This window comes from Coffea eugenioides, chromosome 8 (assembly GCF_003713205.1).
Source record: "Coffea eugenioides isolate CCC68of chromosome 8, Ceug_1.0, whole genome shotgun sequence".
NCBI classification, from domain to species: Eukaryota; Viridiplantae; Streptophyta; class Magnoliopsida; order Gentianales; family Rubiaceae; genus Coffea; species Coffea eugenioides.
In genome coordinates this window covers 24627427-24699515 of record NC_040042.1, presented here as the reverse complement: position 1 = coordinate 24699515, position 72089 = coordinate 24627427, and positions in this window count along the sequence as shown.

Below are 72089 nucleotides of genomic sequence, written 5' to 3'. Positions count from 1 at the left end.
CATTTCTCGGATGCACATTTCTATGGCAGAGAGTTCAGACAGTCTGCCATTGCAGTGGAGACTCAGACTTCTCCACTTATCGATGTAGTTAATTACAGGTTCATCCTTCTATTGACGAGTGTTAGTCAACTCCAACATACTAATGGTTCTTCTAGTGCTGTAGAAGCGATTCAAGAACTCTTGTTCCAACTGTTCCCAACTGTCGATGGACCCCGGAGTGAGATTAGTGTACCAATCAAACGCATTGCCCTTCAAGGATCGGATGAACTGTTTGACTAGCAGGTCACCATAGGTTCCAGCATTATTGCAGGTTTCGACAAAATGGGCCACATGTTGTTTTGGACTACCTTTTCCATCGAACTGTTGAAATTTGGGCGGTTGATATCCAGCTGGCATTGCTAGGTTGTCAATTCTAGCAGTGTAAGGCTTGCAGTAGGTAAAGCTTGACGTTGAACCACCCTCCTTCTTATCTTTGATCACGCTTTCAACAAATTCCTTCAGTTGTTCCACGGGGATAGTTCCATCGGCGGTGACATATACTTCCTTTACCTTGTCTTTGCCTTTAGATGAGGGAATTTCAAACTCTTGGTGCTCCTTAGGGTTAGCATGGCTTCCTTCAGGAGCGTGATCTTTTCTAGGTGAGTAGTTGAGCGATAAGAGTATCTTGGTCCTTGATGTATTTTATCATGGTTTCCATCATCTTGGATATGTTCAAAACTTATTTTTCGAGATTTAAAGTATTTGTCATCATAGCAGACATTGCAACAGAAGAAACAGTAAAATCTTCAATAGAAAATCTTGATTGAAGGGTTTCATATGAAGAGACTGATCCAGTGCTTGATGAATCATCATCATGCTTAGAAAATTTGGATTCGGATCCAAATTCGAGCATGGCAAGAGCCTTCTCAATCGAGGTAAGAACGTCTTGGATTCCCATTGCGAAAGAATAATTCATTGGTGATGTTGAACCGAAGACGGGAGTTGGCGCCGATGGAGCTTCCATGCTACTTTTGGTGGAGGCTCTCGTCATACTCCTTGTCACAGGACTAATAGCGTGGATATTGGTGGCAATATGTGCAGCTTCCTGAACAAGCTTAGCATCAGTAGCCTTGGAACGAACAATCATGATTTTGTTGCTCTTTGGTACCGTTGATGAAATATGTAGTTGAATATTCGAAGAGAAGAGATAGAAAACAGAGATGGTCCCACCGAGCGTGCCAAAAATTTGTACGCAATTAAAATTTCAAGTCTGTAAAACGACAAGAAAAAGAAATACACGACAAATATGTAATATATAAATTTGAAAATATGTGGGTACAATCTCTGGAATTTTCTCGAGCTTATAGAGAGTTTCCTTCGATTCTTCTCTTCGAACGCTAATCCAAGGGTTTCGCAGCTTGTTCTTGGATCAATCACCGATTCCTTCAAATCTTGATATGAAAATTTTGAAGAACTTGAAAATATTTGAAGACTCAAGTCTTGATATATGAAAGACTTGGGGAGCTTGAAGACCCAGACCTTCGTAGCTTGGAGTTTCAATGTTTGAGCGTATGAGATGCCTCTGGATGTCTCTATGTCTATGTCTTTGATTTGGTTAAGAGACCCTCTATTTATAACTGTAACAAGAGGTACAGGTTGAAGACCTGTGTACCACTTTACTTGTCTGGCAAGACGTGCAGTCCTATTAGGACTGTGCTAGTCAAATATTATCTCTTCATTTTATATTTATTAATGAAGAGATAAGTAATTCATCGATTGGCCAAACTCGTGGGAACACGTGACGTGGCGCCGTTTGACTGGCCAAACTATTGCAATATATAAGAAATACACTTGGATTAAACAACTCTAAATATTATCCCTTTAATAAGAAATAAATATTTAGGTATTTATCCAATAGACATGTGACAAGATATGATTTGGTTGATGGAGATATCCCCGTAATTTGAATTGATTCGGAACACCTCAACTTGACACGTGGCAAAATATAATTGGCCATTTAATAACCAATTTTTCCAAGTGTACATGCCATATGGCAATATCCAATTGAATAAAAATAAGCCATGAAAATAATTTATAAACCAATGATAATTTTTGAAATTTAATTAAAATTTCATTGTCTACACCATGCAATATTCAATAAGAAAAAAAAACTCGTCAAAAAGTTTGACGACAGAATAGCACTAATATAAAGCAGACTAGGATCAATTCCATTGTGGCATCATTGTAAATCAAGATCAATCAAATTCTCCCTATTTGAATGGCATTATTCGATTGATTTTATAATATTATTACAATTATTGATATTATTACTAGGATCAATTCTGCTGTGTCATGAGAGCTACTTCATGAGCATTTTCTAGCATTGCCATGTTCGTTTGCTTTATGGGAGGAGTTTCATTGTTTTTTGGCTGGTCGATCGAAGGTCATCTTGGTGAGGCCGGTCAAGTGGACTGCTCCCTCAAGGGAGTACCAGTTGAATTCCGATGGTTGCTCTAGAGGAAACCCAGGGAGAAACGGAGGCAGATGAGTGGTGCGTGATTGCAATGGGGATTTCATGTTTGGATATTCTTGCTTCTTTGGCCCACTGACAAGCTTACACGCAGAGCTCAAAGCAATGGTGTTGGGAATTCAGCAGTGCCTCTCTCGAGGCTTTTTGGATTTGCATATTGAGTCGAACTCTCTTGTTTTAGTTTAGATGATTCAGGGTGTATGCTCATGCACGTGGTGGCTGCAGAGAGAGTTGCAGGAGCTTCTTCAGTCTCGAAATCATTTCCAAGGCATCTCACACTGTTTTAGGGAAGCGAATAGACCGGCTGATAGGTTGGCAAATCATGGTGTTGATACGGAGAGGGATTGTTTGTTTCACAGCTTTGTGGAGTTGCCAAGCTTGGTTCAAGGTTAAATTGTGAGGACCCAAAAATTTTCTTATTTTTATAGAATATTATTGGGTTATTTAAATAATTATTCACTCATTTTCTCCGAATTATTTATTTCGACCATTTTAAATCCATTTATACGGAACGATGCCTCTTTTATACTTTTAAAGCGTTTTGTTGGAAAAATTTACCTTTCAAAATTTTGTTTAGTTCGAAACAACGAATACACATTTTTCGAGACTATACTTGAGTCAAGAGTGTATTAATATTGGAGAGATAAGAATGATCAATAGTAGATTAAGAAAGATTAATTGAGGAATTAATACTCGATTCATGTGAGGACTCACAAATTTTCTTATTTTAAACTCCTATTACTAGCTCATTTAATTATTTATTTGGCCAATTTTCCCGAATATTATTTTCTAACCTCTCTAGACCTAATTACATGGATCTATAACTTAATTATATTTTTAAAGTGATTTGTTTCAAAATTTATTTTCTTGGAAGCTCGGTAAGTGAGAATAGTGAATGCGCGTTTGGAAGCAATAACCGTTTTGAGAGTACTATAAGCTTGGAAAATTGGAGCATGTACATTAGTTTTAAAATAAGTATTTTTATGTTTAAGTGTTCAAATGTTAGCTAGTTATATTATCGTTATAAGAATTTCTCGGAAGGTTCACTTTATCGCGCTTAAATCGGAAGTACGCGTTTTTACGCGCGCGATTTAATTGAGGGACTTTAGACCCTTATTTTGGGACAATTAAGATTGAATAATATTGATATGAATATAAGTGCATTAGAGGTTTAGTGCACTAGTGAAATAAACTCGAAAGAAATCGAGCACAAAACACACGCGTGAGCGCGCGAAGGAGAGTTGACTTTGGAAGCAAATGTTGGCCACAAATTTTAAAGTTTCTCACGGAAGCTTACCATCAGCATTAGCTCTTGTTTTGCTGCTCCAAACAGCTGACCAAGAGGAAGGAAAAACAGCTCCAATTTCCTCTTTATTTCCTTCACCAAATCTTCTCCATCTCACCTCAAATTTCACCTACACTTAGCAAATCACTTGGAGATTACATCAAGTTAAGAAAGAGGGCTGCTTTCCACAGTTTTTTTTTGGCTTTGTTGGACCGAAAATTCTGTCTTAGTTCATCTAAGAAGGTAAATCATGATCAACCCTTCAAATCTTACTTTATAGAAGTAGTAGTGCACATATGAGCTCATGTTTGCATATGGGTAGCTTGTTTATGTTGAAAAAATTGTTGTGTGGGCTCTATGAGCTCCCACTTTGGTTAGATGTACTGATTTGGTGAATGATGATGCTAATAATGTTGGTTTAGTACTTAAAGTAGTGGAATAACATTGTATTATTGGTACAAACTTAAAGGGGAGCGAAGGTGAAAATTTTCCAATTCTGCCCCTATGTTGTTCGTGACCCTTAGGGTGATTTTTAGTGATTTTAATGGCTTATTTATGATGTATACATGTTATATGAATGGTGTAGAAAGTTTCATTGAAAAATAACATGATTTGGTTGGTCAAATGTGGTGATTTCAAAGGTTTAGCAAATTTGGAAATTTTCCGGTCATTGCCCAGGCAGTCTTTTTCTTTCGGCTATAACTTGTTACTCCGATATCGAAATTGAGTGATGTTTGTGGTAATAGAAACTAGACATTTCCAGATTTCCAACGGTGTAAAATGCACATTCTGATTCTACCTGAGCAGCCCGTGCCAATCATTTAAACATGACTGTCATGTTTCTCGTGTGCATTGGAACCCTGTTTTGAACAGCGAGTTAATGCTCAAAAATGAGTTAGTTGTGGATAGATTTTGGAAATGATTTCTTCTATGAAATTGTAACCTTAAGAATCTAGTTTCCAATGCCACTAACCATGCTCAAATCTGAGTTGAATTGAGTAAATTATGACCAAATTTCGAAACCGACTCTGTAGGCGAAAACCCTCATTTTGGACAGATTGTAACCAATATTGACTTGGGCCTAGCTATTTGAAAGTTTTGGTGTAAATCACCTACCAAACACATCTTGGATGATTATTAGACCTTGTCTACACCAATAAACCATGTTTGAGGAATTTTCCTTGACCAAATGCTTGAAAACGGAAAAACGGAAGTCCAAGGCAGATTTGCCTTGGAACTCCTTGGAACTTTAGTGGTTTTGTTAACCATCTTTCCGTACATATTTTTCTACGAAATTTTATAGAGAAATAGTCCCTATATGGTAGTATTATAATACTAAATTTGGTGTCATTCCGAGTCCGTTTTGCTGCTCAACTAAACTTTCAAAGTTCATGATTTGAGTTTGGAAAACCCTTGATTAACAAAGAAATTTTAGTAACTTTGAGCTACCATATCTTGGTGCTCAAAACTCCAAATCTCGTTCCATTTATTTTGTTTTAAACCTGGATTGCAACTCTAATAGAGTTCTAAATTTTAGAGATTAGTTCAAATCAAGTGAATTTTGCCGAATTTTCAAAGTTTGGCCAAAAACCAACCTAAACCTGCCTTTAAGTGCCCAAAATAGTAACTTTGAGCTAATTTTTGAATATTTTCCGTTTGGAATCATGGAAAAGTACATTCTAGGAACTTTTAGTACTTTGGAAGATGATTCCAACGGTACCAATTTTTTCAACTTTGGACTTTCAGAGAGCGAGTTATGATTTTTCAAAGAATACCCTAAAATTCATGAATTTTGGCCATTTTAAAATAAATCAGCGCGGGAAACTGTTCACCAGAATCCAGTCGTGAATCCGGCCAGTTCTTGGCCAGATAGTTGGCTGGATTGGTGTTGAATTTTGAAAAAAATTTGGATCCTCACTGCCTTGAATCCGGTCGTAAATCCGGCCGGATTGTGACGTGGCACTGTTCATTTCGACTTCGATCGTTCGTTTGAAAATTGATTCACATGATTTCATACCTACTAGTTTTCATCCAATGATTTTAAGGATAAAAAAATTGGATTATACTTGAGTCTCAAAGCCCTCGTTGAGCCTCGAATTTTCAAGGGAAATTTAAGCATTTCGAGATACTTTATAGAATCATTCGAGCGTGCGGCCTCCCATAGTAATTGGAGTTTATAAGTAATGATTCTCTTTCAAATTGCTCAGACTCGCATGAGAACCTTCAAGAGGATCTCACGGTGAACGCTTGAACCTCGAGTAGCATTTCTCCTTGGTTGACTTGGTGAGTGTCAAGTGTATGTAAACTTGTTATATGCTTAACTGTTATTAATGATTGGAGATTTTGAAAATGGAGTCGAGTGTGTACTTTACCGCACTTGTTTTCATTAGAAATGAAATTTAGGGATTGAAATGCATTGAATAAAATGAATGATTGGAATGTAATGAATGAATGAATGAAATGTAATGGTATGCTATGGCTGCATACGTCGCTGGAGTGAATCTCCTCGACTTATAAATGCTAAATGGGGGACGCCCAAACTCATAGGTAAACCTTGGACTCGAGCCGGCATGGGTTTGGTCGGGAACCTTGGCGAGCCATGAGAATCACATGATAAGCTTGATCTATTGGAGAGATCTCACTTGGCATACTCGTTGAAGTATCGCCTTATAATTATAAATAACGTTCGGGCCCGGTGGGGGTATGTTCGGTGGATAGATGGAAGTAAGTGGTGATCTACGGATTGAAAATACCAACCCGGTTGACGGAGTGTCATCGTGGGAAGGTATACGAATGACCTTGGCAAAGCAAGTGGAACTTAACTCCTGAGAGCTATCATATCCTTGAATTGTTTCTGTTTACATTTTACTGGAATTGTCAATTACTTGTACTTTATCAATTGACCTGTTATTTGAGCTTGTTACTTGGACTATGTGCTTGCATATGTGTTCTTGGCCTCACGAGCGTTTTGCTCATCCTGTAAATTTGTTTTCCTTAACAGGATGGGACATGGACTGAACTTGGAGAAACCTCTTTTTGGTGTACTTCTGGCTTAGGGTTTCTAATGTAATTTGGATTAGACCACTTATTGGTTGTACTTTTGGGAATCTAATGTATGATTTGGGTATTTGATGTACCTGGATGTTGTATATTTTGGAAACTTGATGAAAGGGTTGGATAATCGTTATATATATATTGTTAAGTTTGGAAGTCTTTTGCACTTTCTTACTTATCTAGTGTTGTTGAATAGTATTGCATTAAGTTTGAATGAAAATTGCTTGAATCCTGGCGAAAGTTAGGCAGGCGTTCCGCGGATACCCTTTGGTTCGCCTTAGGGAGAAATGAGGGCGTTACATAAATTCGACTGGATCGGCTGGAATTCCCAAGTTTTAGGTGGAGAGTCTGTTAGGTTTTATTGTTGTTCTATTGAGTTGGACATGCACGTAATTGATGCTGGGTTAAATAAATAAGTAGGGCTGGCATCCCCCTCAAGTTTGAGGTTTGCCACCAAAAAAAAAAATAAAATTCGATGTGAGTCATAAAAATTAACTTTGGATAAATGTAACAATTGCCCCCATATAAATAAATGAGTCAAATACCCAAAACCCCCATGTAATTTGTTGAATGTTCAACCACGGAAGGATTTTGGGGAGACAGGTAGGAGCAACCACCCCTCCCATTGTTTTCTAAAATCTGTATAGGCCCCCAAATTTATACATTGAGTTTTAATTTTAAAAGCAAATTTTATCACTTTGCCCCCAACATGTTTATCATTATCACTTTTAAATTTCCTAATTTCTCTTTGTGAAAATATCAACTCTTAGTTTCCTTATTTAGCATATGATAAATACAAAATTAATCTTTGCATATTGTTAAGATTTGATATAACTATTAAATATCAGCTAAGAAATCTATCGTGCCCCATTTTTAAAATAAGAAAAATAAAAGACGAGTTTAGAAAAATGGCTTTTGGTTCAATTTTTTATTGAAAAATGAATTTTTGATTTTAAAAAAATGAAAAAATATGGGTCTAAATGGGACTTAAAAATGCGACGATTTGACCCAAAATATAGTTTAAAAAGGGTTTTTGAATGAAAAATGGAGTCGCCACTTGGTATAAAGTTAAGGTGTACCAAGTCACCTAAAAATGAATTTTTAAAGAAAAAAGTAGAAAACCCTTTTTAAACGACTCTAAGTCTACGAAAATCAGAGAAAAAGATTCGGGAGTCACATTTGAAGAAAGGGAAGGCAAGGATAAGAATCCAAGGCACCCTTTCAACCTAGCCAAGGCTAGTTGCGCGATTTAGTCAAAGATTTTCTTATTTTAACCTAAAGATTTATCACATTAGGATGTACTATATGAATGCAAACCCTAGACCTAAGAGGGAATCGGGGGATCGAAATGTATCCTCAAATCTTCCTTGGTACCAATCACATTAATTGTGACGCCCAATAAAGACTTTTCGAAGAAGTCACGAATAATGCAAGTCATGAGACTCGAAAGAAAGGAAAAGTAAAGAAAATAATAATATACAAATGTGTATGACCTAAAGGAATGCATCATAATGGGTGCGGGAGACTTATACTCGTGACTTTCAATGTTCCCTTTAATAGAGGGAAATACGAGCGTGCTAAAGTTAGAGAAGCCAAACTCGTCCATATCCCATATCCAAGGGGTTTTTCCTAGTCTAACCAAGCAAATGTACTAACCTAGTTCTAATTTCTCAAATGAAAATGCAAGTCTAATGTCATGTTTTCATACCAAGAGGTAAGGAATATATATATATATATATATATATATATAAGGGGAAATACGGGATAAGGGCTATACATATAAGGAAAGTGTCGTGCAACATGGTAAAAAAATCCTAGGAAATAAAGATATGCATGAGATGAAGTGATTTTATCACACAACCATGATCTAACGCTTGAGGGGCTCCTAAGGGTCTAACGTTGGACTAGCCCATGTCTACAATTTCCCACTAGCATTGGACTAGTGAGAAAAGTCAGAACAAAGGGCCACAACTAGCGTTGGACTAGTGTGGTGACGTCACACATTCATTACAATCAAATAAATCATGTAAAGTATAATAAAGCAAATAAACACATAAACCACATAAAACACATAACACGTAAGCATGATATTTAGATGCAAGACCCTAGGAAAGCGAGTAACACATAACACATAGGCATACAAAAACACACAAGGCAAATAAAGCAAAGAAAACCCTATCTATTACATTAGGGAGGCCCTACTACAATCTAAGGGGGAAACGGAATAAAATAAATAAAATAATAACCTAGCTATTATAACTTTGGCATTCAAGTACCTTTCAAATGATCGAAATTGAAAATAACTATACAAAAACTAAAACAAATAAAGTAGATAAATAAATAAATAAATAAAATGAAAACATTCAAAAGGCATGCAATTAAGCACATAAATCACATAGACACATAGGGTCAAATAAAGTGAGAAATAAGGGATCAGGTGTACCTCCCTTGAGTTGGAGCCCTAATAGAGTGAAATTACTTATTTACCCTCCAAAAATAAAGAAAAGGTCAAGGAATCACTTTAATTAACAAATAATCACATAAAATAGAAACAAACATAAAATTGAATCATTCAAAGCATTCAAATAAACCAAACAACCCATATTCATCAAATTGACACAAATAAGGACCCAATTGAAAGAATTAAAGAAGTTTGAGGGATCAATTCGATTAATTTTTCAATTATTTGGGCCATATTAAGATAAAGGGAAGCTTAGGGGTTAAAAAGTGAAATAATTTAAAATTTAGGACTTAAAATGAAACTTGCCCAAACCAAAAGGATAAAAATCACAAAGAATGAATGAAAAACTATTTGCTATCATTACACAATCAAAATGGCAAAATTCCTAAAAAAAATCAAATTAAAACTATAAATCTAGAAAAAGGGTCTTAAAACCTACAAATTTATCTCTAAACTCATGCATATTTTACCCCAAAAAATTCATTAGATCATGGCAAAGAAAATTAGCATTTAAAATGGATGAGATTGACTAATTTTCCAAAGTTTCTGGGCCAAAGTGAAACAAGGGGAGACTTGAGGGGTTAGAATGCAATTTTTGCAAGCCATTTTGCATGCATGCAACGAAGCACTCTTTGTTTTTGCTGGTTCCTTCCATCTGCAACATGCTGGGCTTCTCAAATGCAATCCTAATGCAACTAGCACCTCAGCCAACCAATCAAAGACTCGACATTAACCCAGAAACAAACACAAGACTTAACAAGCCAACAAACTTAGAATGAGGCTATGCAAATTCTAGAAAAACTTTCATGCAAAGCTTATGAAGAAGCTTAGATTTCTGCAATTTCCAGTCAATGTTGCTTCTGCAACTTGCCTTCATTCGGCCGAAACAACATTTACGCGGAAATGACTCAAGCACAAAAATGAGCCAAACTTCGACTCAGATTTCCAAACAAAAAATAATCCGAAACAAGATAAATAAAATTGATAGCCTTTACCCCTACATTCCCAAACACGCACATGGCACTCCATTCAAACAACAAGCAAATCAAACAGTTCAAAACCAGATCTTCAGCAACCGAAAATGCAAGTCTGCTGCATTTTTCTAAAGTTCATCCTTAACCAATTTCGCATGATTTAACCAAGCAAAGGAACTGACCACACTATGAATCCAGTCAAACATGACAACACCCAACTGTAAGTCTACACAGGACAAAGACCAGATCAAGATCATACATCTTATGCAAAAACAAATTGAGAGAAAAGGAAAGAAAATCTGATTCATGGCTTTCTTCTCTTCGCAACTTCAGAAGCTTGTTACAGACTTGCTTCTTATGACATTCATGCCAGACGCAAACAACATCCAATCAAACATCAAACATCCAAACCAAACTACCAAGACCCTGCAACTCTACTCATTGAAAATTTTTACCAAGATGCAAGCTACGGAAACCCATCGAAAAGTTGCAAAAACAGAAACATTGAATCAGATATAACTTCGACAACCCAAAGAAAGGGAAAACTGCTGCAACAAGCCGAGATATTCAAGCCCGTTGCAGTAAAACCCCTCAATCCGACTCTAAGGATCCGAATAGACTCAAGTTACGCAAATAAGGACTCAAGATACCGCCTTTACCTCACCAGATTGGAGAAAGCTATGACCTTTCAATCAAACAGTAAACAAAATATCACACAAACTACTGTCTCAGCAACAGAAAGGAAAGAAAACTAAACTGAAAAAAAAATATTGCAACAGGCCGAAAGGTTCAATCTTGTTGCAGCCAACTCTTAGTCTAAAGATCTTAGCATACGACACAAGGCCATACTCACAAGAGAAACCTCAACATCAGCCATCAAAACACCAAACAAAATCCATGATTTAGAAGCTATCTATAACAAAAGGCAAAAAGAGAACCTTACAGTGCCCTTTTTGGTGAAGATTGACAGCAACAACGGTGGTTGATTCCGGAAAGTGACGGCAGTCCCAGATGACACCAGATTCCTCTCTTCTCAGCTTCACTACCCAGTTCTTGTTCCTTTCCCCTTTTCAGCTTTCCATTCACTCTACTGTTTCCCGAAGCTTTTCTTCTTTTTTCTTTCTGCTTAGTTTTCTCCTGTTTTCCCTCGTTCCCCTTTTCTCAATTCGCTCGATTTTTCTCTACCTCACTTTTTCTTCAACCGTCACCCTCCCTCTGGTTGCCTTTCTTTTCCTCTGTTTCTTTTTTTTCGCATCAGCCATCACCAACTCCTCTCAACTCTGTTCTCTCATCCTCTAACCCTAGCCTTTTCTTTCAGCCGTCATAACTCTCAGCCTCTCTCCAAACCCTCTTGCCTTTTTCTTTTTATATCAAATGACCCCCCTTAAACCCTCATTTGGACAGTAGAAGAAAAACTGATTTCTGTTGCATTTTTAGAGCCCTTGATTCTCATGTTTTTCTAGAATCCTCTTGATAGATCTTGAAGGAGTGATGTGGCCTTGTACTGAGGGCTTAAATGGAAAGAAACAAAGTCGAAAGGAAAAAAAAGTGAATGGAAATTAGACCACAATGGCCGCTGCGATTTTTGCTTCTTTACTGACCTTCCACTTGCATTCTTGCATGAAAGAAACTGGCGCGTGCTTGCCACGGGCGCATGGAACAGCCCCTTTTTTTTTAAATTAGGTAAACAAACATCAAACATTTCACAAACTGAATCTAGAAGAACTAAAACATATTTTTGTGGAGATTTTTCCTTGAATCTAAAACAATGAACTTGAATCTAAAATAACTAAAGTATATTTTTGTGAAATGATTTTCTTTTCCGATAAATTCTATGCTAAAATGACTTAAAAATAAAAATAAAAGACTAAAAGTAAATAAAAACTAACATAAAAATAATAGCAAACAAAACCAAAAAAAATACACTAAAAATTTGGTGTCTACAGTTTGCCCCTCTTTGTCTGAGTTTTGGAAAAACTTGAGACAAAGAAGTAGACACCAAATACTCACCTTTGTTATTCGGCTGCAAACTATTCAAGCGACTGAGGACTGACCTCTTTCAAAAAATTTAAAAATGGGACTGACCCAACTAAGAAATTTAAAATCGGGACTGACCTGAGACAGGAAATTTAAAATTGGGACTGACCCGAAACAGAAAATTTAAAACGGGACTGACCCAAGCAGGAAATTTAAATGAGACGGACTCGAAACAAGAAATTTAAAAGGGGACTGACCCGAGCAAAAAATTTAAACGGGACTGACCCAGACAGGAAATTTAAAATCGGAACTGACCCGAAACAGGAAATTTAAACGGGACTGACCCGGACAGAAAAATTAAAATCGGGACTGACCCGGACAGAAAATTTAAACGGGACTGACCCGGACAGGAAATTTAAAATCGAGACTGACCCGAAACAGGAAATTTAAAATCGGGACTGACCCGAAATAGGAAATTTAAAATCGGGACTGACCCGAACAGGAAATTTAAAATCGGGACTGACCCGAACAGGAAATATAAACGGGACTGACCTGAAAAGGAAATTTAAATCGGACTGACCCGAACATGAAATTTAAAATCGGGGCTGACCCCAACAAGAAATTTAAAATCGGGACTGACCCAAATAAAAATTTAAAAAGAATGCACACTAGTGGGACTGACCTACGGCTAGTGGCGATGCAAAATGAAATGACAATCGGTCAGTGGGATTAAACCCGAGCCTGTCGTGTTGAAACTTGATTTGCTTTTTGATTTTTGATTTTTTGATTGGTTTTTTTTTGATTTTTGATTTTTGATTTTTGATTTTTGATTTTTGATTTTTGATTTTTGATTTTTGATTTTTTTTTTGACTTTTTGAATTTTTGATTGAATTTTTTTTTGGCTTTTTGAATTTTTTTGTGAATTTTTTGTGAATTTTTTTTTTGTTTTGATTTTTTTTGACTTTTTGAAATTTTTTTTTAAGAATCTTTCCAAAAATAATTTTCCCCAGTATAATGATTTGGTCAGTGGGATTACACCCGAGTCTGCCTTGATTGTATTGGCGGCATAAAATCCAAACCCAACGGGATGTTGGCGGCACAAAATCCAGACCCAACGTGATCTTCATTTTTGTTCGACGAGCTATTTTCACAACAAACCGCTTTGAGACTTTCAATTTCTGACATTCCATTGAAACAAACTTCTCTGTCTGGAATCAAGATTGTCAACTGGTCTTTGTTCCATTGTTCTTTCCCAAGGATGAATAGGTCCAATTGCGCTTTTAGTAAATCAAAAGATTGTCACTTGCCCAAATCCCATAATTATGATCATACACTGTGCAAAACCTTTGACATGAAACGTCAGCATTGGCCCTTTCAAATATCTCTGCTCCGGAGTCCGGTGTTGGCGAAAGCACTTAGTGCCCTTTCGGGTTTTCGCTAAAGGTCGCCTCCACCCCTTTTGTTTTGTCTTATGCTTCTTTCTTTCTTTTCTTCTTTTTTTTTCCTTGATTTTTCCAATTTTTCCATTTGGGAGAATCTTCTCAAAAATAATTTGCCCCAATTTTCACCAATTATTGTGCTGCCGATCATTTGATTTGCGTTACGGCATGGTTGTTCCTCCTTAAGGCCTTGATTCGCAAGATTCTGCCTTACGCTTCTTCATCGATTTCAAACCATGAATTCCTGCACAAGGGACTTACCAAAGTACAACATGCACTTAAATTAATGCAACTACTACTCATGGAAAGAGCAGCGTGATTGATTTGAAAGTACGTTACTTGACTCTTGGGCCAAAACCTCAAATGTATTACAAAAATTTGCCCCAGTATGGGCTTATTTTACGAAATCTCATAAACAAAAATTTGCCCCAGTATGCGCCCATTTTGCAAAATCTCTCAAATGAAAATTTGCCCCAGTGTGGGCCCATTTAATTACAAAAATTTGTTTGGATGTGGGCTTATTTTACGAAATCTCATAAACAAAAGAATTTGCCCCAGTGTGGGCCCATTTGATTGAAAAATTTTGTTTGGATGACTCTTTATTTATCAAAGTAAAAAACTGTGTTTTCTAGAATCTTAGGAAGTAATCGTATACCCACCTATAATAAAAAAGTTTTGCCTAAACTCATATAGCAAATTTCATGATGAATTTCTCAAAATAATACCAAATTACAAAAGATTCCTTTCCCTTTTTAGCACCAATGCTTAGGGTAATGGGTCACCACTCCTTGTTAACTCATCTTTCAGGACCAATCAAGTCGGTATTATTTCTGATTTTGCGGTGACTAAGAAAAATGGAAGGTTAGGATCTATCTTATTCTTGTGCCCAATGGTATGTAATCCATTCCATATCACATCTTAGTGAAAGCAAATAGTTTGTCACCCCTATTTCTTAAGAAAATTTAGTCACATATAAGCTTTTTAGGCTTGTAACATGTGGGCAGAAACGATAGCTAAACATGTGGAAACAGGTTATAGCCTTAAGATCACAAATGATTGATGGATTCCTCAGAAGTATAATCCTCACTTCGAATTGTCATGAAGAATAAGTCAACGATGGACTTTATGAGCTTGTAATGTGGCTTGAAAACGATAGTTAAAGAATAAGACTTTCAAGGACGTTGCACCGAAGATTGCATTTTTCCAAAATTGCCCCTATTTTAAACTCGAAAAATCCTGGACTTCGTTTGACTTTTATCATTACTTAACGGGAACTTTCAGCATCGAAATTTTTTGCATTTCTTTTGCATTCATTTTGCTTGCCTTTTCTTTTCTTTTCAAATGTGCCCTTGCGGATTTTCACATGATGAGTAGTGTCAACCTCATCTAATCAATTCAGAAATACATCTAAAAAATTTCTCGGCATCAATATATGAGCATCACTTGCCAATTAATTTAGAAAATTTCTCGACAGAAATATTGCAAAGAACAGAAGTCAGGGCTTCTGGCTTTTGTAATGGGGTCAGGTGGGGTGCTTAGAAAGGTTAAGGCTTGAAAGCGGATTTCAAAAGCGGTTTGAATGGTCTGAGATCGAATTATTGCGCCAACCCTATTTTAGGGTTAAATCAGAACTTGCCCCAGTTTATTCTCAATTGAGACTCTTTTCTCTTTCATTTTGTTTTCGTCATTCTGCCATTCTTTTGAACTTTTCCAAAAATTTCGCTCTAGTTTATGCTTAACCAAGGTTCTTTTTTCTTTTTTTGCTTTTGATTTTGTTGCTTTATCATTTTTCATCTCTTGAGACTTTTCTTTCTTTTTCAACTCAAACTTGCCCCAGTGTGGGGTTTGCGATTCTCAAGGGTTGCCAAATGAAATATTTTATTCTGAAGGCTCAAAAGGGATAACTAGGGATAGAATGTTTGATTGGAAAAGAAGAGAGCCTGACTTTTATTCCGTTCCTTACATTAACTCTGAAAGGAAACTTTCATTAATGCGAAATTTCTTGCCAGAATCTGAATTAACTGACTGAGAAAGACCCTTGTTAATCCATATCTGTGAAGCATAGGTGATTTGCCGGACACTCTTCCTTTTCCTTTTCTTCTTTCTTTTTTTTCTTTTCTTCTTCTTCTTTTTTTTTCAAAATTGAAGCCCAGGTAGAATCAAATTTCTCCAATTTGTGATTCCCTCTTTTCTTTTAATTTTATCATTTTTGCTTTTTCTCCTTTTGGAAAATTCTCTAATTTCCTTCCCCAATGTGGGGTGTGATCGTAAGTTCTTGTGAAAAGAACCACCCATTTTAGCTCAAATGAGGATGCAAGGGATAAATAGTATTTAGATTGTAGAGACGATGGCCAAAACATCATTCTTACGTTTCATGACAACCAAAGTAACGAAATGCTCATTAAGAATCCACTTCTTTTTGACATTTGAATATTTTCCAATGTAGGGTAGTGATCATTAAGCCTCCTATTTGAAACGAAATTATTCTTTCAAAAGCTCAAATGAGAGAGCAAATGATAAAATCTGTATAGATAGAGAAACGAACGCTTGAAGTATCATTCCAAATTTTCAAAACAAATAAGAATAATGTACATTTTTGCTTTCACTGAGATGTGGATTGAATCTGATTAGACACAGTGGGCATTTTTCAAGCAAAGATTGCCCCAATTTGCATTTTATCAGTCAATGTGACTGATTTTATTTTGAGGTTAATAGAAGTGGGCAAAATATGAATTGTACAGTGAAGGAGAAAATGTATCTCATTGGGTCTTTTGAGTGACCGTTCACCCCTTTTTTCTTTTCACTCTGAGCAATCTTATTGTATAGCACGGATCACCAATCAAGTGTACGTAGGGATTTTATAAAGCATACACTTGTGAATTTTCAGGCTGGAGGTTAAGGAAATCTCAATTTAGTTTTATTTCTTAAAATTCATCATGAAATCTCCAATGAGCAAAAGAATGTACATGAATATATACAAAACAATAATTGTCTAAAAACTTTATTGCTGAAAAGTTTAAAACAAAATTTCTCGTTCAATTATACTACAAATGAGAAGAGAAAACTTTTAAAGAGCTCCACATATATACTTTTTGTCTCCTTTCCTTTTGGAAAAACTGTATTAACAAGTCAAATATACAAAATTTTTCTGTGAAAAACAATTATAAAGTCTCTCAGAAACTTTAGCCTAGAGCTTTCAGATGAATCTTTCATGTTTTCATTGTAGGATCTGCCCAAGAATCAAATAATACTTGTAATTTTCACACTTTATTAGATCAGAATTGTTATCAGATATAGAAAAATATTCTTTACCTTATTGAAGCATTTTTATGAATGCAGGGGGGGAAACAAAAGAAAGAAAAAAAACTCCGAGTTAGTAGGCAAGACTACAAAATCGGTATGCATGTCCTATGGGGGAGCCCTTTTTATGCCAAGGGTAGGCCTAGCATGAAAATGCAATCCTCTAGGATAGGCACCATACAATACCTGATGAATCCGATCAGCTAATTGAGTGAAAAATGACTTGAAAAATTTGGTCAATTGGAGTGAAAAGAGATATTTGTCCTAAAAATGAGAACAAAGTCCGAATGGATTGCTTATTTTGATCAACACATAAAATGATGTGTAAAAGATATTGCAATGTCTTGATTAATTTATTCAGTGAACCTTAGACTTAAACCCTAAAGGGAAAAAAGCGGGTCCAATGGATTGGATAAAATTAATGATTTATTCAAAATTGATTAGATTACCTTAAAAAGGGTAAAATAGTCAAATGAATTGAATGAAATTTGATTAATCCAAAATTGATCGGATCACCCTAAAAGGGTAAATTGGTCAAATGAATTGAACGAAATTGATGATTTATTCAAAAATCGACCAGATTACCCTAAAAGGGTAAATTGGTCAAATGAATTGATTGAAAATGAATTGACAAAATGGATTGGATGAAATTGATAAATAACTTGCTCAAATGAATTGATGGTTTATTCAAAAATGGGTTGAATTGTCCACCCATTGGTAGTTTCAAAAAATTCATTGCGATACATTAGTTTATGAGCCTTCTAAAATCAATATTTGGCCTCAATCTATTAATCGTCTCAACGAGGAGGAATTATTTGTGAATTTCTTCAAATTAGTGTCCTTTACGCAAGGGATTTTTACCAATTTTTGATAAAATGGCTAAAAAGTGATTTTCTCAAATTTCTCGTCTTTCTTTCCTCTTTCTTCTCTAGCTGGAACCCACGACCGCCATTCGCCACCACTAGCTGTCGCTGTCATTTCGCTACTCATCGTTGGTCATCGCTAATGCTCGTTGTTTCTCGTCAGCATTCACTGATCGTGGCCAGTCACCGGAAGTTGATCGAGCCTTGACCTTCGTTTCTGTCCGTTATCAACCATCGAGTGATCGGTAGTCATCACTCACCGTTCGTCCGTTTCGCTAATTGATTGCCGCCATTGCCAGGTTGGAGTTCACAACCATTGTTTCTGAGTGCTGGCTATCGTTGTTCGTCCTTCGAGCAGTTGATTGCGCTTTTGACTCTTTTAGTTTGTAAGTATACTCCGCTTGAACACTAGGGAGGGGGTCAATCACCTTTTGTCCTTCTCTATCTTGTTGGTAGTTGGTAGTGCAGTATCCCTAAAATGTTTTCACTTCGTCAATCACAGTTTGGCAATTAAATTTCACTAGTTATAACTCATATTCCAAATAGTGGCTAGATTGCTCTGTCGAGTTGATAATTACTGTGAGCATGTGAATTGGATTAATACTTACGAATTGCTTGATTAAACAAATGAAACCAGGGGTCCTAGTCCCCTAAATTCAGTGTGAGGGGAATTGCTAACTTAATTGAACTACAGCATACTTGTTGGAACTGGTTTTCACCACAACTGCCCTATTGTGAATATTATCGTTATTTGGCTAAAGTGTTTATCCATTTTCTAGTTGTTAAATTGCTCTTGTTTGGTCCATTTATTTTACCTTTGGCTTGTAATTGTGGAATTGAGCATTTACAGTTGTATTGCAGTAACCACTTAGGGGAAAGGTCATTGTGAATTGGTATACTTTGGTTCTCTATTTTGGTTGTAAATGTGAGTTTCTTGCTTGGTTGAGTCATTAAATGGCTAAGAAAAAGGTACCCCTAAGTCTAAAAGCACTAAGACCACCACTATCGCACCACAACCAACTATTACCATGATCGACCTGTCTCACCATCCTTCATCCTCTAGTAAACAATCATGATAAGGTAGGGACAAGGGTGTCCATATTTCCTCACCCTCTCACTTTGGACGTCATTTGACTTTTACCAAAGCCACAGATAAATAATTATATTCCATATGTAGTGAGTGGCGAATCATCTCTTCTAAACATCTAGACCCTCAAACCATGCTCTCTCTGAATATTTTGATGATGTTGAGCAGATGTTTACTTCCATGGGGTAGCATTCTTATACTGAGATCAGATGCCCTACCTTTGTTGAGTTGCCTAAGGAGTTTTCTATCAATACTCCGAATGTGATTCGGTTTAGATTGATGGGTCATGAGTTTAAACTTTCAATCACTGAGTTTAATTTGGCTTTTGGGTTCATCGATAGTTAGCACGTGGAGTCTAAGGAATATGATGAGAGTGCATGCAATTATATTGAGCCCTTCTTCGCATTTCATACCACAATCTGGCGGGATGTCTCTGTTGATCATGATCATTATGATCCTATCCAATTTAAGAGTTCTTTCCTCAATGACCCAAGTTCACTCTATATTCAGTATTTTCTAGCCTATAGTTACTCGAGTAGCAAAGATAGTGTGGGAACCTTTTCCAATCCGAAATTTTTCTTCATTTGGTGCATGCTTAATGATGTTAAAGTAAATTTGGGCTGTTGGTTCGCTTCCCAATTCAAGTTGGTTTTGTCTAAGAAAAATAAACCCTTGATTCTTGGCTCTTATATCACACATCTAGTGGTTCGTTTGGAGGTTCTTGATCTCTCTAACGATAATTTACATATGGCTTGTCAAATGGACCATTTAGATATGGTTTGTCTAGAAAAAATGGGTGTAGTGGAGCAAGTTGATGGCATGTGGCAGTTTACTCTTTCGGGACCGACTCTTGTACCCACTCTCCGTAGTTCCACACGTGCTAGCTCTTTATCTATTCCGGCGTAATAGGTGGCAATCCTGGCCTATCTACCTCTACGCCTGCCCCACCGTCATCTTGGGATGCTGAGTTGAAATACCTATGCACAAGTTCACCATATGGATGATCGATTGACTACTATTGCACTCCATATGTCACAAATGACTTAGAATTTGGCGGCATATTTTCATCATGTGGGTTTCACGCCGCCCTTTGCCTCTCATCTGTAGCTATCTGCAGTTTCCCCTACCTCTTTAGGGAAGTTTTGTTGTCCCCTTTCTCCTCTTTTGCTCTTTATTTCTTATATTAGGGACAATGTAAGGTTTAGGTGTGGGGGAGGAGTGTAGTATAGCAGTACTATTCATTTTAGGTGTTTTTCTTTTAGTTTTGTCATTTTCATACATGTTTGGTGGGTGTTTATGATCAACAATGGCTAGATGTCCCAAAATTTTCTGTTGTTAAGGTATTATATGATAATGTGTTAAGTATGACATAGTAAGGTTTGAGGATGTCTCTCTGGTGAATATTTGGAATTTTGTGACTTTTACAATTTTTGATTAATTTTTCTAGGCATTGTAAATATTTTTCTGACATTTTTTATGTAAATTGGTTCAATTATTAATCGTAGGTTTCCATGTTTGGGAAATGAAGCAGGTTTGTGGTCTGTAATTTTATCTTGTTGCTTAATTGTGAATAATGTTTGCTATACATCGCTAGTTATCGTTGTCTAATAATCGGGGATTTCACCAAAAGTGTTGATTTTTGCGTCAAAAGTGGCAATAGTTACAAGTATGTGGTTTTCAGCAATGAGGGTTGAGTAACCAGATTCTTTCATTTGGTAGATGTTAAAATTCGCATCAAAAGGCTTGAATAGCTAAGAACTAAGCATTTTCCCTGAAAAAAAAACTCAAGTGTGGGGAGCAGTTTAGAAAAGAAAAGTTTGTACTAATAGTGAAAAATGGAAAAGTGAATGGTTATATTAGTCTGCTAATCCATGAGTTTTAATGTTGAGATCTAGCTTAATAGTTGAACCATTTATTAACAAATGGTGGTTGAATATTTTGTATTTTTAGATTAGTTAGTCAAGAATTGAAAAAGTCCTTAGTTTTAAAAGTTAACTGGAGAGATATTTTCTGAAGACTAGCTACTAAACGCTTGACATATGTTTTAATTATATATTGGCAATGGGTGATTTGGGCGATAGCCATTGGTTGAACTCAATTATTTGAATTGTTGTTCTCATGCTTGAGAACAAGCGTGGCTTAGGTGTGGAGGAAATTGGTTGGGTGCATTATTGCAATTAAATTTATGAATATTTTCCCTTCATTTTGGCCAAATTATTGTAATAATTGATGGATTCTACTTATATTTGGCAACTTATACTAATTTCAGGAATATGGTAAGAAAAAGAATGAAAAGTGGTTTAATAAAGATTCTTAGCTTGTTCTGGGTAGACATGCCTAAAGCTAGCCTTCAAGTCCGAAGAGATTGGGACTCGCGTGCATGGCAGTTTCCCAGTTCAAGTTTGTTCAAGTTAGTTCAAGTTGATGACCTAAATAAGCATGTTTCCAAATTGTATTGGAAAATGATTCAGATTGTCTTTTGTCAATTTAGGGAATATTTCTTTCATAGGAAATTAGAAGTATTGGTGGTAGTAGTACTAGTTTGGAAAAGTAGCAACATGAGGGGAAGGGACTTTGCTTTTCGTGACTTTAAAAGTTCGTCCCTAGTCCTGAGAGAGGATATACTACTAGTCTCAGTGTCAAGACTAAAAACGAAAAGCTTTTCTCTTCATTTTTTCTTTTCTTTAGTTTTTCTTCTGTCGAACTCTTATGCAATTTTCTTCAATGAAATTGCTTGGTTTGTTTTCAATGGAGAATAACTAAATTCCTTTTCTAGTCGAAGGTCATCTTGAAGACGCGATTCCAAACATCTATGAGATCGAATCATTTTTATCTATTTCTTTTATTCATTGATATTCATACATTTTTTTTGATTTAATTTCTTATGATTATTTTGTTATTTGTGTGACGCCCCCACTTCTCTCTAGGGCGAATCCAAGAGTATCCGCGGAACGCCTGTCTAGCTCTCGCCAGGACTCGATATAAGTCGAATTTAAACTTAACAATACACCACCAATAATGAAAGCCAAAATAATGAAAAGTCACTTCCTTACATAAATATTCAAATCTTACATCACAAGTTACCAAATATACATCAACTTTCCTCAAAATACAACCACTAGAAGTCGATTAATCGATTACATCCCTAGATTCTAATCAAAAGTAATCAAGTCGGCTTCCTCAAAATTCTTTCCATTCCAAGCTCCTGTTAAGGAAAACAAACTAATGGGGTGAGTGAACGCCCAATGAGGCCAAGAAAATCATGCAAACACATAATTCAAATAACAATAACACTTCTAAGAAAGATAAAGCTAAAAGTTCATGTAATTCACAATAAATAATAAAACACAATCAATAAGGATACGAGAACTCTCAGAAGCTAGATTCCACTTGCTTTGTCGAGACTCGATCCAATACTTCCACGTGATGACTCTCTGTCAACCAATTAGGTATTAAGTCCGTAGAACTCCACTTAACATCAAGTTTTCCCCCACCGTTACACCCTCTAATCGGGCCCAAACGTCGATTAGAAAAGGCAATACTACTCGAGTATGTCAAGTAAGATCTCTCAAATAAATCATGCTTTAAACTATATCTCATGGTTCACCAAACTTCTCGACCAATCCCATGTCGGCTCAAGTCACAAGATTAGCCTATGAGTTTGGACAGCCCTCACAATTTTAAATATAAGTCTATGAGATTCACTCCAATCGACATCGATTCAACACAAATATAATTATAAGTCGATGAGATTCACTCCAATCGACATTTAGTCAAACACAAGTATAATTTTATAAGTCGATGAGATTCACTCCAATCGACATCGATTCAATACAATTATAATTTTCACTTCATACAATTCAATTATAAATTCATTTAAAAGAGAACGAGTGCAATAAAGTACACGCTCGTCTCGACAATTTTAAAATACTCAATTAATAAGGAACAATTCAGCATATAGCAACAATTCATGCACTTGAAACTCACCAAATCAAAAGTAAGTGAGCAAGTAAAGTCTTTAGTTGTCTGCTCCGATGTTTCCTTCAATATCCTCTTGAGCGCCTGAAAAAAAAAAGACCAATAATCACTCTCATACATTCACAATCACTTATTATTCGAGGAAGAAAGTGCATTTGTTTAGACATAGGACAATGTCTTAAAAGAGAACTTTAATCCATCAAAAATTGAGATTCAAAAGTGAGGATTTAAAGTCACAAAGGAAAACTTGTATCTTCCATGAAATCGGGTGTAAAACGAACTATCAATATCAAAAGGGAGTGAAAAGTTCTTAAAAGCTCATTTCCTACGAAATCGGAAATTTTTTGCTTTACGCGACCATACTTGAAAATCAGATCTTGAGTTTGGTAAGTCCAAAAATGGAAAAATTTATACCGTTGGAAACTAGATTAAAAATACTAACACTTCCCAGAAGATACTTTCCCAAGATTTCAACCAGAAGGCATTCAAATTTCAGCTCAAAATTTCAGTTTCAAGAAGACAGGACAGAACCAGTCTTGGTTTTTCAGCAATGTTTGGAAATTTGGCAAAATTCACAGGAAGTGAATCAGTCTCTAAAATTTATAACACAATAGGATTTCCAAATCAAGTTTCAAACACAATAAGCAGAACTAAATTTGGAGTTTTGAGTAACAAGATATAAAGTTTAAAGTCGACTGATTTTTGAAACTTGATCGGTAGATTTCTAGATTGAAGAGCAATATTTGGGGCATTTTTTGGACCCCAAAATGATATTGAAATTACACCAAATTTGGTACACTTAAAATCCCATATGTGGACTACCTCTCTATCAAAATTTAGGTAAAAAATCACATAGGAAGGTAGTTAACGAAATGACCAAAGTTTGGAAAATTCTTCAAAGCTAATCTGCCAACCCAATCTTTGTTATTTTTCAAAAGTTTTGTCCAACGAAATCAGCCCCAATTCGCTCCATTTTATGAAACCAAGTTTCCAGAACATTTAATGAGCAATTGATAGGTAAATGACTCTAAAATTTTTGAAATATAACATCCCAAAACAGACTTGGCCATTCGGTCAGCAGGAAAGGGAAAATTTTCCAGTTTTGAGCTTTGTTGCAGTTTCGAAATCAAACCATATCTAACTCTATACAAATCCAAATTGAGAATGGTTTATGCCGTTGGAAACTAGGTTCAAAATACTACAATTTATCAGAAGACATTGTTTAAAAAATCTTTTCACAAGTGGGACAAAATCGAGCCACAAGATGCAGCTTTCCAGTTTCTGTCGGACAGATAGGCAGAGCAAAACAGTCTAATTTACCGACTCACCATGAAAACCCATGAAAACTAACAATCCATCTTCTTAAAATTTGAAAGATTAGGAGGTGAAGAAAGGTTACCTCTTCAAGTTATGAAACCTAGTTGGAAGTGAGTGCTTTTACCAAATTTTCACCAAGAAAACTCCACAAGTCTTCACATTTCTCCAAGATGGAATGAAATCCCAAGGAACTATGAAGTTGGATGATGATTTTCAAGTGAGATTGAAGCTAGGAGGTGAGGTTTCTTTCTGCTCTTTTTTTTTTGGTCGGCCGAATGAAGGAGAGAGAGAGTGAGGGTTTTGTGGTTTAGTTGCTTGGAGAGAAAGAATGAAAAAGGTAACCATAAAGTATACACAAAAGTCAACCCTCAATAGTGCGAAATAGTGTCGTGCATAACCACTTTCTCTCTTGTTTGGTATACTTATATACTAAACCTCCAAGGTACTTCCTTCAACATTTTAATTACTCATACTTACGAGTTTAATACTAATTCCTCAATTCACCAATTAATTGGACTAGCGCGACATACGAGAAACTTTCGACACGAACGCGATAAAAGCTTAATTTTGACTAACTCACATCTAATCCCTCAATTGACTTTTCTTAGTCTATTATTGATCATTCTTAATTCTCCAAGATTATTGCACTCTCGGATCGAATATTGTTTCGAAAAATGTGTATTCGCTATTCCTTACAAAATGAGTCGCAGAAAATAAATTTTGCTAACGAGACCTTTTAAAAAAATAAGCGAGACATTGTTCCATGAAAATGGATTTAAAATGGTTGAAATAAATTATTTGGAGAAAACAGGTGAATAAATAATTAAATAAGCCAGTAAAATAGAATAAAAAGGAAGTAAAATTTGGGTCCTCATATCCTTCCCTCCTTAAAAGGAATTTCGTCCTTGAAATTCACACCTAGGATAACATCATACTTCTTGATAGCTAGGCTTATCAAATCGATCAACAACTTGCACTCTCCAACCCATATCTCACAATTTCTATTCACCCAATTAGCAACCAAATTTTGATCTCCAGAGCATTCTAACTTCCGAGTCTTAGGGAAACTTAATCGGTCTCACGTCTATTCTACTTATGAATCTAGGGTTTCCAAAAGAGTGTGTCGTGCCAGGGTTATTTAGAACCATAACTAAGCAATGGAAAACAAGAACTATACCTTAAACGACCTTAGTGGCATCGAAAACCTGCCGATAGTCTAATGCATAAACCCTAGCTGGCACCTTAGGTCGATTCCTTCCAGCACTAGACTGCTTAGATGTTAACTTCTCTGTACTACCTCCTCCTTTCGGCACACTTGGGTATCTTGAGAGTTGGTGCTCGGTACTACCACAGTATAAACACTTTTTCGATTTCCTCTATCACTCATTCTCTATATAGCTGGGTTTACTAAAATAACCACAAACAACTTGAGCAGCTACAGCCTGACCTCTTGGAGGCGTCCCTCTCGATTGATCTCATCCATTGTGGCCTCCTCTTGATTGAGTCCCTTTTGGTGTACTTGATATCTCCACTCCTCCTATTCCTTTTTCCTTTTTAGAAGGTGCGGCACCCTTATCCGTTTGTCCAGGACGATGACTAGGAGCGCCCCTTTTCTTGGCATGAAAATCTTTAACTTGCAGCCTTGCACTTTCGACTCTCTGTGCATTCTCTAGACCTTCAGTGAACGTAGAGATTTGGGCTGCTGCTAACCCCTCTTGAATCTCCACATTAAGTCCTTGTACAAAGCGTCTTATCCTCCTCCGTTCATTAGTCACCAATTTTAAAGCGTACTTAGAAAGTTTAGTAAATTTCCCTTCATATTCAGCCACACTAGAAACCTCCTATCTTAATTTTATGAATTCGTTCCCCCGTTTCTCTTGAATCAGGGGTGGGAGAAACTTTTCACTAAATTCCCTTATAAAGCTTTTCCAGGTCCAAAGGGTCTGCGCTCTTTCCCGTTTTTTCCTTATCACATCCCACCAAGCAGGTGCTACACCCTCAAATTGAAAGGCAGTAAAGATCACTCGCCTCTCCTCGGTATAGTTTAGGGCAACAAATATATTGGTCATTCTCTCTAACCAATTTTTCGCTAACTCGGGATTAGGTCCCTCAATAAATTTAGGCGGGACAAATTTCAAAAACCTTTCTAAGGCTCTATCCTCCCCTGTATCCTGAGCCCCTGGTTGGTTAACAGGTCCTGGACCCTGTCACTCAGCTAACCGCTCTAAAATATCCATATTCGGTTAATGGCAGTAGCCACTTGATTATCCCCCTCGTTCACTTGCCCTTGGCTTGGTCCAGTTGCTGATCCTTGTTCAAAACTTCTTGACCAACCCCATGCTGGCTTGAGTCACAAGGTTAGCCTATGAGTTTGGGCGTCCCACACAATATGAGATTCACTCCAATCGACATCGATTCAACACAAATATAATTATAAGTCGATGAGATTCACTGCAATCAACATTTAGTCAAACACAAGTATAATTTTATAAGTCAATGAGATTCACTCCAATCGACATCGATTCAACACAATTATAATTTTCATTTCACACAATTTAATTATAAATTCATTTAAAAGAGAATGAGTGCGATAAAGTACACGCTCGTCTCAACAATTTCAAAATACTCAATTAATAAGGAACAATTCAGCATATAGCAACAATTCATGCACTTGAAACTCACCAAATCAAAAGTAAGTAAGCAAGTAAAGTCTTTAGTTGTCTGCTCTGATGTTTCCTTCAATATCCTCTTGAGCGCCTGAAGAAAAATGGCCAACAATCACTCTCATACATTCACAACCACTTATTATTCGAGGAAGAAAGTGCATTTGCTTAAACATAGGACAATGTCTTAAAAGCGAACTTTAATCCTTCAAAAATCGAGATTCAAAAGTGAGAATTTAAAGTTATAAAGAAAAACTTGTATCTTCCTTGAAATCAGTTGTAAAACGAACTATCAATATCAAAAGGGAGTGAAAAGTTCTTAAAAGCTCATTTCCTACGAAATCGGAAATTTTCTGCTTTACGCGACCATACTTGAAAATCAGATCTTGAGTTTGGTAAGTCCAAAAATGGAAATATTTATACCATTGGAAACTAAATTAAAAATACTAACACTTCCCAGAAGATACTTTCCTAAGATTTAACCAGAAGGCATTCAAATTTCGGCTCAAAATTTCAGTTTCAAGAAGACAGGACAGAAGCAGTCTTGGTTTTTCAGCAACGTTTGGAAATTTGGTAAAATTCACAGGAAGTGAATCAGTCTCTGAAATTTATAACACAATAGGAGTTCCAAATCAAGTTTCAAACACAACAAGCAGAATTAAATTGGGAGTTTTGAGCAACAAGATATAACAGTTTAAAGTCGGCTAATTTTTGAAACCTGATCGGTGGATTTCCAGATTGAAGAGCAATATTTGGGGCATTGTTTGGACCCCAAAATGATATTGAAATTACACCAAATTTGGTACACTTAAACTCCCATATGTGGACTACCTCTCTATCAAAATATAGGCAAAAATTCACACGGGAAGGCAGTTAACTAAATGACCAAATTTTGGGAAATTCTTCAAAGCTAATCTTTCTTACTTTTCAAAAGTTGTCCAACAAAATTAGCTCCAATTAGCTCCATTTTTTGAAACCAAGGTTCCAGAACATTTAATGAGCAATTGATGGGTAAATGATTCTAAAATTTTTTAAGCATAACATCCCAAAAAAGACTTGACCATTCGGTCAGCAGGGAAGGGAAAATTTTCCAGTTTTGAGCTTTATTGCAGTTTCGGAATCAAACCATATCTAATTCTATACAAATCCAAATTGAGAATGGTTTATAGCGTTGGAAACTAGGTTCAAAATTCTCAATTTATCAGAATACAATGTTTTGAAAATCTTTTCACAAGTGGAACAAAATCAAGTCACAAGATGCAACTTTCCAGTTTCTCTCGGACAGATAGGCAGAGTAGAATGGCATAATTGCGACTCACCACTATTTGCTCAAAACGAACTAGCAGGGAATTCTTATACCGCTTCAAAGCTCTGAATGTCTAGTTTTGAATGCTGCAAATGGCACTCAATTTCGATGTTTGCACAAAAAGTTATGTTCAGACAAAAAACCACTGTCCGGTTACCCTGCTAGCAATTTCCAGAATTGAAACTTTTCCCAAAACTCGAGTTTTGTGCAACCATTCGACATGATTTTTAAAAGACACTTTCTACACACATAATACAACATATATCCATCAATTTAGCAGCCAACCAAGCAACAAAATTTTGAATTAAAAATAGAACAACATGAACAGAATTTCAGCCAGTTTGCCTTTCCCAATTTTTCCAACTTTCTCTCCACTTTCTAACATAGTCAAACTATATATCATATAAGCAACCACAATCAAACATAAAGCCTTAAGTCAGCTACCTACAATCCACCTCAAGGCCGCTAGCTTACAATTTAAAGCAAGAAATAAAGGTCCTCAAGTCCGCTAGCCTATAAATGCGATTAGGGTTTCAAACCCATGAAAACTAACCATCCATCTTCTTAAAATTTGAAAGATTAGGAGGTGAAGAAAGATTACCTTTTCAAGTTATGAAACCTAGTTGGAAGTGAGTGTTTCTACCAAATTTTCACCAAGAAAACTCCACAAGTCTTCACCTTTCTCCAAGATGGAATGAAATCCCAAAGAACTAAGAAGTTGGATGGTGATTTGCAAGTGAGATTGAAGCTAGGAGATGAGGTTTCTTTCTTCCTTTTTCTTTTCTTCTTGGTCGGCCAAATGAAGGGGAGAGAGAATGAGGGTTTTGTGGTTTAGTTCCTTGGAGGGAAAGAATGAAAAAGGTAGCCATAAAGTATACACAAAAGTCAACCCTCAATAGTGTGCAATTGTGTCGTGCACAACCACTTTCTCTCTTGTTTGGTATACTTATACACTAAATCTCCAAGGTACTTTCTCTAACATTTTAATTACTCATACTTACGAGTCTCATACTAATTCCCCAATTCACCAATTAATCGGACCGGCGCGACTTACGAGAAACTTTTGACGCGAACACAATAAAAACTTAATTTTAACTAACTCACATCTAATCCCTCAATTGACTTTTCTTAGTCTACTATTGATTATTCTTAATTCTCCAAGATTATTGCACTCTCGAATCGAATATTGTCTCGAAAAATGTGTATTCGCTATTCCTTACCAAACAAGTCACAGAAAATAAATTTTGCTAACAGGACGTTTTAAAAATATAAGCGAGACATTGTTCCATAAAAATGGATTTAAAATGGTTGAAATAAATTATTCGGAGAAAACGGGTGAATAAATAATTGAATAAACCAGCAAAATAGAATTAAAAATAAGTAAAACCCAGGTCCTCACATCTTTCCCCCCTTAAAAGGAATTTCGTCCTCGAAATTCACTGCTAGAATAACATCATATTTCTTAATAGCTAGGCTTATCAAATCGATCAACAACTTGCACTCTCCAACCCATATATCACAATTTCTATTCACCCAATTAGCAATCAAACTTTGATCTCCAGAGCGTTCTAACTTCCGAGTTATATGGAAACTTAATCGGTCTCACGTCTACCCTACTCATGAATTTAGGGTTTGCAGAAGAGTGTGTCGTACCAAAGTCACTTAGAACCTTAACTAAGCAATGGAAAACAAGAATCATACCTTTAACAACCTTAGTGGCATCGGAAACCTGCCGAGAGTCTAATGCATAAACCCTATCCGGCACCTTAGGTCGACTCCCTCCAACACTAGACTGCTTAGATGCTAACTTCTCTGGCCTTTGAGTACTACCTCCTCCTTTCGGCACACTTGGGCACCTTGAGAGCTAGTGTTTGGTATTGCCACAATACAAACACTTTTTCAATTTTCTCTAGCACTCATTCTCTGTATGGTTGGGCTTACTACAATAACTACAAACAACTTGAGGAGCTACAGCCTGACCACTTGGAGGCGTCCCTCTCGATTGACCTCGACCATTGTGGCCTCCTCTTGATTGAGTCCTCCTCTTGATTGAGTCCTTTTTGGTATACTAGATATCTCCACTCCGTCCATTCCTTTTTTCTTTTTAAAAGGTGGGGCACCCTTATCCGCTTGTTCAGAAGGATGACTAGAAGTGCCCCTTTTCTTGGCATAAAAATCTTTAACTTGCAGCCTTGCACTTTCAACTCTCTGCGCTTTCTCTAGGGCTTCAGTGAACGTAGAGATATAGGCTGCTGCTAACCCATCTTGAATCTCCACATTAAGTCCTTGCACAAAGTGCCTTATCCTCCTCCGTTCATTAATCACCAATTCTAGAGCGTACTTAGAAAAGTTAGTAAATTTCCATTCATATTTGACCACACTAGAAACCGTCTGTCTCAACTTTATGAATTCGTCCTCTCGTTTCTCTTGAATTAGGGGTGGGAGAAATTTTTCATTAAATTCCCTTATAAAGTTTACCCAGATCCAAGAGGTCTCCGTTCATTAATCACCAATTCTGGAACGTACTTAGAAAAATTAGTAAATTTCCGTTCATATTCGGCCACACTAGAAACCGTCTATCTCAACTTTATGAATTCGTCCTCTCATTTCTCTTGAATCAGGGGTGGGAGAAACTTTTCATTAAAATCCCTTATAAAGTTTACCCAGATCCAAGAGATCTGCGCTCTTTCTCGTTTTTCCCTTATCACATCCCATCAAGCACTTGCTACACCCTCAAATTGAAAGGCAGTAAAGGTCACTCGCCTCTTCTCGGTATAGTTTAGGGCAGCAAATATATCGATCATTCATTCTAACCAATGTTTCGCTAACTCGGGATCAAGTCCCCCAATAAATTTAAGCGGAGCAAATTTCAAAAACCTCTCCAAGGCTCTATCCTCCCATGTATCCTGAGTCCCTGGTTGGTTAACAGGTCTTGGATCCGTCATTCGGTTAATGGCAGTAACCACTTGGTTATCCCTTTTGTTCATTTGCCTTGGCTCGGTCCAGTTGCCAATCCTTGTTCATCTCCTTGAGTTTGGATTTGTCTAACCCCACACCCTCGGCCTCTATCACTCCTTCGGTAATCCATGATCTTAGTTATGTCTAAATTCAAGAAATAAAATAATTACACGAGAAAATAGTTAAATAAAGCCAACATGAAGAACAGTTGAAATAATGATAACTGGCATATATTAACATTTAAAGATTCATACATGATCAGCAACTCATGGGGAATCTACAAAAATGTAACAAACAGGTGCCACAAAAGTACATTTAGTCATACACGTCAAAAATAGATTCAAGTGCCTCAAAAAGTAGGCCACACAGATAAGCAAAATATAATGGCCTTTCAACTAACACCACCCCAACTAATCCTAGTTACAAAAGTCAAAAGATTTATCATTCTAAACTTAATTCTCAGTAGGACCGTCAGGCGAGACCTCCTCCTCTGGGTCCTCCTCAAAAGTCTCCTCCTTAGGCGTGCCCTCATGAGCTGGGCTCTCGACAGCCTCTATCGCCTCCTCTATCAATATGGTGGTATCAGCCAAGATCCCAGCGGTCTGATCCCAGACCTCCTCAACTACCCTAGCCAGTCGAGCCCTAGTCCTCTGAGTCTCGTCACGAGCGGCATCAGCTCTAGTCCGCTCATCTATCGCTATCCCCTCGAGCTCCACGATCCTAGCACCCTGAGCATACACCATAACGTTCAACTCCTCCATCTCCAGAAGTAATGCCCCATTAGCAGCCACCAACTATCGACACTCATCATCAATGGACAGTACAAGGTCATTAGAATAGGTATACATCTCCCTACAGGGACAACGAGGGAACCTATTGGAAGGCGAGTATCGGACACGAGGTCCTCCCCCCAGAACTCGGTATCAGATGGGTCTCAGAGGCTCCACATGACCATTAGCGGCTCCATTGCCGTTAGCAGCATGACCTCCATTTCCGTTCTCCATTCCTACAAAATAACCACAAATTCTAGGTTAGAAACTTAAAGTCACTAACTCACTCAAATATCAACTTAAGGTGTAACTAAATTATCTCATTCCTATTCTCAAGGGTAAAGCCTCTAAAACATCTCCCAAATAGACTCTAAACCTAGCGTTCTAATTTTCATTTCTACGAGGAGTCACTTAACCTTCAAACCAATCCCACAGTCTGGCATCCTAAAATTTTAGCCTAAGATACACTATAGAGATCTGAAACCTAAGCTCTGATACCAATTGTGACACCCCCACTTCTCCCTAGGGCGAACCCAAGGGTATCTGCAGAGCGCCTGCCTAACTCTCGTCAGGACTCGATACAAATCAAATTTAAACTTAACGATACACCACCAATAATGAAAGCCAAAATAAACAAAAGTCACTTTCTTACAAAAATATTCAAATCTTACATCACAAGTTACCTAATGTACATCAACTTTGCCCAAAATACAACCATTAGAAGTCGACTAATTGATTACATTCCTAGATTCTAATCAAAAGTAATCAAGTCGGCTTCCTCAAAATTCTTTTCATTTCAAGCTCTTGTTAAGAAAAACAAGCTAATGGGGTGAGCGAACGCTTAATGAGGCCAAGAAAATCATGCAAACACATAGTTCAAGTAACAATAACACTTATACAAAAAATAAAGTTAAAAGTTTAGGTAATTCATAATAAACAATAAAACACAATCAATAAGGATACGGGAGCTCTCAGGAGCTAGGTTCCACTTGTTTTGTCGAGACTCGATCCAATACCTCCACGTAATGACTCTCCGTCAACCGGATAGGTGTGAGGACCCATAATTTTATTATTTCAAAATATTGTTAAATTGATCATTTTAAAAATATTTCGTACTCGAGTTACCCAAAAAAAAATTAAAATAAAAAAAATACTAAAGTACATGAATTTCTCGAAAATAAATTTTACTGATTGGTTCTTTACGTGCATATTATTTTAATGCCCAAATTTATTCAAGATGAATTGCTTATCGTGTTTTTTTTTTTTTATATTATATATATATATATATATATATATATACTTGGATTATCATATTTTAGAGTTTTAGAATCGAATAAGTTGAATTTCCAAGTTCAAACGAAAAAAACTCTTAAGTTTGACCTTTACACACACGCGTGCCGAAAAGGCCCCGATAGGCACATTAATTTGATTAATTGGAGATTTTAAGAATATGATATTAGACTACTAGTAATGTACTATTAATGTACTAGGGAAATTACCTCAGAGGTTTAGTGCACAAAAGTAGCAAATGAGTGCGAAAAGTGGTCGCATGAAACCCTATTCGGACCTAGCGAGGTTTGACCTTGAAAACTTAGCCTTTAAGCTTCCTTTTCTCCCCAAAAACACACTTGAAAAATTCTGAAACAATCTCTCTCATCTTTCTCTCTCTAAATTCGGGCCTCACCAGAAAAAAATCAAGGAAGAAGAGCTCTCCAATTTTTCTGCTCAAACCTTGCACCTAATCCATCAAAGTTCCTCATCAACTTGTGGGTTTTCATCCTAGCTAAGTGGAGGAGCTGATTTTGTGGCTTTGAGGGTGGATTGGGTGGTTGATGGTGGTGAAATTTGGGAAGGAAAATTCTGATTTTGCTTGGTTTCATAGCTCCAAGAGGTAACACACACAAAATCCTTGCTTTCTTGGTTCATTTCTAGCTTTGAAGCTTGTAGCTTCCTTATTGTTGTTATTAGTTGAATTTGGTTGGTTGATGTGGGTTTTATGAACTCCCACCATTATTTTTTGAGGGCTGTTAAGATGTTAATGTGTGTGTGAGTGTGATTTTGATGAGTTATAATGGTAGAAACTAGAAGAGGAAGAGAAAAGAGGGAAACCGAGAGAAGGGAGGACTGCTGACCGAAATTCTTGACCTTGTTACTCTGTTTTTCTGCCCATATTTTCGTGCCTTTTTTTTTAGTCCATTTGAGTGCTGATATTTTGAGCTTTAAGTGTACAAAATTTCAGCCAAAAACCCTTTGATTTGGTACACCAAAATTGCACGCAAAGTTTGGTCACAACCCTGGAAAATTTCTGACTTGCTGCCCAACTTCTTGTTTGCTGCTGCCCTGTAATTTCGAAAATTTTCTGCTGCTAATTGAGCTTCCAAATTGATGTAGATATGTTGTGCTATGTGTATTGTGGTTGTCTACCAAAAATCAGCCCAAATGGTTGGTTAAATTTTGAGTTACAAGTAAAGAAGCAAAACTGGAACAAGCTCCAGAATTTTCTGACCAGCAACATTTGTGTAGCTATAACGTTTTGCTCGTTGATCGAAATCAAGTTCTACTTGTGGCATTTGAAACTAGACTCTTATAGCTTTAAAATGGTACCAAGCTCATTTTCTAGTTCATCCCGAGTGATCCGTGGTGAGTCTTGAAAGTTTGCTGATTGACAGCCGCTGTTCACCCGAGGACAGTCCAGAAATTGCAACTTGTTGCTGATTTTTTTGAACCACTTGGGTTTGGATATTGAAAACAATTTCTTCTGTATAAATGTAGCCTTGTGAATCTAGTTTTCAATTCCACCAACCATTCCTGATTTGAGTAAATACAGAGCCAGATATGGCCTTTTTGCTGAAGTGTGTCAGAATTGAAATTCTGGAAAACAAAGCTCATCAGTCCTTAAGCTTGTGCGAACTTCAAACTTTTTATTTCTTGAGCTAGGAACATCGGAATCGAGTTCCGTTTTTTTCATTTGAAACCTGGATTGGAATTTTACATGCATATCAAATTTCAAAGGCTGGTTTTGATTCTATGATTTTACCAAAATTTTAAAATTATTGGAAAAACTTGGACTGTTTTGACCTATCTTCAATGAATAGTAAACTTTCTTGGAGAAATTGACTTGTTTCTGATTTGATTCTTGGAAAGTGACCTTCTAGAAAGTTGTTATGCTTCGAATGAAGTTTTTGACGGTGTAAAATCTTCCATTTTTAGACTTTCCGAACTTCCGGACTGATATTTCCAAGAATGACTCGAAAAGTGAAAATTTCCAATTTGGACCTAAATGTTCTTTTAAGAGCCTAGGTTACATTTTTTCAACTCTTAGAGCATTTCAAACCTATTTTCACGGTGAACTTGAGTTCACCTATCACTTGAGACCTCATTTGAAAGTCGGTCTCTTATGAACTGAAATACTTGGAAACTGGAATATTGGAGTCAAATTTGACTGTTTCTTTTCTTTACACGAATACTGTATGGCCTAGAATTTGAGATACAATGCATTATTGCATACTTTCAGGATCTCGAGAGGACTTCGAGGGAACTCCCGGCGAAGCGTCTTAGAGCTAATTTCTCAAACTTTAACTTTTGATACTTGGTGAGTATCAAGTGCATGTGAAGTGTTTAAATGAAATGATTCTTGTACTTGCTAGTTAAGAAGGCTAGGACGTACTTTATCGCCCTTGTCCTCTCTTTCATGAAATTGCTTGCTTGATAAGTGATACGTGTTACATGTGAATGCAAATGAAAGTGTTTTTCGTAAGCATTGAGTGGCAGAATGTATCATGCCCTTTTAGGGTAGGAGGTACCGCTCATCCCGTCTCAATGCTATGACCAAATCTTGTCGATTGGAGATTCGTCTCATCGACCTAAAAGTGAATGGGGGGGGGACGCCCCAACCCATTGGCTAGCCTTGTAACTCGAGCCGGCAAGGGCTTGGTCGAGAAACTTGGTGAACCTTGGGAAGTGTTATAGCTTGATCCAAATAAGGGGTCTTGCTAGGTATACTTGTTAAGTGATACCACCTACATGCTTGTTTGGTTACGGATCCAAGAGGGTGTCATGGTGGCTGGAGGTAGTAAGTGGAGTTCTACATGGATAACTGTGAAAGTTGACGGAGGGTCAACTACCTGAGCTTGGATCGCGCGTGGATTAGCTCCTGAGAGCTCCCGTATCCTTTTATTGTGATTAAATTCCCTACTTGCTTAATGTTTCGCAGTTACTTGTTACTCGAGTTATTGCTTTATATTGTGTCTTTGCTCGCATGCTTGCATGTTTTTCCCTTGGCCTCACTGAGCGTTAGCTCACCCCAATTTGTTTTCCTTAACAGGTTTGGAAGTGGAAGTTCTGAGGCTTAATTAGTGACCCCCAAAAATAATTTTTCCCCACAGGGCTCGAGGCCAAAGAAAGCGCTTGTATTGAGTTATTAGTGCCTGAAGGGATATCTCATATATAATTTGAATTCGATTCACTTGATAAGTATTTGATGTAATTATTTGAGAACTGAGGACTTTTGTCTTATTCGGGGAATATACCCTTACTTGAGATTTGTAATGTATCTTATCTCGTTCTAAGTTTGAAAAATGTTATTTCGTCTATTCTTGAGGTTGTACCCTATGTTATTGGATGTGAGTGATGTATTTTATTTGAGGACTGTAGTGAGTCCCGACGAAAGCTGGGCAGGCGGTCCGCCAAGCCCTTTGGTTCGCCTTAGGGGGAGGTGGGGCTGTCACAATAGGTATTAAATTCATAGAACTCCATTTAACATCAAGTTTCCGTCCACCATTACACCCCCTAACCGGGCCCGAACGTCGATTAGAAAAGGCAATACTACTCGAGTATGTCAAGTAAGATCTCTCAAATAGATCATTCTTTAAAATCTATCCCATGGTTCACCAAACTTCTCGACCAAGCTCATGCTGGCTCGAGTCACAAGGTTAGCCTATGAGTTTGGGCGTCCCTCACAATTATAAGTATAAGTCGATGAGATTCACTCCAATCGACATCGATTCAACACAAATATAATTATAAGTCGATGAGATTCATTCCAATCGACATTTAGTCAAACACAAGTATAATTTTACAAGTCGATGAGATTCACTCCAATCGACATCGATTCAACACAGTTATAATTTTCACTTCACACAATTCAATTATAAATTCACTTAAAAGAGAACGAGTGCGATAAGTACACGCTCATCTCAATAATTTCAAAATACTCAATTAATAACAATTCAGCATATAGCAACAATTCATGCACTTGACACTCACCAAATCAAAAGTAAGTGAGTAAATAAAGTCTTTAGTTGTCTGCTCCGAGGTTTCCTTCAATATCCGCTTGAGCGTTGAAGAAAAATGACCAACAATCACTCTCATACATTCACAACCACTTATTATTCGAGGAAGAAAGTGCATTTGCTTAGACATAGGACAATGTCTTAATAGAGAACTTTAATCCTTCAAAAATCGAGATTCAAAAGTGAGGATTTACAATCGCAAAGGAAAACTTGTATCTTCCATGAAATCGGGTGTAAAACAAACTATCAATATCAAAAGGGAGTGAAAAGTTCTTAAAAGCTCATTTCCTACGAAATCGGAAATTTTCCGCTTTACGTGACCATACTTGAAAATCAAATCTTGAGTTTGGTACGTCCAAAAATGGAAAAATTTATACCGTTGGAAATTAGATTAAAAATACTAACACTTCCCAGAAGACACTTTTCCAAGATTTCAACCAGAAGGCATTCAAATTTCGGCTCAAAATTTCAGTTTCAAGAAGACAGGACAGAACCAGTATTGGTTTTTCAACAATGTTTGGAAATTTGGCAAAATTCACAGGAAGTGAATCAGTCTTTGAAATTTATAACACAATAGGAGTTCTAAATCAAGTTTCAAACACAACAAGGAGAATTAAATTGGGAGTTTTGAGCAACAAGATATAACAGTTTAAAGTCGACTGATTTTTGAAACCTGATCGGTGGATTTCCAGATTGAAGAGCAATATTTGGGGCATTGTTTGGACCCCAAAATAATATTGAAATTACACCAAATTTGGTACACTTAAACTCCATATGTGGACTACCTCTCTATCAAAATTTAGGCAGAAATTCACACGGGAAGGCAGTTAACGAAACGACCAAATTTTGGGAAATTCTTCAAAGCTAATCTGGCAACCCTATCTTTCTTACTTTTCAAAAGTTTTGTCCAACAAAATCAGCCCCAATTAGCTCCATTTTTTGAAACCAAGGTTCCAAAACATTTAATGAACAACATTTTTTGAGCTTTGTTGCAGTTTCAAAATCAAACCATATCTAACTCTATACAAATCCAAATTGAGAATAGTTTGTGGCATTGGAAACTAGGTTCAAAATGCTACAATTTATCAGAAGACATTGTTTTGAAAATCTTTTCACAAGTGGGATAAAATCGAGCCACAAGATGCAGCTTCCCAGTTTTTCTCAGACAGATAGGCAAAGCAGAACAGTCTACTTTGCCGACTCACCACGATTTGCTCAAAATGAACTAGCAGGGGATTCTTATACTGTTTGAAAGTGCTGAATGTCTAGTTTTGAATGCCGTAAATGACACTCAATTTTGATGTTTGCACAAAAATTATGTTCAGACAAAATACTACTGTCCGGTTACCCTGCAAGCAATTTCTAGATTTGAAACTTTTCCCAAAATTCGAGTTTTGTACAACCATTCGACATGATTTTTGAAAGACAATTTCTACACACATAATACAACATATATCCGTCAATTTAGCAGCCAGCCAAGCAACAAAATTTCAAATTAAAAATAGAACAACATGAACAAAATTTCGGCCAGCTTGCCTTTCCCAATTTTTCCAACTTTCTCTCCACTTTCTAACATAGTCAAACTATATATCATAGAAGCAACCACAATCAAACATAAAGCCTTAAGTCAGCTACCTACAATCCACCTCAAGGTCGCTATCTTACAATTTAAAGCAAGAAATAAAGTTCCTCAAGTCCGCTAGCCTATAAATACGATTAGGGTTTCAAACCTATGAAACTAACCATCTATCTTCTTAAAATTTGAAAGATTAGGAGGTGAAGAAAGATTACCTTTTCAAGTTATGAACCCTAGTTGGAAGTGAGTGTTTCTACCAAATTTTCACCAAGAAAACTCCACAAGTCTTCACCTTTCTCCAAGATGGAATGAAATCTCAAGGAACTATGAAGTTGGATTGTGATTTGCAAGTGAGATTGAAGCTAGGAGATGAGGTTTCTTTCTTCCTTTTTCTTTTCTTCTTGGTCGGCCGAATGAAGGAGAGAGAGAATGAGGGTTTTGTGGTTTAGTTTCTTGGAGGGAAAGAATGAAAAAGGTAGCCATAAAGTATACACAAAAGTCAACCCTTAATAGTGCGCAATTGTGTCGTGCACAACCACTTTCTCTCTTGTTTGATATACTTATACACTAAACCTCCAAGGTACTTCCTCTAACATTTTAATTACTCATACTTAGGAATCTAATACTAATTCCTCAATTCACCAATTAATCGGACCAGCTCGACTTACGAGAAACTTTCGACACGAACGCGATAAAAGTTTAATTTTAACTAACTCACATCTAATCCCTCAATTGACTTTTCTTAGTCTACTATTGATCATTCTTAATTCTCCAAGATTATGTACTCTTAGATCGAATATTGCCTCGAAAAATGTGTCTTCACTATTCCTTACCAAATGAGTCACAGAAAATAAATTTTGCTAACGGGACGTTTTAAAAATATAAGCGAGACATTGTTACATGAAAATGGATTTAAAATGGTTGAAATAAATTATTCGGAGAAAATGGGTGAATAAATAATTAAATCAGCCAGTAAAATAGAATTAAAAGTAAGTAAAATTCAAGTCCTCACAATTTGAATATCGTGGACTCGATATTTGAATTAATCTAATAATCTACTACCATATTAATAAATTAAATTCGTAATTGTTTGATTAGTTGATATTAGTAGTAACTAGCCTGATTAGTCCCATGTTAGGGAAACGTGTCTAATTTGAACAAACCCACATAACGTGTTTGTTGGCTAGGATTGGATTTTTCTAATTCTTAATACAATCAAGGAATTAAATCTTACAATCGTACCTAGAGTTATTTCTTGGTTAGGAAAATAGTTAATGATCGTACCTTGACTATCAATAAAGTAACGAAAAGTTGGTTGTCAGAACTTGTTGATGGTTATAACCAATCTATTAATGAATAATTGAATTATTCTTGCATCAATGATCAGTTATGTGGATCATGTCTGAAAAGTTGCACCTTTGACTAGAGTCATATTTATTATTGAATTAATTCATAGTTATTTTCATTGATTTGAGTATCTAGTAGCATCTTGTAGTATGAAGTAGAATACAGTAAAAATAGAAGTAGAGTAGTTTTAGTTCTACTTTCATATTGAGAGTTTTTTTCTTAATTAAAAAGTTTTGAAAAGAAAGTGAGAGCACTCTTGTACCAAGTTTATTTGAGAGATCAACTTGTGAAAGAATTCAAAGATTCAACCTTTAAGATATTGAATAAGAATTCTATTTCCTAAACTTTGTCTCTTGTTCTTATATGTCATGCTTCGTTCTAAGTTTGTTTCATGCTTAGATGTTCTTAATGCCCCACTAAACTTTTTATATTCTAGGGTGAAGATGAACTTGTTGTAGTTTTGATTTGAAGTAGTTAGGGAATGATTATGCTTTATTATAATTTGTTAGTTTGATAACTTGTGCATATACTTTATAGTTGTTTGGCCATCAATAATGAATGATTTGATAATTGTTGAGGAATGAAAGTTGCCTTCAAATAGATTTAAGTTCTTAAACACCTAGTATTATCTTCACAAAATTAGTGAATAATGGTTGGTTGAATTTATGCAATAATTTCATTGAGTTTATTTAACTTGTTTCTTACCTTTCTCTATGAAAATATGTAAAGGATGTTAAGGAGTTAATGTTCATTGGCAAAAGTGATGACATATATTTAAAAGTCATTCCTTGACAATTCACGGAAACATAAAGCATAATCACCTTAATTAATTTCTAATCTTGACATAACAAGGAATTCTAATCTCTAAAACTTCTTACTTAATTTTTAAGCAATTCTAATCTAACTTTTTCTTTACTTTCTTACAACAAGGAATTCCAATCTCTAAAACTTCTTACTTAATTTTTAAGCAATTCTAATCTAACTTTTTCTTTACTTTCTTGGAACATACCGCCTATATGGTTGGTTTTACCACCTAATGACCGGTTTTACATTTATTACTTATGTCATATGGCTAGTTGTACCATCTAAGTTAACATCTTTCATGGCCAGTTTACTGCTTAGTTAACTTTCTTGGCTTTTACTTCCTTACACTTTTGTTATCTAGATAATAAAGCAAGTAATTAAATTCAAGTGATATTCGAAATCCCTGTGGGATCGACAACTATTTTCCCTATACTTATAAAACGAACCGTGCATTTGTGAAAATAGGATAATAAAGTTTTAAAATTTATAGTAAAACTTGTTTGTGTGCAGCTTGCTTTTTGGAATTTCAAAAAAAGCTTGATTGGTTAATAAATGAATCGAGATTGAATATAAATTAGACTCATTTAATAATTAAACTGAATATGAACCTATTCACCAACTGTTTGAATAGTTCATGAACAAATATATAATTATAAAAATAAATAATACAACTATAAATATATTTAATATTATATATATTGTATTTTCTCAAAAAATAAAATTTAGTATTATTTACTTTTCAAAAAAGAAACGAAATTAAACTTAACCTAAATCATGTATTATTTTTTAAAAAAATATTATTTCCAAACTCAAATTGAACTCGAACTCTAATTCAGCTTGTTTAGTTTAATGTGCCGAGTTTGAATTCGAACTTGAATATTTGTATAAATGAATGAATCAAATTCGAGTAAGATTTACAGTTGGTTTAGTATTCGATTGAGGGTCTGTTTGTTTGGGTGGAAAATGTTTTTCGGAAAACATTTTTTGTCACAGCCCCACCTTTCCCTAAGGCGAACCAAAGGGGTTAGCGGACTGCCTGCCCAACTCTCGCCAGGACTAACGGTGAAGTTTAGAACGATCTAATACGTTCCGGGACATACAAACGCGCGTAAACAAGGCAAAATAAAAAAAATAAAAAAAAATGAAACCGGAGCCGGTCATGAATAATAACCGACACGTCAAAATCCCACCAAGCATCCATCAACATTTATATATTGAAATTAAGCATATACAATCCAAAGTGGTATACAAAAGTTATTCAAAAGTTGATACATGTCCGGTTTGCCAAATCAAAAGAGAAAACGGACCCCAAAAGTACATTTAGGGTTTCAATCAAGGAACTATACAAAAGATATGTCCAACTAGCTCAATTCGGCAACCAACTAGCAAATCCAGTCCAAAAGTATTTATTTTCCTGTAAGGAAAACAAAAGGGAATAGAGTGAGCTTACGCCCAGTGAGATAATACCACTCAAGCAGCAAATTTCACATAAGCATAAAGCTTTTCATTCCAATTCATCAAAAGTAAGCAAAGGCACACATCAAATGTGCTGATAAAAGGATACGGCGGCTCTCAAGAGCCCTTTTCCCCGTTTGCATTCTTGATCGGACCTCATTGACCCTCCGTCAATGTTTAAGAGTAACCAACCGTAGGCTCCACTTTATTTCCATCCCTTCCACCCAACATACCCCTACCGGATCCGAACTCCAAACAGTAGAAATTTGGTAATACTCGAGTATACCGGAATCAAGAGTCTCACTACTACAAAATTCCATATAACAGTCCCCATAGCTCGTCAATTTTCACGACCAAACCCTCGCCGGCTCGATTCAATCGACTACCAATGGGGTTGAACTCAGTCGTATCAGTAATGGTCGTTGGATACTCGTTCAAGCGACACCAAATTCATGAACCAATTTAGTATTTCATGTATCATTCAATCATTTCAGTAAAACAGTAGACAATCATATGAGATACCAAATGGGTGAGGGCGATCAAGTACACCCACACTTAATCAAGTTCAATGGAGCAAATAAGCCTTCAAGGCATCAAGTTCACATATACCAAAGCTACATTGTAAACAACAAGTGAGTGGTACACTCACCAAGCAAGCAAATGATATTTCATAAACCACCGCCCAAAGAGCGTCTTGGACCACCGTCAAGTCCTAAAACATTTAAATAAGCACAATAAGACTCGATTACCGGTCATAAACCAAATCCAAATACCACCAAATAGGGTTCCATAAGAATGTATAAGCACTAGAGTAAACCAGAAAAATCCGGAAATGGAATTAAGCTTTAACCCAAAAAAACAGTTTTTGACATCATTTTGTGGTTTTGGCACCATTGGCACTACGATTATCAGATGGAGGTGTAAGATACACCGTTTCGAAGCTAAGAGATAGGGATACAAAGTTGTAGAAGGCTACTCTGTACAGTTTTGAGTGTAACCAGGTCAAAAATGCAATATACTACACCAGAACCGCAAAACAGGTTCACAAACCGCATTCTGGTTCAAACATCATAAGTCAGGCTACCTAAGTCCAAATCAGGTGATTCCAAAGCCATCCAAAAGCTAAGATACAAGGATACAATTCATCAGAAGACATCAACAACCAAATCAGAAGCATTCCCACTCAAATTAACCAATCACAGATGCAATTATCAAATTCGGGTAGAAACAGGGCAGCAGGGGTAATTCAGTCGTTTCACAAGCTACATTGCTCCAATTGACCTGAAATTTTGCAGGCATCTCTAAAATATCATTTCCTACAACTTTCATGTTTTAACCCAAGGCCAATTCGGCCTCTAACTATGAGGTACTGTGCCAGGCAGAATGTAAATTAACCCTAATTTTCCAAATTTCTTTCCAAAGCAGAAATTTCTTGTAATTAACCACCATTTACACCTCCTAACTTCATTCTAGATCATTTCCCCTCTTCATACAAAGCCACAACATATGAATCATATTAAATCAGAAAAATCATCAATAATTATAAAACTTCACCAAATGCAACCAAAATCAAGATATAATCCACAAAATTCTCTCTTAGGCTACCACAATTCATGAATTAAACATCATTAGATGGAGGAGAGGGGTTCCTTCACTACTCATCTTAGTAATACAAGAGAAAGAGCAACTAGTCACCTTAGCTTTCCAAACAACTTCACCAAACACCTCACAAACACTAAGTGGAGAGGTTTTATGGAGCAAACCCAAAATTAACCGGTGGAAATTGAAGATTGAAGCAAGATTATGAAGTAGGAAGTTGGAGGATTTTTTTCTTTCTTTGAGCAAGAGGTTCGGCCAAGAGAGGTAAGAAATAAAGATGATTTTTGGCCAATTTTAATTAAATGGTAAAGTTATGAATAGTAGTCAAACTTAAGAATTAATCTTATGGTGACACTTGTCACCCTATTTAATGCATCTCTATCTCTTTGTTCCTCCCACACCAATCCACTTGGTAACCTCTAATTATCTCTTAACACCCGATAAATTAAATCCAGTATCCAAAACTTAATCTAACTGGCCGCATTTTTCCGAACTTTTCGCCCTAGTGGGTCCCACGTCCGGTATACGCTCTTAATTTCTCAAAATCTAACCGATACTAGAAAAATCATCTAAAAACTAAATTTACTCATAAAAATTATCGGGAAAAATTTTCCTAATAAAGAAAATGCAGAAAACATGCCATTAACGAGAAAAACCCTAGAAAATGGAAAAAATTACGGGTTCTCACATTTTTCACATTTTTTGTTGTTTGATTGTCAATTAATTTGGGAAAATGATTTTCGATGGAAAAGAACTTACACCGCGAGAGAAGGAAAATAATTTCCTTATCTATCATTCTGAAGTTATTTTGCTTTCACACAGCTTTCACAGCTTTGGGGCTGGGTGATATGGTGTCAATGTTTTACCGGTCTGTTGAAGTAGAGGAATGCAGTGTCTTTGCAGCTCTTATCACATGTCAAACATTATGATCTCTTGGCAGTAGGCAGGATTCAGGAAATTCCCAAAATTTATCCACCACTGCAGCTGCAAAAGTACATACAACAGAAGCCCATATGAGGACAGCAGCAAAGTAGTTTACAGCATTTGATTATTTTGCAAAGGCATGAAAAAAGAACTTCACAATAAAAACTAACAATATTTAAATCCGGAATGAAATGGTGTCCTCACTCGTTGAAATTAAACCGAGGGGAAAAGTGAAAGGAGAAAAAACTTAAAAGAAAAGCAGAAACAGCGTATAAAGTTGACATGAGTTTTCTAATATCTTCTGATTAGCGGATCAGGTCATAAGCCGCTTTGACAATTGGTATTTAAAGGCCAATGAATAAAAGGTACTCAATAGTTGCTATCTATCCCCAAAAAAAAAAAAGGATTTGCGCTAGAGCACAGTAATTGTTAAAAAGTCGTAGCAGCAGTAATTTTCTATACCAATAAAGAATAGTGTTTAGTTAGGTTTTCTTGACTTTTAACTCTTTTTTCCCAACTCCAATGCAATAATGAAAAAAGAACCAAAAAAATGTGTTTTATTTAGTTCATTTTACGAAAGATGTTACCTCTAGTGCAGAGGTTATTTAATTTTTTCTAGGATCACTGATTTGAGACAACAAAAAAATGTTGTGGCATCCAATTTGATAAAAGAGATTCTTCTCCCCTTAATGATTTTTTTAAAAGGAAGATAAAAAGTCAATTAATTAGTATCATTAATAATTCCATTTAAGAATTCATGGTGTAATATGAATAAATATTTTATAAAAATGATAATATGATTATAATGGATAGACACTAAAAATAACTTGCAATAAAATGAATGTTTTGAAAGTAGAAAAACATTTGCAACATATCAACAAATATATTAGAAAACATTTTCACAAACAAACCAAACACCGGAAAATGATGAGAAAACAAATTTGGAAAATATTTTCACTAAATAACCAAACACTAGAAAATTATGGGGAAGGAAGTGATTTTCCAGGAAAATGACTTCTATGAGAAAATATTTTCAGTCCAACCAAATGGACTCTGAGTTTGAACCCTTTTCATGTAATATACAAATACAGCCTAAGCACCAAGTACTCAACTCGATTTAGCTTGTTAAAAGCTATACATCCGACTCTTAGGATTTTTTATCATCACAATCATGTTGAAATATCTTCTACTGTTCCTCCTCAAACAATTAGAGATTCTCCTGACATCACTAGTCTATTTCCAATCTTGAGTATAACTTCTGGTATTATCTTGATTGCCTAATTTTTAGTATAACACAAATTTCATTGCTCAAGATCAAAGACAAGAAAACTTGTACAAATATTAATATAATTAATTAAAGAATAAAAAGGGTTAAAATCTCTGAAATTTCTTAAATCAAGGAAAATAATCCTCTAATTCTTCTCTTTAATAACCGATGAGCCAAAAGGCTTATTCTTCAATTAAAAGGATGTTTCCTATAGTGTTAGCATAGGAAATGATTGCTTTGACACCATCACTTCAAACACTTGAATCTATAACCTTCAAACATCAATATGAATTTGAATATAATCCAAGGACTAAGATTTTGGTGACTTGAATGTCCATTAGCTTAGATAGGAGACCCTTATTTATACCCAAAATATATAGGCTTAATCTTCAAAAAAATCCTTCAAAATCTCCCTGCAATTTGGGACACTTGTAGGTCAAAAAACTCATTTGATGTAGACTCTAAATAATAAGTTGGCCCAAGTAGAAAACCATGAGTTAATAAATTAATTAATCCACTTTAATTTAAATGGAACTTCAACCTTCACTTTAAGACCCATGTGGTACTGGCCCAACTTATCAATCCAAAATATTAGTGGACTTGACATAATTTAACTTAATTTCATCATGACTAATTTATTTTTATCTTGACTAAATAGATAAAATAAAAATTTCATTGTCTACACTCAGTTGTAAAATACCACTGTCACTCCAATCATTTTCTCCAAATCCTAATTCGTCGACTGTTAGTTAGATTCCCTTCATATCACCAAATCCTACACAAATGAATATAAAACGTCGGAATTGTCCTATATTTGAGCATGCTGCTTTAGATTGCTAGAACGTCTTAAGTATACTTTATGTCCCTTCAAATATTGGTCATAATTTTTCTATCCTTTTTTTTTCAATAACACTTATAAGACATGTTAGAACGTCTTAATTATGCTTTATGTCCCTTCAAATATTGGTCATAATTTTTCTATCCTTTTTTTTCAAGGAAAAAATGGACTTTTCGTCCCTAGTGTTTGGAGTGTTGGACAATTTCATTCCTAACGTTTCAGTCAAAACACATTTCATCCTCATAGTTTCATAATTTCCACCAATTTCATCGTTAAAGTTTCATGCAAATACATTTTATCCTCATAATTTCATAAATTTGACCAATTGAAGACAATTGAATGATTGTTAATCAATTTGGACAAAATACCATCAAATGACTACCATGTCCTGTTAATAATTGTAATGTTGATACTTAATTTGATCATTGATTAAATTATATAAATAATAATAATAATGAGTGTGTTCGATTAAGAGATTATTTTTTCAATTTTATGATATGATGTATGCAAGATAAAAAAATAGATTGGATGATAGATAGACAATTTGAAAAACATGTATATGATGCAACAAAACAAAATTTTACAAATAAATGACAATCTAAACAATTCTTTCGTTCACATTAATATTTTTCTCCAATTGATTGCAATGGGATTGTTTGAAAATTTTCTCCAATTGGCTATAATGGGGTTGTTTCTTCTCCCCGACTTCGTTTCCTCTTTGATCTTTTTGTTCAATTTGTAATTAAAAAGAGAGTAATGGTGGCTAAAACTTTCTTATTTTTTAAATAAGAATGTTAATTAAAAATAATTTTTGAGGTTTTTGTTCATCTAATTTTTTTGTATTTTATTAACATGCATGTTATGGTCAAGTGATGATATTCCATTCAAAATTGCTTGACAATCCTTCAATTGTCCTCAATTAGTCAAATTTATGAAACTATGAGAATGAAATGTGTTTGCATGAAACTTTAGGGACGAAATTGGTCAAAATTATAAAATTATGAGGATAAATATGTTTTGATTGAAACTTTTGGAATGAAATTGTCCAACAGTCCAAACAATGGGGATGAAAAATGCATTTTTGCCTTTTTTTTCAATAACAAAAATGTTAGTCCAAAAATGTTAGTCATTATGACTCTTGGAAACGGGGCATCACAAGTTCCATTCCGCATAATTCAATTGAATTCCTCGTCTAATTCTATATTAGTAATTTTTGAAGAATATATTTTTCCTACTTCGGAATTTAGGGAGATCAATGAATTCAATATTTGAAAAGTGTTCAGTGTGATGAATATTTGATAGAGTATAATAAATCATATATGTAATAGAATATAGTCTATTTCCGTTGAAAAAGAAATCCTTTCTTTTGAAATCTTGTATTAGGGAAAGTGTTTTATCAAAATCTTAAAAATACCCCAAGCAAGGATTTCGTACATATGGAAGAAATTTAGCATTTTCTTCAATTATGACTTAATATGCAGAAAAGACCCTTGAAGCAACAATGAATTATTTGAATTGGAAAATACGCCTACTCGAAAGTAGTCAAATAAAATCCAGCAACAAAACTATCAAACTTTGTGCAGCATGAAAAAACACAAAAATAACACGTGTCCAATTTGTACCAAAAAAGAAGACAAGGACACAACATCAAGTAGTTAAAGCATGGAATAAGACATAAGCACTTACGTCACTCCCGGAACCCAAAATATTTTACTCAAGTCCGTGGGATTGAAGCCAGTTGAAATCCGTGAAAATATCGATTCAAATCCGGCGTTGAAGTCCGCCAAACATCTATATAAATAGGTAGATGCCATATGAAGAAGGCAACTAAAGGAATCAAGATTTTAACTTTGGCAACTCAACTTCACTGATTGTCTTGAAAATTTTCTCTCATATTTAGTAAACATAGAGAGAGAGAGAGATAGAGAGAGAGAGAGAGTAATTTGCTAAACCTATATCTTGTACTAAACTTTCTTCATTAATAAAAGAAACAAGTTTCTTCACACCATCCCATATTTACATCTGAGGACACTTAGGTAGAAAATGAAACTTAGTTATATTGCAAGACTCTGAAGCAGCCCTTAAAGGAAATCACCTTGGTGGTTGGAGGCTACAACGCCCAAGTAAGAAATCCTTGGGGAGGTAGCTGGAGTTTTGTGAGTCAAAAATCAGATTTAAGGTGTAGAAGCGTGTTGGACCCCTTTCTTTTGTTAATAAGAAATTGTTAGTCTTGATATGGTTTGTACTCTATTCTCTTAAAAAAAATTATGGAAAATATTTCAAACATGTTTAGTACTTTATCAATAAATGTTACACATCCTAAATACACTTTAGAAATGAAAATATTTTTTACATCAAGAATGATAAATATGAATATCTTACTAGCCAACCCAAGCTTAAATTTTAACTTAAATTTGGACACCGAAATGGTATCAGAGCCCATAAATGATCCCATAATTCCCAAAAATTGTGAGGACTCGAAAATTTTCTTATTTTTTATCGAATATTATTGATTTATTTAAATATTTATTCACCTGTTTTCTCCAAATAATTTATTTCAACTATTTTAAGTCCATTCATATGGAACAATGTCTTCCTTATGTTTTTAAAACGTTCTGTTAGCAAATTTAATTTTCGAAGGTTCGTTTAAGTGAGAAATAATGAGTACATGTGTTTCGAGGTGATATTCTATTTGAGAGTGTAATTGTCTAGCGGAAATTAAGAATGATCAATAATAGATTAAGAAAAGTTAATTGAGGAATTAAAGGTGAATGAGTTCTAATTAAGTGCATACCGCTCGCGCGTCGATAGTTTTCCAAAAGACGCGTTACTGCAAATTTATTGGAGATTTAAAAAAGTACTACTAGACTCATGTGAGGACCCACAAATTTACTTATTTTAAACTCCTATTACTGGTTTATTTAAATATTTAATTGGCCGTTTGCTCCGAATATTTTATTCCAACATTTTTAGACCCAATTACATGGAACTATGGCTTACATGTATTTTTAAAATGACTTGTTACAAAAATTAATTTTTGGGAAGCTCGTTTAGTGAGAATAGTGAATTCACGTTTGGAGGTAATAATCGATTCGAGGGTACAATGAGCTTGGAAATTGAAGACTTATACATTAGTCTTAAAATAGGTATTTTTATGTTTAAGTACTCAAGTAATGGTTAGTTATACTATCATTATAAGAATTCCTTAGAAATTTTGCCGTATCGCACGCGAATCGAAAGTTCACATATATCGAGCCGGAGCGGTTAATTGGAGATTTAAGGAATTTATTCTGGACTATTAAGAGTGAATAATTATAATGTTTAAGAAAGTGCATTGGAGGTTTAGTGCACAAGTGAAACAAACCCGAGAGGAAACGAGCCCAAAACGCGCGCGATCGCGCACTATTCTTAGTTGACTTTTGGAGTAGTTTGGGCCACAAATTTTTAAGCTTCTCAAGGAAGCCTCAACCATCAGCCAACAACCATCCATTTTCTCTCTAAGCAGCCATGCAACACCAAGGGAAGAAGACCAATGAAATTTCTTCATCTCATCACCCAAACTTGCACCAAATCACCTCAAATTCCTACCACACCTTGCAAATAACTTGGAGATCATCTTGGGCTAGGAGAAGGGCTTCATTCTCATGGTTTTCTTGAGCTCAAAGGGACCAAAAATTTCTGGTTTAAGATCATCTAGGAGGTAATGATCATCTAACCCTTAGATCTTAGCTTTTGTAAGTTGATTTGCACTTGGAAGCTTATAGATTCATGTGGGTACCTCTATATTGTTGGAAATCATGTGAGTGGGCTCTATGAAATCCCACAATGGAGTTGATGAACTGATGTGATGATGTTGGGTGTTGTTTATGTTGATTTAGTGCTTAAACAAGTGATTATAAGTTGAATGATGAAAAAAAAAACTCAAAGGAAACAAAAGGGTAGAAGGGGCCGGTTCTGCCCTGTCATTGCCATGCCCTTTGGTGCAATTTTTTTGTACTTAAATTGACTTTTTTTTGATGTAGATATGTTTTATAGGTTGTGTGGAAATTTTCCACCAAAAATCACTTGATTTCGTTGGCTAAAAGTTGAATTTTCGAAATGGTTTCATGACTGGAAAACGTGTCCAGAGTCTCTCTGGCAGGGAATTTCAACTGACTTTAACTCTTTACTCTGATGTCGAAATTGACTGCTGTTTGTGGCATTAGAAACTAGACACTTCCAGTTTTCCAAAGGTTTAAAATACATCCCCTGATTCCCTTTGAGCAAACCGTACCAGCCTTTCAAAATCACCTGTCCTGTTTCTCGGCTGTGTTAGAGAGCCTGTTATGAGCTGCGAGTTGTTCCCTGAAAATGAGCTAGTTATGAACAGAATTTCAAAATGATTTCTTCTGAGAAATTGTAGCCTTATGAATTTATTTTCCAATGCTACCAACCATTCTCAATTCCAAGTTGAATTGAGTGAGTTGTGGCCGAATTGCGGAACTGTCTTAGTGATGGAAAACCCTCTTTTGGCTAGTTGAATGCCTTAATTTGAATTGGAACTTGTTATTTTGAAATTCTTGTTGTTAACCACCTACCAAAAGTATCTTGGATATTTATTAGACCTTGTATTCATAATTGAACCATGTTTGAGATGATTTCATTGATCCAAAAGTTAGAAAAGGGAAAACGGAAGTACAAGGCAGATTTGCCTTGGAAATTCTTGGAATTTTAGTGGCTTTGTTAACTGACTTCCCGTACAACTTTTTATATGAAATTTGACAGAGGAATAGCCCTTATATGGTAGGGTAATACTACCAAATTTGGTGCCATTCTAAGTCCATTTCGATGCTCAACCAAAGTCTTAAAGTTCATGTTTCAAATCTGGAAAATCTTTGTTCTATGAGGAAATTTCAGCAACTTTGAGCTGCTATATCTTGGCGCCCAAAACTCCGATTCTTGTTCTGCTTATTGTGTTTTAAACTTTGATTGTAACTTTAATTGAGTTCCAAATTTTAGAGGCTAGTTCGTATTTTGTGAATTTTACCGAATTTCCAAAATTGGCCAAAAACTAACCTCGAAACTGTCTTGGTATTCCAAAACAGCAACTTGAAGCCAAAATTTGAATGTCTTCCATTTGGAATCATAGAAAAGTGCCTTCTAGGAACTTTTAGTAATTTGGAAGTAGTTTCCAATGGTACTAAGTTTTCCAATTTTGGATTTTCAGAGAGTGAGTTATGATTTTTCAAAAAATACCCTCAAATTCGATGTTTCTTGATCAATTTAGAAAATTTTCACACGGGAAAGTTTTCAAAGAATCCGGCCGTATATCCGGCCAGTTCTTGGCTGGATAGTTGGCTGGATTGGTAGCGAAAGTTGAAAAATTTTGGATCCCTCTCTGCCTTGAATTCGGTAGACAATCCGGCCGGATTGTGACGTGACTCTTCTGAGCCCATCTTCGATCGCTCGTTTGAAAATTGATTTGTACGATTTCATACTTACTTGTTTCCGTCCAATGATTTTAAAGACGAAAATCAGATTTTTCTTATGTTTTTAAACCCCACTTTTGAGTCTCGATTTATGAGTAATTAAAGCTCATTTTCATGATATTTTTCTAGATTGTACAGGTGTGCAATCTTCCGTGATAATTGGGGTTTCTAAGTGGTAATTCATTATTAATTGCTCAGGCACTCAAGAGGACCTTCAAGAGGATCCCACGGTGGACGCCTGAACCTTCAAATATGCTTTACTTCTTGAATTACTTGGTGAGTGTCAAGTGTATGTGAACTTGATACGTGCTTAATTGCTATTAGTAATTGGAGATTTTGAAAATGCTGAGTCGAGTGTGTACTTTATCGCACTCGTTCTCATTTAAGTGAAGTGTACTTGAATTACTTGACATGAAATGCTTGAAGTGACTTGTTAAATGAATTAAATGAAGTTTTATGTGACTATTTATGTTATGGCTGCATAAGTCGATTGGAGTGAATCTCTTCGACTCTTAAGTGTAAGCGCGGGGGACGCCCAATTTTCACTGGCTAACCTTGGACTCGAGCCGGCATGGGTTTGGTCGGGCTTCTTGGTGAATCATGAGAAAATATAAGCTTGACCTATTGAGAGGTCTTGCTTGGCATACTCAAGCAGTATCGCCTCAAACAAGCGACAAACGGGCCCGGTATAGGGATATGTAACGGTGAACGGGGACATGATAAGTGAAGTTCTACGGACTATAACCTACCCGATTGACGGAGTGTCAATTCGTGGAGGTTCTTGATCGTGCAAGTGAAAAATAGCTCCTGAGAACTCCTATATCCTTGAATTGTTTCTGTTTACTTTTCTAGCTCGAATTGTTATTTAATTGAATATTATTGTTTTACTCGTCAATTGGGATTGTTACTTGAACAACGTGCATGCATGTGTGTTTTCTTGGCCTCACGAGCGATTACTCACACCGTAGATTTGTTTTCCTTAACAGGAATGGTCTTGGAGTGAAATTCGGAGAAATCCCTTTTGATGTACTTTTGTATTAGGGTTTCAAAGGTAAATGACTAGATATTTCGGCTGTTGTATATTTTGGGAATTGGTGCATCTTTTGGAAACCTGATGTAAGAATTGGATAGCTGATGTATTTCGAACTCGTGTTGTAAGACTTGGATATTCGATTATGGAAGTGACTTTTCCTTATTTGGCTTGTATTAATCGCTATGTATCATTAAACGTGAATTGAATTGTCTTGAGTCCTGGCGAGAGATAGGCAGGCGTCCCGCGGATATCCTTTGATTCGCCTTAGGGAGAAGTGGGGGCGTCACAAAAATAATCTACATATTCCCTTAAATAATATAGATGATTATATTTCTGATGAAGAATTTGATGCAAACCCAGTACCTATTAGATATTTTAATAATGGAATAGAATTTGATGATTTTAATTGGCACTATCCATCTCCTTAAAATGGAAGAATGTCAAATATGTGATTTTATGATATTTCTTATTAGAGAACATGCATATCAGCAACATCAATTAGATGAAAGGATTTCATATTCTAGACACTAAATTTTTGTCAAATTTTAATGTTTCTTGATTTTTTCTATTTAATGAATTATTTATTTTCTTGCATTTTAATGTGTATTTTTCTTATTTTTGCAGGTTTGTTTTAGGAAAAAGGAAAAAAAAAATCAACAACAAAAACAAAAATAATGGAGAAAGAGAAAATCAAAAAAATCAAATAATCATCATAATCATTTTGTTTCACCAAAACCACTATTAACCCATTTTACACTCCATGTTCCTATTTACCTTTCTTGTCATTTGGTGAAGACCATCATTTTTGGCCATCTCGGCTCTCTCTTATCTCTCAACTCAACAGACAAGCCAAAAAAAAAAAAAAAAAACACCCACTCTTACTCCTCACTCTCTCCCTCTGTCGGACTTGGGCAGCGGAAAGAAATAGAAAAGAAGAAAAAAATTTTCCTCCCTCAATCTCCAACTATCTCTCGGCCTGTCCCTCAACAAACGAAAGCCACATACAAAAAAGTGGAAGCTTGGGAGCTTGCTGCTAGTGCCATTACCACCACCACTGCCATAATAATCTCCATTGTAAAACCATTGTAAGTCTCTCCTTTTATTTTTTGTTTTGATTCCAACGAGATAGCTCCGGGAAATTTGGCAAACATTTAGTTGATCCTTATTTTAATGCAAACTGGTTCGATTTTTTTCCTCCTTTTCTTCGGCTTTGATGATCAATAATCTTATGGGTTTTGTGAAATAAATTGGTTGCTAGTGTTGTTGTATTTTTTTCGGAATAAGCCATGAACAAAATTAAGAAAAAAGAAAAGGGCCTATGAATGCATGTCAAGTGTTTGTAAAAAAGCCAAAATGAAAAATAAATCAAATTAGTGAATCTTTTATGCTTATTTTTTGTCAACAATAGATGACCTGATGCTAGTAAAGGTCCGAAAATGTTTGGTTATCCAAAATTTTGGATTTTTGAGCCTTAAAAGCATTAGAATATTTTTCTTCATTTAGAGGCTGTATTGCTTTATTTTAGCCTTTTTATGTTGTTTTCTTGTCAAACTAAAATCATATTTGTATTATAGGAGTTGTAAGGAGTGTTATAGTATAAATTTTATAATTTTTAGTGGTGATTATAGTGTCTTAAAAAAATGAAAAACTGAACTGTCTTTTGACATTTTGGACACCTTCGGGTCATTTTTTGTAAAAACTAACTCCGGAAATAGAATCTACGTGAAAAATCGAGTAGGGGTATATTTTGAGAAATTTTGGCCACCGAAAAATTCGCCGGTGGCCGGCGGCTGCGCCACCGTCAGCCGCCATGGCCACCAGCTGAAACTTCTTCAACTGGCCGAAGAAGAAGAAAAAGAAACGGATGGGAAATGGAGGAAGAAGAAAGAAAAGAGAAAAAGTAAAAGAAAAGAAAGGGAAGAAAAGAAAAAAGGGAAAATGGGTTGGGCTAATTTTCTTTTTCTTTTGTGGGCTTGTTTCTTATTTGTGGTTCGGCTAGAAGGTTAGAGCCATGCTTTATTTTGGTTGGGTTTTAGTAATAAAGGACGGGCTGGCGTGTGTGTTTTGTCTTGGACTTTCTGCTGGGCTTGGGTAATGTTCGACCCAAAGAAATAAATGATGGCCCGATGGCCTTTTTCTTGCCCAAATCAGAAACTGAAATTTGCATTTTAGCCCCTGATCTTTGGAGTAGTTTTATTGCGGCCCAGAATATTTTAAATTTATTTCAATTAGGTGCTTAAATTAATTGCACTTTGGTCCCTAAACTTCATCTTTCATTTAATTTTGGCCCCTGAACTTTGGAAAATTTATATTTTTGACCCTAAAAGTTTTTCATTTTTTGCAATTCAGTTCCTAGTGAATTTTGACTCTTTTTATTATGATTGTTTCTTTTCCTTAATAGCTAATTGTGTTACTTTTGAATATATTTAATTTGTAATTTTTAGATGTTCTTAAGTTTCTTTATATATGACATATTAATGTGAATTTAGTATTTTTATCATTATTATTATTTTCAATTAAATTGGTGCCATGATTCTTTTGTTCATTTTGAGTATAAATAGGGCAATTTCACTTCCATTTAGTCATCACTTCAAAAAGGAGGTACCTCTATTATTATTTAAATGTCAATTACGTGCTCTTATGTGCTCCTACGAGCCCTTATGTGTCTATATATTTTATATGTTTTGTTATTTATTTGATTCAAATGTTTATTCCAATTTTCTTATGATTGTTTAGTTAATTTTTTTTATTACTTGAGAGGTGTTTAAATACTTCAAGATGTAATAGATAGGTAATATATTTACAAAAATTGTAATTAGATAGATCAATGTAATAGATAGGATAGATAGGTTTATTTTATCATACTTTTTCCATTTTATATTGTAGTTAGATTCCCCACTGTAATAGATAGGTCTTTGCGTGTTTATATAGCTTATGTGTTATGTGCTTTATCCGCTTTTCTTAGGATTTTTGCATCTAGATATTATGCTTACATGTTATGTGTTACGTGCTCTTATGTGTTTATTTGTTTTAATTTATGCCTTATTTGTCTTACTATGTATTATTAATGCATGACATCACCACACTAGTCCAACACTAGTTGTGGCTTCTCCCTCCGTTTATTTGCTAGTCCAACGCTAGCAAGAATTTTTAGAAATGGGTTACTCCAATGCTAGACCCGTAGATCGTTTGTACGTTAGATTCATTTTTGTGTGATATTCATTACATTTTCATGCATATTTTCATTTTTAGGATCTTTTCTCATTTGTATGATATTTCATATTATATTATCCCCTATCCTCTATATGTGTTAATCATATCATTTAGAATTGTATCTCATTTAAGAAATTGTAGAATAAATTGGTTCATTTGCTTGTTCATATTAGGAGAATTATTCTTTGAACATGGATATGGGTGATTATAATTTTTTAGTTTAAATACCCATTAATCCCTGTATAAGAAAGTTATGTCATGAGTTTTTGTTTCTCGTACCCATTATGTTGCATTCCTATTCTTTGGCCATCTATATTTAGATATATAATTTAAGTTTTTTTTTCTTTTCTTTGAATTTCATTCATGCATGCTTGTGACCCATTCAAGAAATTATTTTGGCTTTCGCAATCAATGCGATTGGTATCAATTAAACCCTTCATTGTATATTTTGTCTCTTTCGATATTTTATAAATTTAGATTTGCATTCATATAGGAAACATCCAAATGTGATAAAATTAAGGGTTAGATTAGGAAAATTTTGACTAAACCTCGCAACTAATTTAGACTAGGTTGAAAGGGTACCTTAGATTTGAGTTAATCGAATCTTTGCCTTCCCTTTCTTCAATCGTGACTCCCGAACCCATTTTTTCTTGTTTTTCAAAGATTTGGAGTTGTCCAAAAGGGTTTTATTTTATTTTATTTTTGTCAAAAATATTTTGGGTGATTTAATATACCAAAACTCAATACTAAGTGGCGACTCCTTTTTTTTCTTCAAAACCCTTTTTAGACTAAATTTTGGACCCAAACTGTCGCATTTTTTTAAAGTCCCATTCTAGGTCCTTTTCACTTCTTTTTAAATAAAATCACATCTTTTATAATGCTTTTATTTTTCCATCACGAAAAATGGGGTACGACAACTTGGCGATTCCATTGGGGACACTAGAGAGTCCAAGCGCTTGGTTTAGTTGTCTTTTCTTTTTCTAATCCTTTCACTTATCATATTTGGATGTTTAGGTTGCATATTTCTTTTATTTTTTCTTTTTCCTCATTTTTAGGATTATTACATTTTACACACGTGATCCAATGATTTGTTTATTTATTTTCATTTATTTTTGTTTATATATTTGTATCGCGATTGCATCTTGGGTGGAGGGAAATATCACTTTAGAGCCTTTGCGCGTGTTTTAATTATAATCCCTCCTCTTAAAAGGAAACACTTCATACGTACATGCATTAATTTCACCCTATGTTTATTTTTCTCATGGGCGCCATCCCACATTTTCTTATAGGATTAGGATCGATTTTCTTAAGTATGCGGATGGTTTGCCATGCGCCCATAACGATGCCTAAGGGATCACTCAAGTTACCGACCGAAAGTCTTGGAATTAATGACCCTTCGCCTCTTGGTCTGAAGGCTTGGGAGTTTGAAATCTTATCCAGTCTAGATGCATTAGTGAGCCAAACCTCATGCATCCATATTAGAAATTAGCTAGGATAGAGTCAATCTTACCCAATTAATAACACTAGACATGAGGGGAGGGATTCCACCTCTCTTTCTTTGCTTTCTTTACTTTCCATTCTTGTATCATTTATTGTCCTAATGTGCTATGTGTTATTTGTTGAACTAACCTCTCCTTGTTTTCTCTTTTTCTGCATAGACAAACCTTAGAAATAAGAGTCCTGATGTGGTATTCGTTAAGGACAGACCGCCTTTTGTAAATAGCACGTCTAAATTTCAGTCCATCGCATGTATACATATACGCATGTCCCGACATCTAAATGGGCTGCCCTTGGATCATGTTTCAATTACCGTATCGCACATTTATTCGTTTAATAAACTGGCATCATGCATTAACCATAAAGGGAATACTGCATAGGGAATCCCATGTTAGGAATAAGCCACCTTTTGTCTTGGATATATAATCCAATGAGATTTGCAAATTTATATTTTTTGTACCATCCAAAGGAGTAGTGCACAAAGTAAGGTAGGATCTGGTTCTTTCCATGTTGATAGCATTGAAGATAAAGGACCAATTTTTGTACATTAGAATATGAGCATCTGATAATCATTTTTTGGCAATTTTGTCAAGGCTGGTAAAAATCCCTTGCATAAAGGACATTAAATTGAAGAAATTCATAAATAATTCCTTATTGTCGAGATCATAAATATATCGAGACCAAATCTTGATTTTAGAAGGTTTATAGACTAATGTATTGCAACAAATTTTGTGAGTTTTGAAACTACAAATGGGGGAGTAATCCAGTCGATTTTTGAATAAATCGTCAATTCTATCTAATCCATTTGACCAATTTATTCATTTTTAGGACAATATAATCAATTTTGAATAAATCATCAATTCCATCCAATTCATTATTATTCATTTAGTCAATTTTTTTTTAAATAAATTCTCAATTTCATCCAATCCATTTGATCAGTTTTACTCACTTTTTGGATAATCCAGTCAATTTTTGAACTAACCATTAACTTCATTCGATCCATTTAATCCGTTTATTCTCTTTTAAAGTTTCAATCTACGGTTCACCGAAAAAATTAGTCGAGACATTTCAATCCTTTCAAAATAAGTTTTTCACACTAAATTGATTTTTGATATCACTTTATGTGTCAATCAAACCAATCAATCCATTCGAACTTTGTCCTCATTTTGTTAGGACAAATTGTCTTTTGTCACTTCAATTGGTCAAATTTTTCAAAATTGTCTTTTATTCGAATCTCAATAAGTCGATCGGATTCATCAGGTATTGCATGGTGCCTACTCCAGAGGATTGCATTTTTCATGCTAGGCCAACCCTTGGTATAAAAGGGCTTCCCCATAGGACATGCATACCGATTTCATAGTTTTGCTTACTAACTCTAAGTATTTTTTTTCTTTTATTTTTTCCTCCCTCCACATTTATAAAAGATGTTTCAATAGTGTAAAAAAAATGTTTTTCCTATACCTGATAATATTTTTGGTCGGATAAATTTTAAAAATTACAAGTGTTATTTGATTTTTGAGCAGATCCTACAATGTAAAAAAAAAAAGTGAAAAATCCATCTGAAAATGCCAGTCTAAAGCATCTCAAAAATCTCTTGATTCATTGTTTCTAATACATTTTGTCTCAAAAGATAGAAAGAGAAAGTGTGTATTTATTTGAAAGTATATTTTTTAGAGATTTTTATTTTCTCATATGTATTATATTTGAGTACAAAAAAAATTTCAAACATTTGAATAATAAATTTTTTATTTCGATAATTATTGTTTTGTATATATTCATTCTTTATTTGCTTATTGGGAGATTTCATGAGAAATAAGATTAAATTGAGATTTTTCGACCACTTGTTTGAAAATTCATGAGTGTATGTTCAATTCCCAAAAATCTTTGTATATACTAAATTTGTGGTCTAAACTATTCAATGAGAGTAGTCGAAAACAAAATGGGTCACTCAAATTTGATAGTTTGTCATAAAAGATCAACTCCAACACTTTTCTTTTTCATTTTTTGTCCATTTCTATTGAACTTCCAAGGTCAGTCGTATTGGTTGACTAGTTTCAAAATGAGACAATTTTACCGTGAAAATGTCCACTGTGTCTAACCAGATTCAATCCACATCTGAGTAAAAGCAAAATTGTACATTACTTCTTATTTGTTTTGAAAATTTGGAATGATACTTTAGGCTTTCGTTTCTCTATCTATACAGATTTTATCATTTGTTTTCTCATTTGAGACTTTAAAAAATAGAATTTCGTTTCAAATAAAAACCTCAATGATCATGACCCTACATGGAAAAATTTTCAAATATCAAAAGGAAATGGATTTTTCCAACGGGCTATTCTTTACTTTGGTTGTCATAAGAAATAAGAATGACGCTTTGGCCATCGTTTCTACCATCTAAACACTTTTTATCCTTTGCATCCTTATTTGAGCCTAAATTGGTGGTTCATTTCAAATGCACTTAGGATCGCACCCCATACCAGGAAAGCAGATTTGAGAATTTTCAAAAATGGCAAAGATGCTCAAAATTTTTGAAAGGGACATCAAATAAAGAAAAAAGTGAGAGAAAAAAAAAAGAAGAGAAAAAATTACAAGTTGGGGGAATTTGACTTCAACCATTGATATTTGGTCTTCAATATCGGAAATAAAGAGGGGTCATCTATACTCCAAAATTAGAGAGTTTTCAATTCTTTCATTGACATTTGAGATCTCAATATTGGTCAAAAAAAAAAAAGAAAAAGAGAGAAGAAACAAAGAAAAATGTGAAAAAATGATGAAATGAAAAGAAAAATGCAAAGACATCCAATGCTGAATTCCCTCTAGTGATTGATAAAAAAAAAAAAAAAAGAGAGTCAAAATGGGGTCCCGGTTTTAAGTCTAAAAATGGGACAATTTTTGGAAAGGAATGCGATCTTAAGTGCGTTGTCTTTCAAATTTTATTTTTTTTAGCTATCATTGTCAAGCCACATTACAAGCTCATAAAGTCCATTGTTGACTTATCTTTCATGACAATTTGAAGTGAAAATCTTGCCTCTAAGGAACCTACCAACCACTCGTGATCATAAGGCAATAACTTGTTTCCATATATTTAGCTATCATTTCTACCCATACATTACAAGCCTATAGAGCTTATATGTTGACTGAGTTTTTTCAAGAAATAAGAGTGATAAACTATTTGCTTTTACCAAGATATGATATTGAATGGGTTAGACACAATTTGGGCACAAAAACAAGACAGATCTTGATCTATCATTTCTCCCTGAGCCACCTCAAAAGTAGGAATAATGCCCGTTTGTTCAATCCTAAAGGATGAGCTAATAAGAAAAGTGACCACTTTCTCTAAACACCGATCCCAAAATGAGGAAAAGATCTTTTGCAATTTGGTCTTATTTTGAGAGATTTATCATAGAATCTTTTATATGAGTTTGGATATGACATTGAAATTCTTCATTTGAAAAATGTAGTTTCTATTCACATTGCATGTGATTATTTTGCAACTAAAATATGCCCAAACTAGGGCAAATTTTTTTGTAATATATTTGCGAGATTTTGTCAAACAAATTCAAATTGAGGCAAAATTTTATAATACATTTGTAGGGTATGTCCAAGGTTAAGTACATATTTTTCAAATTTCGATAAGTCAATACTTTGCATGAACCTTAATTGTTATATCATTGCACAAAAAAAAAACAAAAAAAGAAGAATTTTTAAAAAATTCAAGTGCTTTGAAAAAATCCCTTTGTGCAGGTGTTTGTGGTTAAAATCGAGAAAAAGATGCAAGTCAAAAATCTTGCAAATTTGAAAGGTAATCACGAATAAAAAGGGGGCAATAATGCTACATTGCAAAGCGGAGCATAAGCTATTTATTTAGAAGGAGTACATACTTCAACAGCCAACTTGAAAAAAAAATAAAAAAAAGAGAATTTTTTCCTTCAATTTTGCAAATTTTTGCGAATGAACTTTGGGAGCATTTCACTTTGAGATTACATTTCTAAGTTAGGACAACGCCTTATCCTCTTATGCTTCGAATAGAAGTGGTAATACCTGCCAAAATTGAGATCCCATCCTTGCGCATTTTGATGAAGGCTCAGGTAGAAGAGATCAAATGGATCAAGAAGCACAAGACTTGCTGTCTCCGATGCATGAAAAAAAAGGTTGAATGTTACCTGCCATGGACAATGCTGTCAACAAAAGATGGTTCGTTGGTTATGACAAGAAAGACAAATCTCGCTTATTTGAAGTAAGGGATAAAGTTTTGAAGCGAATTCTTCTGATTCAAGAGGAGATTAAAGGAAAGTTTGATCCAACTTAGCAAGGAACATTTATTGTTCAAAAAATGCTATCCGGAGGAGCGCTTATTCTCATGGAGATGGATGAGCCAATTTTCTCTTGACCAATCAACTCAAACATGTGCAAAAAATTTTCATTTGATTATGAAAATTTTCTTCTAAATTACTGCAAGAGCTGGGGTCAAGCCTCTCAAGATCGTAAGCCCCACACTAGGGCAATTTTTTTGGTCTTTGTTTTCAAAAAAAAAAAAAAGCAAGAAAAGAGACATGCAAAAAAAAAAAGAGGAAAAACGAAGAGAAGAAAAGAGAAGCCCAATTAGAGTTAAATTGGGGCAAATTTTTAGTTCTTATTAGGTCTATATTAGGGCAAGTTTTGGAAGGTTGTAATCTTAGGATTATTTTCAACCTATTTCATGATGGATCTTCAACACTTAACCTTTTCTTCATACTCCATTTGAGCTCATTACAAAAGGCAAAACATTACCGGCCTCCTCTTTTTGCAATATTTTTAAAGGAAAATTTTTCTTAATCATTCAGCAAATGAGATGGACGACATCAAATGGGGTCAAATGTGGCATCTTTCTTTTTCAAGGGGGTCATTCATTCAAATCTGGTCATTAGAAATAGATGTTTTGTGATACATAGTGGAGTATGGCTGACTGATTATAGAAAATTGAGAAAATTCAACTTGAGGAGTAGCACAACTCTTGAGGAGTAGTTTTGACATCGAAAGATCATGCTTACATGGTTCTCAAAGCCAAAGGGATCATATGGTGGTGGTATTATATGATCACTCTTTCTGCTTTCTCGAAAACATGAAAAATGTGGCTTTTGTTAAACATGATTTGCACTGGGGCAAATATCAAAAGGAGTAAACTCCAATTTGGATAATGTACTCCAAATCGGCTTTAAAAAAAAAGAAAAAGAAAAGAGAGGGCCCTACACTGGGGAAAATTTTGAAAATTACAATTTCAAAAGTTATTTCAAAACCGTTTTTTATTTCGTTAGGTTTGGATTTTATCCCACCAATCTCGGCAGGCTCGGATTTTATCCCAGTAACCGTTTTTATTTTGTTGGGCTTGGGTCTTATCCCACCAATATCGGCAGGCTTGAATTTTATCCCACTGATAGTTTTTATTTCGTTGGACTTGGGTTTTATCCTATCAATTTCTGTAGGCTCGGGTTTTATCCTTCTGACTATTTTTTTTTATCTTGTTGGGTTTGATTTTTATTCCACCAACATCGGTAGGCTCGAGTTTTATCCCGCTGACCATTTTTATTTCGTTGGGTTTGGATTTTATCCCACCAACATCGGCAGGCTCGGGTTTTATCCCACTGACCGTTTTTATTTTGTTGGATTTGGGTTTTATCCCACCAATCTCAGCAGGCTCGGGTTTTATCCCACTGACCGCTTTTGTATTTCGTTGGGTTTGGGTTTTATCCCACCAACCTCGGCAGGTTCGGATTTTATCCCACTGACTGTTTTTTTTATTTCGTTGGGTTTGGATTTTATCCCACCAACATCGATAGGTTCGGATTTCATCCCACTGATCATTTTTATTTTGTTGGGTTTGGGTTTTATCCCACCAATCTCGGCAGGTTTGGGTTTTATCCCATTGACCGTTTTTAATTTGTTAGGTTTGGATTTTATCCCACCAACCTCGGCACGCTCGGGTTTTATCCCACTGACCGTTTTAATTTTGTTGGACTTGAGTTTCATCCCACCAACATCGGCAGGCTCTGGTTTTATCTCACTGGCTGTTTTTATTTCGTTGGATTTGAATTTTATTCCACCAATCTCGGCAGGCTCGAGTTTTATCCCACTGACCGTTTTTAATTTTGTTGGGTTTGAATTTTATCCCACCAATCTCGGCAGGCTCGAGTTTTATCCCACTGATCGTTTTTATTTCGTTGGACTTGAGTTTTATCCCACCAACCTCGGCAGACTCGAGTTTTATCCCACTAACAGTTTTTATTTCGTTGGACTTGGGTTTTATCCCACCAATCTTGGCAGGTTCGGATTTTATCCCACTGACCGTTTTTATTTCATTGAGTTTGGATTTTATCCCACCAACCTCGACAAGCTCGAGTTTTATTTCATTGACCGCTTTCACCAACCTCGGCAGGGTTGGGTTTTATCCCGCTGACCGTTTTATTTTATTGGGCTCGGGTCTTATCCCACCAATCTGTTATTTCCTGACAATCAAATTTAATTTCCCGTTGGCGAGTCTTAGCGTCCGCCACGCACTCTTCTACCTCCCTTCTTGGAGCATAACAGCATCTCTCTGCGTATATTTTCTAAATCATGACAACCCACTTTCTTGACTATTTGATTAATAATTATACTTTATTATTCATTTTGTATTTCATGTTTAGAAGTTCTGAGAGCTCAGACTTCTTCGACTTTGTAAAGATCACAGATGGTTAATGTACTTGTTTTATTGTGGTTCACTTGTAATTCGAACTACGTTTGACCTGATTCCCATGGTGGGATACGTAGGCAACTCTACATGAGTTCGGTCACATTTTTTGTAATTTCATTACATCTTTTGTTCAATAATTTCAATCAAGTGTTATTTTATTTATTTTAACTCAGGTGCAGTTAGAAAAGACAGGTAAGCAATTTAGTGTCTACGTCTTTGTCTTGAGTTTCTTTGAAACTCTATAGACAAAGAGGGGTAAGTTGTAGACACCAAATTTTTGTCAAATTTAATGTTTCTTAATTTTTTTCTATTTAATGAATTATTTATTTTCTTGCATTTTAATGTGCATTTTTCTTATTTTTGCAGATTTGTTTTAGGAAAAGAAAAAAAACAAAATAAAAAAAAGGGAGAAAGAGAATATCAAAAAAATCAAAAAATCATCATAATCATTTTGTTTCACCAAAACCACTATTAACCCATTTTACACTCCATGTTCCTATTTACCTTTCTTGTCATTTGGTGAAGACCATCATTTTTTACCAAACACACACACAAGCTCCTCTCAATTGTCTCTCTCTCGGCTCTCTCTCAACTCAACAGACAAGCCAAAAAAAAAAAACACACCCCACTCTTACTCCTCACTCTCTCTCTCTGTCGGACTTGGGCAGCGGAAAGAAATAGAAAAGAAGAAAAAAATTTTCCTCCCTCAATCTCCAACTATCTCTCGGCCTCTCCCTCAACAGACGAAAGCCACCGACGAAAAAGGGGAAGCTTGGGAGCTTGCTGCTAGTGCCATTACCACCACCACTGCCATAATAATCTCCATTGTAAAACCATTGTAAGTCTCTCCTTTTATTTTTTGTTTTGATTCCAACGAGATAGCTCCTGGAAATTTGGCAAAGATTTAGTTGATCCTTATTTTAATGCAAACTGGTTCGGTTTTTTTCCTTCTTTTCTTCGGCTTTGATGATCAATAATCTTGTGGGTTTTGTGAAATAAATTGGTTGCTGGTGTTGTATTTTTTTCGGAATAAGCCATGAACAAAATTAAGAAAAAAGAAACGGGCCTATGAATGCATGTCAAGTGTTTGTGAAAATGCCAAAATGAAAAATAAATCAAATTAGTGAATCTTTTATGCTTATTTTTTGTCAACAATAAATGACCAGAAGCTAGTAAAGGTCTGAAAATATTTGGTTATCCAAAATTTTGGATTTTTGAGCCTTAAAAGGATTATAATATTTTTCTTCATTTAGAGGTTGTTTTGCTTTATTTTAGCCTTTTTATGTTGTTTTCTTGTCAAACTAAAATCATATTTGTATTATAGGAGTTGTAAGGAGTGTTATAGTATAAATTTTTATATTTTTTAGTGGTGATTATAATGTATTAAAAAATGAAAAACTGGACTGTCTTTTGGCATTTTGGACACCTTCGGGTCATTTTTTGTAAAAACTAACTCAGGAAATGGAATCTACACGAAAAATGGAGTGGGTGTATATTTTGAGAAATTTTGGCAACTAGAAAATTCGCCAACCGCCGCCAGCCACCGTAAGCTTCAGCTGGCCGAAGAAGAAGAAAAAGAAACGGATGGGAAATGGAGGAAGAAGAAAGAAAAGAGAAGAAGAAAAAGAAAAGAAAGGGAAGAAAAGAAAAAACGGAAAATGGGTTGGGCTAATTTTTATTTATTTATATTTTTTGGTGGGCTTGTTTCTTATTTGCGATTGGGCCAGAAGGTCAGACACATGCTTTATTTTGGTTGGGTTTGAGTGATAAGGGACGGGCTGGCCTGTGTGTTTTGTCTTGGATTTTCTGCTGGGCTTGGGTAATGTTCGGTCCAAAGAAATAAATGATAGCCAGATGGCCTTTCTCTTGCCCAAATTAGAAATTGAAATTTGCACTTTAGCCCCTGATCTTTGGAGTAGTTCTACTGCAGCCCAGAACATTATAAATTTCTTTCACTTAGGTCCTTAAATTGATTGCACTTTGGTCCCTGAACTTTATCTTTCATTTAATTTTGGCCCTAAAATTTAGAAAAATTATATTTTTGACCCTAAAAGTTTTTCAATTTTTGTAATTCAGTCCCTAGTGAATTTTGACTCTTTTTATTATGATTGTTTCTTTTCTTTAATAGCTAATTGTGTTACTTTTGAATATATTTAATTTGTAATTTTTAGATGTTCTTAAGTTTCTTTATATTTGACATATTAATGTGAATTTAGTATTTTTATCATTATTATTATTTTCAATTAAATTGGTGCCATGATTCTTTTGTTCATTTTGAGTATAAATAGGGCAATTTCACTTCCATTTAGTCATCACTTCATAAAGGAGGTATCTCTATTATTATTTAAATGTCAATTACGTGCTCTTATGTGCTCCTACGTGCCCTTATGTGTCTATATATTTTATATGTTTTGTTATTTATTTGATTCAAATGTTTATTCCAATTTTCTTTTGATTGTTTAGTTAATTTTTTTTATTACTTGAGAGGTGTTTAAATACTTCAAGATGTAATAGATAGGTAATATATTTACAAAAATTGTAATTAGATAGATCAATGTAATAGATAAGATAGATAGGTTTATTTTATCATACTTTTTCCATTTTAGATTGTAGTTAGATTCCCCACTGTAATAGATAGGTCTTTGCGTGTTTATGTAACTTATGTGTTATGTGCTTTATCCGCTTTTCTTAGGATTTTTGCATCTAGATATTATGCTTACGTGTTATGTGTTACGTGCTCTTATGTGTTTATTTGTTTTAATTTATGCCTTATTTGTCTTACTATGTATTATTAATGCATGACGTCACCACACTAGTCCAACACTAGTTGTGGCTTCTCCCTCCGTTTACTTGTTAGTCCAATGCTAGCAAGGATTTTTAGAAATGGGTTACTCCAATGCTAGACACGTAGATCGTTTGTACATTAGATTCATCTTTGTGTGATATTCATTACATTTTCATGCATATTTTCATTTTTAGGATCTTTTCTCATTTGCATGATATTTCCTATTATATTATCCCCTATCCTCTATATGTGTTAATCATATCATTTAGAATTGTATCTCATTTAAGAAATTGTAGAATAAATTGGTTCATTTGCTTGTTCATATTAGGAGAATTATTCTTTGAACATGGATATGGGTGATTATAATTTTTTAGTTTAAATACCCATTAATCCCTGTATAAGAAAGTTATGTCACGAGTTTTTATCTCCCATACCCATTATGTTGCATTCCTATTCTTTGGCCACCTATATTTAGATATATCATTTAAGTTTTTTTCTTTTCTTTGAATTTCATTCATGCATGCTCGTAACCCCTTCAAGGAATTATTTTGGCATTCGCAATCAATGCGATTGGTATCAATTAAACTCTTGAATGGATATTTTGTCCCTTTCGATATTTTATAAATTTAGATTTGCATTCATATAGGAAACATACAAATGTGATAAAATTAAGGGTTAGATTAGAAAAATTTTGACTAAATCTCGCAATTAAATTAGACTAGGTTGAAAGGGTTCCTTAGGTTTAACTTAATCGAATCTTTGCCTTCTCTTTCTTCAATCGTGACTCCCAAACTCATTTTCTCTTGTTTTTCAAAAATCTGGAGTTGTCAAAAAGGATTTTATTTTATTTTATTTTTGTCAAAAATATTTTGGGTGACTTGGTACACCAAAACTCAATACCAAGTGGCGACTCCTATTTTTTTTTTAAAAACCCTTTTTAGACTAAATTTTGGACCCAAACTGTCGCATTTTTTTAAAGTCCTATTCGAGGTCCTTTTCACTTATTTTTAAATAAAATCACATCTTTTATAATACCTTTATTTTTCCATCGCGAAAAATGGGGCATGACACATATTTTCGAGAAAGATGGTTCCATGTTGTATTAAATAATTGTCATCTCGTTACCTATCATGATAGATACAAGGCATTAAGAGATGCAGAACATGAAAAATATTTAATAACTAATAGATATGCAGAACTAAATATTCCTCTGAAAAAATAATATTAGAAGCATTAAATATATTATTAGATATAAAAAAAGAAACTTAGAAAAGATTGTTTCTAATCGAAATTTACATTGAGTAAGAACTCATACATGAATTCGAATAGCTACAAAATAATGGAACCTGGAAATTTAAAAATAGAAAAAAATCCATTTGAAATACAAAAAACAATGTTATACATATATAAAGATATGAAGAAAGAAATTCAAATAATTAAAGAAAAACTAGAAAAAATAAATTTTTGAGAAAAAATTACTGAAAAGAGAAATAAGACCACTATAGAATACCTAACAGAACATATTGCTAAAATAAAATGAGGGAGTTTGAAGATAGCCTTTTTTGTCTCTTAGATTCTGAAATAAAAAATATAAGTAATAAACTAAATAATCTGATGATAAATATAAAATAGGATATGAAACCAAAAATAAATCCAAACATAAATGATATATCTTCATCTAGTAGACCTGCCTTCTCATGTGCTAGGCGTAAATCTGGTTTAGGAAACTCTTTCATTTCATCATTAATGAATATAGCAAAGCAAAAAAGCTATTTAGATAATGAAGACTATACACTTTTAGATAGGACCACACTTGGAACTATATTTCCTTTTGAAATATTTTTAGATTTAGACTGTGTAAAAAATACAGAAGAAGCGATAAATAAATGAGAAGTTGGATTAAGATTAGCTGTTTCTATAAATAAATTATCATATAAAGAGTCAAAAGGATTTTTAGAAAGATCCCTGGTAAATAGCATCTCTCGATATTGGAAAACATTACCAGAAGAGACTAAAGCAATAATATATGGAGAAGAACAAAATACAAATGGTATGATAACTTGAGCACTTAAATTAATTCGTCTTAAATTTGTTGGCGAAGGAAGTTATTTTAAAGATGCTAATTCAATTCAAAAATATACTGATGCATTACTTAAATTAACACTCTACTATATGTGTTAAATAGATAAGTATATCTGTAATTTTCAAGATTATTATTATAGAACAGATTCACAAAAAAGAGAAACATATTTAGAAATATTTTTCTCAAAAATTCCTGACCTATGGGGTAAGAAATTAAAAGAAGAATATAATTCTGAAACTAAAGATACTCTAAGAAAAAGAATATTCCATACACTAGATAAACTAAGTAAATGGTGTGAAGAATCCATACTCTTTAGAAAGACACATAAGTTAAAATATCAATTGAAACTATGTTGTAATAATATTAATATGCCTAGCCAAATAGGATGCGATACTCCATATTATTATGACATATTATTATCATAAGATGAAAAATAGATATAAAAAGTGAAAGTATTTTAAAAGAAAATATATGAAAAGAAGAAAGGCTAAATACTACAAGCGTAGAGAAAAATTTTCAAAAAAGAAAAAGATATATAGGAGAAATAAAAGAAAAAGAAATATAACAGATTGCTAATGTTATTTTTATAAAGAAAAAGGACACTTAGCAAAACAATGTCCTAAAAAATTTAATAAAAAGAGATTTGAAGTGGATGATGATATTAAGACGTGATTAATAATAATGAATTAATAGAAATAAATAGATTTATAGAAATAGAGAAAATTTCTTCCGATGAAAGTATATTTATCTTTATAGATACAGAATATGAAATAAGCAGTGAGGATGAGTGAAATAGAAGAAGAGAAAAATAATTCTTCCGAAATAATAGATATTCATTCAGAAAAATTAGGTTAATATAGTCAAGAAGCACTTATAGATAGAAAAATATTAGCAAAAATTCAAAAAAATATTTTTTCAATAAACTCTTATAGCGGATTTAATGTACCTGCATTCATGGTAAGAAACCATGCTAAGATAGTAAGAAATAAGTCTAGAATGGTTGTTAACTATAAACAGTTAAATAGTGAAACCATATTTGATGGACACCTTTTACCACTTAAAGAGGCTCTCATAAATATGAGTGAAAGAAAGAAAATATATTCTAAGTTTGATTGTAAGAGTGGCTTTTGGCAAATGAAAATGCATCCTGATAGTATTAAATATACATCACTTAGTACTTCTCAAGGACAATATAAATGGTTAGTTATGCCGTTTGGATTAAAAAATACCCCTCAAATATATCAAAGAAAAATGGATAAAATCTTCAAAGATTATCCTTTCTTATATGTATATATTGATGATATCTTAATAGCATCAAATTCAATAGAAGAACATTTAGAGCATTTAAATATATATTCTGATCTATGTCTGAAACATGGAATTAGATTATCAGAAAAGAAAGAAAAAATGGGATTCAAAAAATTGAATTTTTAGGTCTAGAAATAAATGGTGAAGGAATAAAAATACAATCACATATTTTAGAAAAAAAATACAAGTATTTCCCGATAAACTAGAAGATAAAAAACAATTACAAAAATTTTTGGGAACATTAAATTATGCATCAAATTTTATCTGCAACCTAGCGGGAAAAAAAGAAAAGAACTACAAATATTGCTAAAGAAAAGTAATAAATATGAATTCTCTAAAAATCATATAATTCTAGTAAAGAAAATAAAAGAGCAATGTAAAAATTTAGCATTTTTAATTTTACCATCTGATAAAGATAATTTTATATTAGAAACTGATGTTTCTGAAGAAGTTTGGAGTGCAATTTTAAAAATAAAAATAATTTATTATGTAGATATGCATATGGAATGTTCTTAGATACAAAAAAAAAGATACCACATAAATGAAAAAGAATTGCTTACAGTAATAAGGGGATGTCATAAATTTTATTACTTTTTATTACTTAAGAAATTTAAATTAGGAATGAATAATTCTCAAGTAAGAGCATTTATTAAAAATAATATTAAACCTCTACCCCACAATAAAAGATTAATTAGATGGCAAATGGCATTATCTGAATTCATGATTAAAATTGAACTAAAAAAATCTGATGAGAATTGTCTTGCAGATTTTCTTACTAGAGATGGAAGGCCAAATGAATAAGCAAACTATCCTCTTGGATAAAGTTTCAGAATTATTTGAACAAATTTCTCAATTGCAGATGTCATTCAATGACGTAATGGATATTGTAAATTATTAAGATATAAATACAGAAGTTTCTGAACTTCTCATCAAGCATGCCGAAAAAGGTTA